This window comes from Panicum virgatum, chromosome 3N (assembly GCF_016808335.1).
Source record: "Panicum virgatum strain AP13 chromosome 3N, P.virgatum_v5, whole genome shotgun sequence".
In the NCBI taxonomy this organism is placed as follows: Eukaryota; Viridiplantae; Streptophyta; class Magnoliopsida; order Poales; family Poaceae; genus Panicum; species Panicum virgatum.
This window is the reverse complement of record NC_053147.1, coordinates 20,154,651-20,215,613: the sequence shown is the minus strand read 5'-3', so window position 1 is coordinate 20,215,613 and position 60,963 is coordinate 20,154,651. Positions and strand designations below refer to the sequence as shown.

General features: G+C 47.6%; 5 protein-coding genes, 1 long non-coding RNA gene, 2 other non-coding genes and 1 pseudogene across 10 annotated transcripts in view; 5 read left to right on the top strand and 4 right to left on the bottom strand.

Annotated features, from left to right (window-relative positions):
* The first annotated feature begins 1,683 nt into the window (after positions 1 to 1,683).
* Positions 1,684 to 2,466, top strand: LOC120667643 (annotated as a pseudogene).
* Positions 2,467 to 4,829: 2,363 nt separating this feature from the next.
* LOC120664962 lies at positions 4,830 to 6,370 on the top strand. The gene is made up of 2 exons (XM_039944362.1): positions 4,830 to 5,536; positions 5,610 to 6,370. Exons 1-2 carry the CDS (start codon positions 5,027 to 5,029, stop codon positions 6,324 to 6,326), a joined length of 1,227 nt encoding a protein of 408 aa, XP_039800296.1. The 5' UTR covers positions 4,830 to 5,026; the 3' UTR covers positions 6,327 to 6,370.
* A 314-nt stretch (positions 6,371 to 6,684) lies between these two features.
* On the top strand, positions 6,685 to 14,656 carry LOC120664961 (carnosine N-methyltransferase-like). Its single transcript, XM_039944361.1, has 18 exons — positions 6,685 to 6,876; positions 7,777 to 7,849; positions 7,933 to 7,976; positions 8,250 to 8,292; positions 8,395 to 8,622; positions 10,271 to 10,426; positions 10,846 to 10,911; positions 11,224 to 11,268; positions 11,370 to 11,449; positions 11,932 to 11,996; positions 12,095 to 12,161; positions 12,247 to 12,360; positions 12,721 to 12,794; positions 13,205 to 13,302; positions 13,455 to 13,514; positions 13,595 to 13,663; positions 13,750 to 13,803; positions 14,173 to 14,656. Exons 1-18 carry the CDS (start codon positions 6,797 to 6,799, stop codon positions 14,242 to 14,244), a joined length of 1,488 nt encoding a protein of 495 aa, XP_039800295.1. The 5' UTR covers positions 6,685 to 6,796; the 3' UTR covers positions 14,245 to 14,656.
* A 231-nt stretch (positions 14,657 to 14,887) lies between these two features.
* On the bottom strand, positions 14,888 to 14,959 carry TRNAD-GUC. The gene has a single exon. It is a non-coding gene; the product is annotated as a tRNA-Asp (tRNA).
* Positions 14,960 to 16,926: 1,967 nt separating this feature from the next.
* On the bottom strand, positions 16,927 to 16,998 carry TRNAD-GUC. Its single transcript has one exon. It is a non-coding gene; the product is annotated as a tRNA-Asp (tRNA).
* A 176-nt stretch (positions 16,999 to 17,174) lies between these two features.
* LOC120664959 (probable aspartyl protease At4g16563) lies at positions 17,175 to 19,896 on the bottom strand. The gene has a single exon (XM_039944357.1). It carries the CDS (start codon positions 18,890 to 18,892, stop codon positions 17,447 to 17,449), a length of 1,446 nt encoding a protein of 481 aa, XP_039800291.1. The 5' UTR covers positions 18,893 to 19,896; the 3' UTR covers positions 17,175 to 17,446.
* LOC120664960 (TLC domain-containing protein 4-B-like) lies at positions 19,896 to 23,515 on the bottom strand. Of its 3 annotated transcripts, none has more exons than XM_039944359.1 (9): positions 23,178 to 23,515; positions 22,357 to 22,498; positions 21,408 to 21,496; positions 21,180 to 21,315; positions 21,002 to 21,076; positions 20,759 to 20,880; positions 20,600 to 20,675; positions 20,349 to 20,408; positions 19,896 to 20,264 (listed from the first exon to the last, which is right to left on the bottom strand). In XM_039944359.1, the coding sequence occupies exons 2-9, from the start codon at positions 22,459 to 22,461 to the stop codon at positions 20,130 to 20,132; spliced, it is 798 nt and encodes a 265-aa protein (XP_039800293.1). In that variant the 5' UTR covers positions 22,462 to 22,498; positions 23,178 to 23,515; the 3' UTR covers positions 19,896 to 20,129. The 3 variants fall into 3 exon arrangements, with proteins under 3 accessions (XP_039800293.1, XP_039800292.1, XP_039800294.1); XM_039944358.1 differs by having other exon boundaries at positions 23,298 to 23,514; XM_039944360.1 differs by lacking the exon at positions 23,178 to 23,515 and having other exon boundaries at positions 22,352 to 22,489.
* A 210-nt stretch (positions 23,516 to 23,725) lies between these two features.
* On the top strand, positions 23,726 to 25,108 carry LOC120664958. Its single transcript, XR_005671063.1, has 3 exons — positions 23,726 to 24,014; positions 24,097 to 24,168; positions 24,983 to 25,108. It is a non-coding gene; the product is annotated as an uncharacterized LOC120664958 (long non-coding RNA).
* A 35,326-nt stretch (positions 25,109 to 60,434) lies between these two features.
* Positions 60,435 to 60,963, top strand: part of LOC120664957 (probable xyloglucan glycosyltransferase 7) — a 3,837-nt gene continuing 3,308 nt past the window's right edge. The window contains exon 1 of the mRNA XM_039944355.1: positions 60,435 to 60,963. This exon is cut by the window's right edge and continues 415 nt beyond it. Within this exon, the coding sequence (XP_039800289.1) occupies positions 60,656 to 60,963 (308 nt within the window). The 5' untranslated portion in view covers positions 60,435 to 60,655.

Here is a 60,963-nt window from a genome sequence, read left to right as displayed (position 1 = left end):
TCCTGCACAACTGGATCCTAGGCTATGGGGTAGATGAAGTTGTCCAATCCACTGAACAATGGGTGCCACCTTTGGAGCATGACACTCAACCTGTTGATGACATTTTGACCCAAGACTCCCAAGCCATGGCAGCTAGGAGAGATGCAATCTGCAGTGCAATATGGGATGGGAGGGGTACTCATAGGACTTGATTAATGTTACTTAATTCTTTGTAATATCTAATTTCTTGGCCGTGGCTAGAACACTTGGATTTGTGATGCTGATGTAATAATATTTGGACATAATTGAGACCCATATTTGATGTTATGTGTGCTATTTCGCTTTTATGCTATTGTCTTGTCTCTTCATATGACCTCATGTTGTTGTGACTATTAGGATGGCTCCTGCTAGTATTGAGGATGCTAGTGGTCAGGATGGGTATGTCCAGGTGCACTTTGATGAGTCTCCTCCTGTTGCTCCCCCACCAGCAGCACCTGCAGTTGCTGCACCTCCTGTTGCTCCCTCACCAGCAGCAGCTGCAACTGCTGGACTCATGAGGTGAAACAATGCCTCATCTGGATTTGTCCTAAGGAGGATGGCACAACTTTTGAGTGATGGTAGTAGGCCAGACAAGGTTTTCAAGGATAAGGATGTGAACCTAGTGTCGCTGCCAAGAATGGGCGACTAATACACTACTCGATTGCTCGTTTGTTGTGCGTTTGATCGGATATGGTCTAGCACGCAAAGACTCGAGGTTTTAGACTGGTTCGGGCCAGAAATGCTCTACGTCCAGTATGGGGGGTGGTGTTCTTGCTCTATTGCTCTCGAGCCCGGGTGCTCAAAGTTCAGAGGGGAGCTTACAAGCTTTTCGGGCAGTGTCGAACCTCTAGGAGTCCAACCCTTTCCTAGGCTTTCCCTTTTATAGTTCAAGGTGGGCCCCCTATTTACATATATCTATCATTGTGTCTTGGTTACGCCAGGGAGTCCTTTATTTATCTTTGTTAGTCGTCGGGGCCCACCCGATCAGTTGGGAGTGGGGAGGCTTGAGTCCGGTTGGTTTTCTTGGGCACTGGGTTGTCTAAGTGCTGTCCCATCTTTGGCCAGTCGGAGTGGCCTTGTCACTCGGACGGTCGCTCAGGGGGTCATCTCCCGTCTTGTCCGTCTGTACCTATGCCTCTTATCCGCAGAGCTACTGCACGTCCTCCTTGCGTAGCTTCTGTCTGAAGGACAGCACGCCAGGTGAGGGGTGCCTTGCCGCGGCCAGGTGGGGCCATCCGGTCACACCTGCTGGCGTAATGGAGTAGTCTGCAGGGGAGGCCATCATTACGGCGTGGGAGGCGATGTTCGTTGACACCCTCTCCCGTTGTGTCACGGGCCCGCACGGCTGGCACTGTGCCCTTGTCAGAAGTCCCTGTAGACCACGTTCGTGCAGTGGGAGGAGAGGAGCGGGCGTCGTGGAGCCTGTACGGGGCCTGGCTTGACTGGCACGCCCATTACATGGGGTGACATTCTTGGAGCACACGGCTCGGGTCGCCTGGTACGGCGCTGACCCGGGGCGCTAGTTCGGAAGGCCTCCACGTGTCCTCTGAGGGCTGGCCCTTGACCGTGATGGCTTCTGAAGAAAGGCAGTCGCCTGCGCCGGTTGGCGGGCTACACCGCAGTGAGCCCAACAGGCTTGTTGGGCTGTCACTGTAGGAATCGGGCATGTCAGGGATCCCGGGTTTACACCCCCGTCACCTAGTGGCCAAACAGTTGAGTGAGTTCACTGGTGATATTGTTAGCCCTACTCAAGTGGACAACCACCTCAGGAAGTGGAGGCAAAAGTGGGCAAAGGTCCCTAAACTCAAAGATTTGAGTGGGACTCTTTGGGACAGTGACAACAGTGCAATCATGCTAGATTCTGAGCACTACAGCAACCCTTAGCTTGTAACCCTTGTGCAAGACCACCCTAAGGATGCTGAGTTCCTTGACTGTCCCATTAGGTTTTACACTGAGATGGAGGCAATCTTTGGCCATGGAATGGCCACTGGGAAGTATGCTGTAGGTTCTGGTGAGGCACTAGGGTAGAACCAAGATGACAGTATGGCAGCAAAGATTGAGGGCACTTCATTCAAGACTGCTAGTGACTACCCATCTAGCCATGACATACCCAGTAGCATCAAGGCCACCGAGGTCTTGACCCAATCAACAGTTGGTGGTAAGAAGAAGAGGGGAGCATTCACTGAGGATGAGAAGCTCCTGCTCACTAACATGTCTGATGCAGTGAACAATGTGGCCAATGCCCTTAGGGAGACTGGACCAGCCCATGTTGATGCTAACCTGTACCTAGCTGTGATGGAGAGTCCTGGGTTTAGTGAGGAGGCACTAATAGTAGCCTGCACCTACCTGCTGGACAACAGGGCCCAAGGCAGGGGCTTTGTTGGCATGACTGACAGCCATGGGGCTCTTTGGCTTAGGACCTTCCTAGCCAAGAACTACTACATGTAGTTCTGCTCCAGTGCTGGCATGCATGGAATTTGAGGGGGTTGACGGTAGAGATGTATAGTTCTTCCACCTCCCTCCTCCACTCTCCTCTTTTGACTACAATTGATACACTAGACTGTAGGATCTTGTGAAGGTAGTTTGGCTAACTTGCTGCTGTCCTTTTGGGGTTTTATTTTGTTGAGAGAGTGGCTAACTATTTGATCTAGTTAGTTGGATGCAAACATTTCAGGACAACTTGGTATTGTAAGACTATTTGTAGCCTCTGTTGGCTACATTCAGACTTTATTGCAATCATTCTTCATTTTCTGTGATTTTGATTATGTTCCATTGCTGTCATTGTCTTGGTGGACCAAGAGAGATTTTAAATGGACTATGATGCAAATATGTACACGAGGTGGCTGCTTTTTCTTGGTGATTTGTTAATGTTTGCTTTTTCTGTTGGGATTTGCCTCTTCTCGGTTGTTTGTTCATGTTTTGTCTTTCTGTTGATAGCAGTCACCAATAAATGTAATCTAAACTGTGCACCACCATATCACAAAGCTGAGGCCACCTTTAATTACCAAATCATGATGCAAATCTCTTACATGCTTAGGCCACATTTTTTCCTTGTTCTCTCTTACAAGCTGAATATGTCACTTGGGAAAGCTGAGATCATTGTAAAACATGTTAATTATTGGAGGATTATTATTGAGTTGTGATAATTCATTTGTGATCAAGTATGAGAAATATTCAGTTGTCATACTTCATTTTTTCATTTGTGATTATTATTCAGTTGTGATCATATTTGTCTTGTTCATCTATGTGTGATATGTGTGTCATGCTGCTGGTTGCCCAGCCTGGTCGGCCACCAAACAACACTCTTTTTAGGCAGTTGCTGGCGATTGGGCTGCTGGCCGGGCTCCCAGGTGCGCTCCAAACACGACCACAAGCAGCCCAGGTCGCGTCGGGCCAGTGGACCAAACAAGGAGAGGTGGCCCGTCTCCTCCAGGCTTTGGCTGGCCACGACCTGGATGCTGGGCCAGGCTGGCCACGGCTACATTTCCAAACACGCCCATCTTGCACCGCAGGAGTCTGGCTCGACCACTAGTGTAGCCAACCAAACACTCATAATTTGCATGCGGAGTGCCTGGCCGGACTGGAATAAGGCAACCAAACAACCCCTTAGCTTTCGGTTCCAAGCAATCACCTCATGCAAATTTCTTCTTAGCACCCATAAAAACTCTACACTGGGCCTACCCTAATAGGGGCGGGTCTAAAGCGGGCTAGAGGGCTCCAACCCCCCCCCCCCCCCCCCCCCGCGCCCCCGGCCTAATGGCCCCCCTAAGTTCCTATCAAAATTTTGACATGAATCAAGAAGAGGAAGAAAGAAAAATAGAGAAGGAAGAAGAAAAGAGGAAGGAGAAGAAAAAGAGGGAGGATGAGGAGGATAAGGTCCTCCTAATTGTGTAGGTTGGGTTCGTGACACTATACGTTTCTTTGGCGCAGTTTCACTGAGAGAGTTTTTAGCGAAGTTGTGCCAAACAAGTTTGTTTGGTAGCAGCTTCATCTACGAAGCATTTGGCGATGCTGTTTCCATTTTGCACTGAGGAGGAACCTGAAATTGAAGATTCGTCCAGCTTCTTTCGTAGGCCCACGTTTCGCCAAAAGATTTTGACTGTGTTTAGATGCCGTAAAGGCAAAACGTAAATTTTTTTGTAAATCGCTTGCATGGTGTACTAAATGTAGTCGAAAAATAAATCGCATTATACAAATGGACTGTAAATCGCGAGACGAATCTAATGAGCCTAATTAGAACGTGATTAGACACTAAATTGATACATTAATGCTACAGTAAACATGCTCTAATGATAGATTGATTAGGCTCATTAGATTCGTCTCGTGACGAGATTTGTAATTAGTTTTGTGATTAGTCTACATTTAATACTTTAAATATTGAAAATTTCCTGACAAAAACACAAAAACGCAAAATGTAAAGTGATCTAAACACACTCTTTGTAAAGCAGCTCCAGATTCATCAGATAATAAGCTGCTTCAGCAATCACCCCAAGAGCGGCTTCAGGAGCCGTTTTTGGAGCGGGATCTACAGCAGTGCCGAGCCGGAGTGCCGGAACATAAAGCTGGTTCCAACGGGGGTCGGTACCGACCCCCGCCGGTCGGTACCGACCCGGCTACCGACCCGCGCCGGTCGGTAAGCGCGGAAACCGAGAGCGCGGGGCGGTAGCGCTACCGACCGGCCGGGCGGTCGGTACCGACCGGCGTTGGAGCCGCGCGCGGTCGGTACCGACTGGTCGGTACCGACCCGGCCGGTCGGTACCGACCCCGCGTCCGGTCGGCTGCCACGCGGCACTCTGTGATTGGACAACGGCTGCCACGTCAGCGCCACGTCAGCTAGCCGTTGCAATTAGCCGTTTTTGACCGTTTGGACTCCAAAAAATTCGAAAAAAATTCCAAAAAATCACAAATTTCGTCCCCAACTCATCTATAAATAGAGAGGGCTGGTTGGAGCTCATTCCACACCTCTCACTCCCCATTTCACCCACTTCCTCTCTCAAATTCTTCCACCATGGCAAACTGGAGTCCAAATATGCAGTCATACTTCGACCTGCTCAACGCCGACCCCGAGCGTTCGACTAACAATACGCCGGGTACCAATGCTTCCGAGGAGGAGTTCGACTACTCGCCGCTCCATCGCCGCTCGGAGACTGCTCCACCCTCGCAACCCCGAGCGCTGTTTCCTCCAGCTCCCGGCGCTTTCATAGGTGCTCCTCCACCGTATCCGTACCCATCGTATCCCTACCCACCGTACCCGTATCCTCCAGCTCCCGCCACTTCCAGAGTCGCTCCCCCACCGTATCCATATCCTGCTCCCATGACCGATGCTCCTCCGCCATATCCCTACCCTCCATACCCCTACCCTCCGCCTCCCACATTCACGACATCTGCTCCTCACGGTCATGCTGGAGGTGCTGCCTCCGCTGGCTCGGAGAATGAAGGCGGGGGTACGACCGCACCATGTCGTCCAGCCATTCCCAAAAAGAGGAATGAGTGGACGCCCGCAGACGAGGAGAAACTGGTACGTCCTCATTCGTTTCTCGTGTTCGCTAATGTCAGTTGAAGTATAGTTTTACTAAGTTAGTTTTGTATAGGTTAATGCTTGGTTGATGCACTCGGTCGATTGCGTGGACGGAAACAGCAAGAGCGGCCCAACCTTTTGGGGCCAAATAAGCGACACCTACAACGCCACCACCGACCCACTCCGACACCGCACCGCCAAGCAACTGAAGGATCATTGGTCCATGTACAATGCACGGGTCTCCTTGTTCAATGCAATATACAACCAAGAAGTGTCGAAGCGGCAAAGTGGAGCCGACGACGACATGGTGATGGACGAAGCCAAAGCAAGGTATGCACGAAGGGCTGGCCATGAGTTTAAGCTTTTTCATTGGTGGGAAGCTGTCCGTCACCAGCCGAAATGGTCAGTGAAGCATGGTGGTGGGCCGAATATAGACGTGTCGAAGAGATCACGTCTCGGAGCTTCCGGTGAGTATAGCTCCGGCTCTCGGGAGACCGACGAGGAGGTGAACCGTCCCCCGGGTCGTGATAGATCGAAGGCGGCTGCGCGGAAGGGTAAGGGGAAGGTAGGCTCAAGCAGCCATACTTCTACTGATTCCGCAGAGATGGGCGAAAAGTTGGAAGATCTTTGCAAGATCACCCACGAGTACGCTCAAGCAAAACTGTGGAAGCAGTGGAACATACTCAGTTCACGCTCGACGGACGGTATGACGGATGCTCAGAAGAAGGTTCATGACCGAGCGTTAAAACGTCTGCAACAACAGCTTCACCTCAACGACGACGACGAGTAGATTTATGTAATTTTTATATTTTTATGTAATTTTCTTTATTTTAAATTGTTGTGTAATTTTTATTTCGAATTTTTATGTAATTTCTAAATTTTTAAATTTAATAAAGTAGTTTTGTTGTGTCAATTTAAATCATAGAGCAACGCGTTCTGAAATGGTTAAGTCTGGAATGGAGAAACTGACGTGGCGCTGATGTGGCTGTGGGCTGAGGCTGCAGGCTGACTGATGGAGCGCTGGGATCGAGTGGGCTGGCGAGAGCTGACGTGGCGCTGACGTGGCTGTGGCTGTGGGCTGAGGCTGCAGACCCGCTGTTGGAACCAGCCTAAGTCGACACGGTCCGTCAGCCATCGGATGGAAAAAAGAACAGGTAACTGATGAGGCTGTCACCAGTCAGTCAGTCAGCTTGAGAGGCACCACACCAGTTAATCCATCCGGGAGAAAAAAAACAGTCCGCCTCGCCGCCGCCGGAGAAGATGAGCGAGCGGCGGTACACCGAGCAGGAGGAGGCCCTCGAGATCAAGTCCCTCCGCCGCATCATCGCCGCCTACGCTAAGTATGCGCACCCCCCGGACCCCATCCCCGCCCCGCTCCCCCTCTTCGACTGGCCCGTACGAATCGCCCCCGTTCATTCCCCACGGTGTCACCATCGCCGCGGTTGATTGGAAGTGCATAAGCAGCGGTGCTCGGTGCTAGAAGCGGTCCCGCGTGCCGGTCCGAGTCGTGGGCCGATGGGATGACCTGGAGTTTGGACTTCGGAGTGGAGCGTAGTGTGTTTTGATTGTTTCGAGTTGTAGGGTTCGTGCGAGCTCGCCGGTTCTAGAGAGTGAGATGCTAGCCGAAGTTGATTGAATGGTGGTCGGGAACCAACAGGAGGGGGAGCGCACCCACACACACACACACTGGAGAATAAGGGACTACCGACTACGCTGTTTGGGAGTTCTCGAGTGCAACCAAGTCTCACGGCTCATGGATAGAGAGATATGCTTCCCTGCGCATGGCGGTACTTGCGTGAATAGTGAATCAGTGCTCGTGAATAGAGAGATATGCTTCCCTGCGTATTGTGTTAGACCAAGTGACGTTTCTGTTGGTTTTCATTGACTTGTTATCCTCATCTTATTAGGGAGAAAAGATTCAGATACACCTAAGTGATGTTGGTGTTTCCTAGCACTATGCTGTTTTTTTTGGTTGTTGATTGAGGCCATTAGAGGGTGCATTTGATGGCAGTCTGATATTTTTAATACTCAATGATGTAAACATTTTGGATGTAATTGATCAATCTACCATCCTTAAAATGTTGAATGCAGGATTGTAAGACATGTTTAGTTTTTGTCAGCTGTTGGCCCGGTTAGAATTTTTACCTATGCAACATCAGTTTCTGCTCGATAAGAGAATTGTAGCCCTACCCTTTTACCATGATCAAAGTTTAAAACATTTGTTTTTATGGTTGTAATAGCTATCAAGATGCAGCAGAAAGGGATGTCAAGAGATACGAGAGATCATTCAAAATGCTTCCTCCTGCGCACAAGGTTTATTTTGTATAATCATCACATGTTTTCCTTCTTTTAACCTTTTCTCTTTGCTCTCTCTCACTTATGCCATTTCTGTGTAGGAACTTCTTTTCCACCTTGGTCTGAAGTACCAAAGACTCAGATGGTAACATTTTGTGCTTCATGCTTGTACTTATATAGTACTGATAAATAGTTCCCCTGCTTTGCATATGAGATTTTTCAACATGCTCTATCTTCACGGGGCTCTTCATTGAAACATTTGAGCCAATGCTGCTTCAGAATAGTTCTCCAGTTTTTGTTGATTAACTTGTCTTTGGTTTGATACTGCTGTACAACTTGTAATCATGTATGTAAAAAGGCCTTTATGCTTACTGCTGATAGATTTGCTGCATTTATTTGACACTTCATTGCTTGACAGGTGTATATCCATGAATGCAGCTTTTATCATGAACATGCTTGAGGTATGATCTTTTGAGACTGTTTATCTGGTGATATCTGCAATTCACATGTTTGTTGAAAATTGCAATGCACATGATGGCATTATTAAAAATGAAAAATTGCAGGCATTTGAACCTCCTTTTGACATGAGTCAGTATGTAAATGCCGATGGTCATGACCATCCATCAAACATGCATGACCACAGTCATGTGGATTGCATTCATTCCAGTGGGAGGGGTGATTACTCGACAATGTCTATCTCCAGAAGCAATTCGCAATTGGATGGGCAGCATGATAACCCCAAAGAAGATGCCAAGACTCATGAATCTTCAAGAGAAATTGAAAATAAAAAGGCACGACCAATCTGAATTCTTCTTTTATATGTAGATGGGTGCTTTCGGGCACAATTCACTTTAAGATAATTTCACTGGTGATCGCTGTTGCTTGTGTTGCATGTAGAATTTGATTGATTAAATATATAAATATGATTAAAGTACACCAGCAATCCCTAACCTTGTTTTGGTTTGTCATCTAGGTCCCCAAACTCTTAAAATGCATTTTCAGATCTCTGAACTTGTTTCAAGGTGTCACACATAGGTCCCTAATCTCTCAAAATTCATTTTTAGGTCCATAAACTTGTCCCGCGGTGTCATGCAGGTCCTTAAACTCTCAAGATGCTATTTTTTAATTTAATATAAATGTTGTTGTGCTATTTAAGTTAATGAAAAACTCTTTTGCTACTTTAAATTTAATAAAATTGCTATTTTGATTTTTATTAAGAATGGGAATAAATTATCTTACTAAATTTATACAAAGCGCACACAAAATATATATAGTTAGTAGGAAATATTCAAGATTAGCATTGATGTCTACCGTTGATATCAAATGATCTAGATTAACCCATGATGTATGATTAATAAGCAGCTAATTCAAAATTAAAATGGTCTTAGGGTAAGATTTCTAAATGAACCGGCTGAAAAAATAGTTTAAAGACGTACATCGTTGGAAACCCGAGGCCTCAGGTTCTTTCTCTACGCAATCAGCTTATAGAAGTTATTTTGTGGGTTCTATCACTTTTGAACCATGGAAGAGGCTTTGGAAGTCATGGGCACCAGGGAAGTGTAAGACATTTGTTTGGCTAGCTATTCGGAATCGCTGCTGGACAGTAGATCGTTTACTAAAAAGAGGATTGCAACATCCTGAGTGGTGCGTGCTCTGTGACCAGGAGGAGGAAACAATCCAACACATCCTCATGTCCTGTGTTTTTGCAAGGCAATTTTGGTGCGCCATCCTGCAGCAGCTTGATTTGGCTAGACTAACACCCACCAGGAGATCCTCTTTTGCTGTTTGGTGGAAGAAGGCCGAGAGGAAACTGCAGAAACATCTTAGGAGAGGCTTCAATTCCTTCTGTATCCTTGGGGCTTGGATCATTTGGAAGCATATTGCTTGTGTGTTTGATGGGTTGACACCCAACTTACAGCAGGCTGTGCAGGCTTTTAAGTATGAAGCGCACGCTTGGCAGTTCGCCGGGGCCAAAGGGTTGTCTATCCTCTACCTCGAGTTAGGGGTGGTCCATGGCTAAGGAGTTGGGTGGTTCTGTCGGTCTGGTCCTGCCCTTAGGTTTTTCTGTAAATTAAGTTATTTTTAGGTTGTGCGCTCCTTGCTCTTGTCCAAGGTATGGAGCGTCTCTTTGTAATTAGACTACTCTTTCTCTCTTAATACAAAGATACACAGCTCTCCTGCATGTTCGAGAAAAAAAAAGTTTAATAAAAGTTCATTTTGAGGGATATGAAAATTCACCTTGAGAGTTTAGGGACCGAAATGACACATTGAGACAAGTTGGGGATCTGAAGATGCATCTTGAGAGTTTAGGGATCCGAATGACATCTCCGGACAAGTTTAGGGAACTAAAAATGCATTTTGAGAGTTTAGGGACCTAGATGACATCTCGAGACAAGTTTGAGGAGCTCTCATGTTTTTTACTCTATAAATATCTAACAGGACGGGGAAGAGCACATGGCAGGCTGTTCCCAGCCTGTTGGCAGCAACTTGGGAACATCCCAAGGTGTAAATGTATCATGTAACGGTGATGCAGATGCAAGCACAGCTGCTTATTGTCAAGATAAAGATGTCTCTTCATCTTCTGCTGTTGATAATGTAAGCTCTGCTTGCATGATGTAAGCTGTTGATAGTTCTCAATTGCATAATGCGGGATATTATTATGCTATCATATTTGTATTTCATTATCATGAATCTCAAGGTTATAGCGTGCTTTCTAAATGGGAAATATTCCATGTACAACTGAAATTGTGTACACGCGTGTAGATTTCAAATTGCCATAATTAATCAATTGTGCCAAGATACCTGCACAGAATCAAATTTCCAAACATTTTAAGACAGGATACTGCACATCATTTTGCAAACTATTTTTGACCCTATCGAGCAGATGAGCACTGACCTTTTTCTGTGCATCATGCATTGATTCAGTGACTCTTCTAAATCCTTGTGGTATCTTCTGCCCACAGATAATTTGTTCTAATATCTATGGGATATGAATTCCTGTTTCATTTTTTTAGGTAACACCACAACATTGCACAGATTCATTGTTCAAGTTGAATGTTCCTCCAATCGATGTTGACAAGGTAAGTGTTCTGATTCAATCCATTTTTCAGATAGAGTGATGATACAATTGTATAAGTGGAAGTTAGCCAAGGGTATATTAGTTGACAACCAAAGAAGTATGCAACATTGCTGCTTTTCATTTGAAATGATTTCCAGTTTATGCCCATGAAATTTAACTGCTGAAACTTCTGTATTTTTCTGATTTCTGTGTGCATTTGTGTGCGAACTTGATGGTTTCCCCATATATGCAATTACTCACCAGTTTGCTTGTTGTCTTGGACATTCTCTATTGTTTGCTGCTTCTATTAGTCATCTTGTTATGTTTCATGCAGGTAAGATGCATTGTAAGAAATATCGTGAGAGATTGGGCTGAGGAGGTAATTTTCTGTTCTACTGTAAATAGGTTGAAGCAGAGTTCTTTTCCAGTACACTGATACACTATTGAAAATACTGCTGTTTTTTTATTTATATTTTCCAGGGTCAGAAGGAACGTGATGAGTGCTACAAGCCCATTCTCGAGGAGCTTAATCATCTTTTTCCGAACCGTAGCAATCAGAGGTAAACCTTCCCCTTGTCGCTTCAATAATGAGGTTCCCTGATCTTTCAGCAGTGAAAACTAACAATGACATATTTTTGTGACATTAATTTCTTTTTAATCTTTGCTCACAACTGTGCTTGCATGGATTGTGCATCCATGTCTGTAAATGTTGCTGTTCTAGGTGTGCTAGTTTGTTATCAGTAATGACAAAAAAGCTGTTTTTACCTTCAATCATGGCCCACAACTCTGTGAGGTTGTAACTTTGTTTTTTTCAAATTGTCCACTTAATCTAAGCATTATATGAACAAAAATTTAGCAAAATTCTCCTCACAGATTGCCTTCGTATGTTTTTAATTATGTAGCATATCATTATCACCTATACTTATACCTTTTGCTAGCTAGGGATGATCATTGCAAGCATCTCAACCTAGGAAATAAACAGAAGATACTTTGGTATTCACTGTTACTCTTTGTTGATATTTATATTTGTCGAACTTCATAGGCCTCCTTCATGTCTAGTCCCTGGTGCTGGGCTTGGGAGATTGGCTCTGGAGATATCTTCTCTGGGTACTGCAATAAAACTCTAGATAATAAAATTAGCTGAAGTTCTTGGGGGACTGTTGAGATATTTCTTGATGTTGTACTTTTTTTTAAACCTTGAACAGGTTTTGTAAGCCAGGGGAATGAGTTCTCATATTACATGCTGATTTGTTCAAGTTTCATCCTGAACCAGTATGACAATCTATTAAATATAAGCTACAACCAGCTATTTACTATTCATACTTTATAATGCTAATGCTATTTCTATTCTTACCAGCACCCAAGAGGCTAATGAATGGACTATATATCCTTGGATACACAGTAACTGCAATTCTCTTTCAGACAATGATCAACTTCGGCCTGTTTCATTTCCAGATATTCATCCCTCAAGGTACCTATTATCCCATGTGTATCATATCAGCGTAGCTACTGTACCTTTGCAGTATGACGTACTTCCTACTTTCCCTACAAAAATATGACCTTTGGATGTTGAAATATTTGTATTTAGTAGTCAAATGTGCTTTCACATTTTGGATGTCTAATCTGAACTTCATTTTATATAGAGTTCGGGTTTAACGCTTGGGCATGTTTCAGTCATTTGGCATTATAAATAATGTAGGTAAAAACTGAGTATTTGCTTGCATTGTTGCCCATATGTCTTGCAGAAAAGAGATATATTGATTTTCTTTTTTTCTTTTATTTGCGTTGATACTCAGCTTATGTATGTCTGAGTCCTCTTTTCTATCAACAGTGCAGGTATCACGGAGGGATTTTCAATGTGTGCTGGGGATTTTGTAGAGGTCTACAGTGAGGAAAGCCAAGAATGTGAGATGACTCAATGATACTTACATTCTTTATGAATATAGATAGTAGACAGCATGAGTTCAAAATGTTTTTTTTAATTTTAACATACTTTTAAGTAATCTAACATTCTTTTAAATATAGGGGTGTGTTTCACAATCAGCATAGCTCTGTGTTTCCTTTGATCTTTATGTAGTACCATTTGCTACAGCCTTACAACCCTGATTCCAGGCTGAAGTTCAATGTTTTTGCCTTTATTTCTCAGTTTTATGTTTCCTTTGATCTTAATGTAGTACCATTTGCTACAGCCTTACAACCCTGATTCCAGGCTGAAGTTCAATGTTTTTTCCTTTATTTCTCAATTTTATGTTTTGAATCTGTATGATGGAGCAATGCAATTTGAACATTCTTTGCAATACTATCTGTTGTTCCAGCTGCATGGGATGCTGTTGTAACTTGTTTCTTCCTGGATACGGCACACAATATTGTTGAATATATTGAGATCATATCAAAAGTTCTGAAGGATGGTGGGGTGAGTTCTTCCGCTCTATGAATCATCACGAACTATTTACCTTTTGTAAACCAATATTGCAGAGTTCACAGTTCAGCGATTTTTGTAAACTTATCATTGTTAAAGCTGTTCTTCCACTCATATTTATTCTTTGTGTTAATTTCAACCAACAGGTCTGGATAAACGTGGGTCCTCTTCTATACCACTTTGCTGATTCATATGGGCCAGATGATGTAATTAATTAATTTCCATTATGCACAATGTAAGCTGTATCTTTTCTTTGAAGTTGCCTGATTTATCTCCTTGAACTCAGGATATGTCTATCGAACTAAGTTTGGAAGATGTGAAAAAGGTTGCCTATCATTATGGATTCGTGATGGAGGTGAGGGTTTATGCATTAAATTTATATTTGATTGATTATGAAAAACTGTTAGTGTTCTCGGGGGTTACTTTGATATTGATTTGCAGGTGGAAAAAATGATAGAAACTACTTACACTGCAAATATGAGAGCAATGATGCAGGTAACCTTCGAATCTTTAAGTTGATATTTTTTCCAATTCAGTATCTCCAAATAGCTAGTGTTTTTTAATTTGTGAGGCGCATTCTATGATTTCATACTTTCGTGCATTGATTTTAACCTCATTTCACATAATAGCTGCTGGGCTGGGTAAGTTTTAATGACTGAAGTATTGTTATATTTACATGATTAGGTGTATGTAGGTTAATCTAACTTTTGAAGGCTCTAGTTCTGAAAAGTTGGGGTTATAGCTATGCTGAATTCTGTTGATTGCCGTCTGACATTCCAGTCCCTGCCGATTTATTGTGAATGTCTGTGCACCTCTTATTTGTACGATAACCAAAATCTTATTTGTACGTCAATTGAGTTGCAGAATCGATACCGTGCAGCATTCTGGACAATGAGGAAGAATGGATCGCGGGCAAAGGCTCAGAAGTGTTGTTGAAGCGAAGATCAACATCCATGGAGTGTGATCTGTGGTACACAAGCTTTGGCTGAACTTGGATCTGTCCCGTGCTTGTTTATCCAGGCTGGGGCAACTGGGATGATCAGTTCGGGCGATCATTTTTTTCACCATTGTATTCGAACTTTACACAAACGACAAATCTAGATAGCCATACCAGATTAGCTGCCTGATTCACATAGAATATAATTGGCGTCACATAGGAAAGTGAGATAAGTCTCTGCTTGCACTTGTCTAAGTGGCATAGGAGAAAAGTATGAGCTAGCCAGCCTACAAGGTGTCTGCTAATTGCTTTGGACGGAGATGCATTAATGGCAGAACTGTGACGCTTGACTCGTGATCTACAAGTAATGTCTCCAAAGGTGTATAATTTGTGAATTGGACTCTACCGTGATTTCTTGAACTTTGTCCACTATACGTTTCCCAACGCCGAAGCTGAAACTTTTGCCGTACATGACACCTGAGTAGAACCTGCGTTCAATATTTTGGATTTGGAAGAGTACAGTGGCTTTTAGGTGGCATTGTAGCGTGTGTGACCGTTCAAAAGTGTAACAAAGTCACCAAATAGACACTCAGATTTAAAAAAAGGCATTGGTAATTTAGTAAATGTAAAAAAGAAAAAGACCGCCGCTGCCGGGGATCGAACCCGGGTCACCCGCGTGACAGGCGGGAATACTCACCACTATACTACAACGACTTGCTTGTTGATTGTGCAGTACACTGACTACTATAGTATACCAACTTTCTTGTTAATTGTGCAGTAAACGGTGTTAGGGCAGGAAACACTTGCTAATTCTGTAGCGGAGCTGTTTTTTTATATATATTAGTGTATTTGTGTATGGGTAGAATAATTTCGCACAGTTCAACCTACGTATGTCTTATCAAATGGATGTGCTGCTCATGCATAGGGGTGGTAAAGGGCTTTATTTTTTTGTCTAGATAATCAAAGAGCCGGATTCTAAAAAAATCGGGCTCTAATTTTATTCAATTTTGAGCTAAAAAATTAAAAGCCAAATAGGATTGTGAAGAGAGCATTAGGGTCATGGTCCGTTACCACCTCGTGCGAGCTTGAATTATCTAATCACCACAAAAATCCCACACAAACTATTCACGTATTTTCTGAGCAGTCTCGACGTTCGATCAGAACCTGTAGACATGGTTGTACGTACACGGCATGTAAGTGTAAAAAGTAAAAACCAATAACGTCCTCACCTCCTTTTCAACCAAACATGAAAAGGACCGTGTCGATGATAGGGAGCGCAAAATTCGTGTGGAGTAGCACGAACAGGGGAACGGAGCCAGCCAAAGCCTGGTGAGGACAGTGTCGCCTTGGGTAAAGGTGCGGCCACGGCGTGGAAGCTGCAGAACAAACCAGCAGGACCGGTTGCTCCAGTCAGAATGATGGGTGCTTGACCTAGCTAGGGTAAGTCATCGATGAACACCCATAAGCATAACGCATTTTGCCATTTTGACAAGTGGCAGCATCTCATATCACTGAACCCAACGACGACAGATAGCTCGTACACGTACAGCTAGCCATAACAATCGGACGACGACGAATATACAGTCTAGAAAGAACATCATCAAGGCTTGGTGGAAGGACGCGGATATATAGGAAGCATCGACCACCACCCCCGTTCAGGTGGTGTTGGATCGAACCCGGGTCGCCCGCCTGACAGGCGGGAATACTCACCGCTATACTACAAGTCTACAACGACCTTGACGTCTGTTTTCGTATTGTTAGATTTGAAAACGATACGACGAATTCTCGCTATCAGCAAGTAGCTTTTGCAGGTCGGGGCATGAAACGATGAATACGGCAAACTCGGCAAACTCGAGAGTCCACTGTGTAGATGATGCATCCTTTCCTGCTACCGCATTCCCAGTGCCATCCTTGGGACACAACCAGCGGTGGAGAGCGAAGCAATTGAAGCGGGGACAGTCTCATCAAGAATTTCCCCTTCCAAGAAAACATTTCCTTTACAAAAACAATCATCAAGATTCAAGAACACATGTACAGATGGCTGTACCAAGTTAGCTCGCTCAGCTTGTCCAGACTAACGAGCGAGTTCAAGTGAGCTTGGCCTGGTCCACATAAAAAAGCAGGAGTAATTGGCTTAATTGGTTTGTAAGTCGAGCACAATGCGACATTAATATCGAATGATGTTAAGCAATAACGAATGGATCTTCCACAACAAGTAATCCACATCTCGTTTCATTTATTCTGGAAATGACCGGATGGTTTTCTCAGGAACTATTGGTACCCTCCACTATGAAACTAGCAATACTGCATTACTGCAAATAGCATTCCACAGGAAAATTGAAGGCTCAAACTCAGGAAATGATCTACGAGCCCTCGAAAGAAGCGGTTCTCATTTGGGTGTATATAATCATACAAAACTATCGTAATTCAGTTCCAGTTTGTAATGAATAGCATGGGCGGTTCTTAGATAAAATGTTGAACCAGCAAAAAAATTAGGGATGGAAGAAATAGGTAATAAGAAAGCTTGTCTTCCCGTTAAATTGCACGCCTGCGGAGGGCCTGCGGAGTTGCTGTGAAGCCGTTCCATTGCATCCGCCTGGCCAGACGCCCGTGTATGCCGCCGTAGTGTAGACTACACAAAAAAGTTTCGCCGCCGTAGTGTAGACTACACGAAAAAGTTTCGCCGTTGCCGGGGATCGAACCCGGGTCACCCGCGTGACAGGCGGGAATACTCACCACTATACTACAACGACTTGGTTGGGATACCTCAAATTTTAATGGTTATTGTCTGTCTAAACTAGGCTATGTCGTTGGCATTTCCTTACACTTTGTAAAGTAGGAATACATTATACACTATCAGTAGTACCTTAACATGATGATCAGACACTTGATCAGAAAAGCGCGGACGAGCTTTACCACCATAGCTCAATTGCACAAAGTGCCTTTAATTTGCATCTGAATAGAAAGGCACCCAATATTTCCATTCCACGCCAGCTCCCAAATCCCAACTTGACGCACTTTTCTGCTAGCGACTCAGTACGGCCCCCTTCAGCCTTTGCACGCGTATCGTACGGCTCTATTTTTTTTTCAGAACAAAACACGTACCACACCTGCAACACACACCTTTCTATCGTGCACTCAAAAGATGTCAAAAAATTGACGAGCACCAGCACGAACCATGCAGACTGGTGGGCAACACCACTAGGCGCGGAGGGCGCAGTCCCTCGGCAGGAACCCGACCCGCCCGGTCACCAGATCGTACACGACCTCCACGTTCTGCATCTGGAAGCTCCCGAGCACCGCTCCCGGCCCGCCGCCGCCGCCGCCGTCCATCCTCTGGAACAGCAGGCACTTGACCACCACGGAGTCCCTCACCGCGGTCACCGGGTAGTAGCTGCTCAGCTTGGGCAGCGTGAGCCTGGCGCCGCCGCCGAGGTGGAGGGTGATCGCCGGCAGCCGGTCCTCCGCCGTGCACGGCGCCCGCGCGCAGGGGACCCTGAAGCAGAGGTCGAACCCCGTGCGCGCCTCCAGGTCGCGCGACCGCTCGTACGGCGCGGCCGTGCCGAGGGACGACAGGAGCGACGCGTAGAACGGGTCCGGGAGGTGCGTGTACGTCGTCCCGGTGTCGACGAGCACCCCGCCGTTGCCTTCGGGGTCGACGCCGCTCAAGCTCGGGGGAGCGGCGGCCATGGCGGCCGCGGCAGAGCCGCCATCTCCTAGCAGGCTGACACCCTCCAGGCCGATGTAGTAGAAGTTTGGGTAGGTGACGCTCCTCAGCATCGGGGTGAAGAGGAAGCCGTCCGTCGCCGCCGGCAGCGCGAGGTCGCCCATCACCAGGGGGCTGGTGACGTTGGGGTTCCTCGCGAACCGGAAGCCGAGGAAGCAATGGGAGAAGCCCTTGCCCAGGAAGCCTAGCTGGGAGGGCAGGGACAGCGTGCCCTTGCCGAACCCGGCGATGCCGATCGGCTCCCTGATGGAGCTGCCCACACAGCCGAAGCTGAAGCCCGGGAACTCCACGGGAGACAGAGGATCAATGCCGTGTATGCTTCCATGGAGTGTGATAGAGTCCCTTGCAAGGTAGCCCAGAACCAGTGCTCCGCCACCGTAGGTGTAGGAGAAGGGAGGGCAAGGTCTTGGGCACAGACCACCGGTGAAGGCAGCGATGTCGCACCCAGCTGCTGCGCACGGATCAAACCTGTTGTCGGAGCTGTGGACGTCGACGCAGAAGTGGCTCCCGCAGAGGTCCATCGTGTTCGAAGAGGATTGAGACGGCAAGAACATCGGAGATGGCTTGGAGGAGCTGTGGTCATTGCCACACTCCATACACTGGTAGCTGGTTGTGCCACAGGGGACCCAGGTGAGGTCACTCCCTGTGTCCAGGTACACTTGGAAGACCTGTAGGGGTGTGCCAAGGTTCAGGGACAGCAAGTAGCCATCTGTGTATGCAGTTACTGGTTCTATGATGTCCAAGAAGTCATAGTTTGTGGAGTTCAGTAGTGTCATGGATGGAGTATACAGAGACCTGACATGGCTAAGGCCAAGGACAAGGCTGTTCGGGGTCTGGGGTCTGGTATCTGTTGCCTGGGAATTGAAGAAGCTAGATATGATGCAAAGAAGAACGATACATATGTTAATGAAAGGATGCATATTGTGTGATGAGCAGAAGAAGAGAATTAGCCGTATTTATAAGCCTTAGAAAGTTGTGTACATCAATAAAAATATTTAAATTTGCAATTAATAATACAAATAATTATTCAATGCCATTCTTAGCTGGAAACTAACTTCAGCGTCATATGTGCTGATGATCAAAGGCACTCAATGATGCTGCTCCTCTGATGATAATTTAAATTTGTGAATGTATAGGGCTGTGTGATGCCAAAGAAGATAATCAGGTAGTGAGCAGGAGCCAAATGTATTCATGTCATATTATTATTAAAAGTCATGCTATGCGCTTGAATATCTATTTCAGTGTTTGTAGCAGGTTTGGTTTTGCATTGTATGGCCAACATAACAAACATAAAGGGACTGCTTTTGATGTCAAGAGGGTCACTTTCCAAGCATCTCATTAGCTGGTATCTAGGAGGGATTATAGTATTTTGAATCACTTCTGACACCTTTATCCTCGTCCATTTGTCCTTACTAATAGAGAGCATTGCTAATCCAACAGAAACATGCATTTGTTGATTGGTCATTTGTACTAGAAATTGAGTTCTATTCTGGGATCCAGGAATTCTTTCTTGTTGTATTTCCTTTCTATGCTGGATCCCACAAATGGTCTCTCTATAATTACAAGAGTATAGTACATAAAAATATGCACAGATTAGAGAACTTTTGCAAAAGCTTTCTTGGTTTCAGTTTGTTTACACCTCCAGCTTAGACATGTTCAGGAACTTCAGCCTTAATTCATGTTGAATCTCATATCAGTTTGCTGGATATTTAACCAATTCCGACTAACAAGGAGACTAAAGGAATGGTCTCAAGAATAATGGGGTAAAGTTCAATGGATACAAAAGGTACTTGGTTCATTCCCCTTTCTTGGTCCATGATGATCAAAATGAATGGGAAAAAAAAAGAGGGGCGGGGGAGCGTGGCTACAACAGGGGGCTAAATGATGGTCCTCAACAATCAAATGTGGAATTGAAGCGATAGCAAAAACTTAATTTTTCAAATATAAAAGCATTGGACTTACAAATGGAGTAAAGTATATGAGGCACATGCACTTATAGCCAAAAATAGCAACAGAGCATCCAGCTCAACGGAGAAACTGAATTACCAGCGTAGCTGCATTAGTGACTACTGAATAGTGAAAATCTGTACATAGCTGTAAATGGATGTACAGATGATTGGACGTCGCGCCTGTAGCCTGTACATAATGCACATTCCCCTAGTCAACATGCCGCTTGGCTAGTGTCTTCTTGAGACCTCTTAAGATCTTGGAAAACCACATTACATTCATTATGAATAGTATAGTGGGGGCAACAGATATCAGAAGACAAGCAAAAGTGTCCATCTGCTTAACCTGTCAATAAGAAGGCATCGACTCATAAATTTATGTACGCGTGCTAGTATTTTGTATACTGAATTCATCAGAACCACCAAGTACCTGATCATAGTTCATAAAGATGTGATAAAACAAGTAGATGAACAGAATTATCCTAGCGACCTGCATAAAGGCATTTATTTCATTATTAGCACACCAAGATACAATGACATTCAATAAATAGCCATGACAAAAGGACAAAGGACATCAAGTTGATTATGCCAAAAACAGTGGCACCCCCTTGAAGTTAATGTCCCTGTATACTAGTGATGGGATATGCTCTGACATTGTAAAAGTGACTAGTGAGTACTTACCAGCCAAGTAACAAACATTGCAATTCCGTTGATAAGGTATGCTTTGGAATCTTTCCTTCCAGCGACATCAAGGAACCTTGATGAAATAGAGGTAGAACAACAGGTTAGATGGATTGAAAGATGATAGCATCCAACAACTTTTTGCGTAAATTCACTGACCAACGTAGGTTGATTCCTGGTGTTGTAGTTTCAGAGATGAGAACCATGTACGTGTATAGCTGTCCTTCCCCAGATAGCATAGCATATACAGCACAAACAAGTGATAGCATGTGGTGGAAAACCTGACAAAGGATGCGAAGAGTAAATGTTACAGGCAGATCATACAGGGGCAGAATTAGAGCAATAGGCCTAGGTTAAAACAAGGGGAGCGGTGAGTGGGCTATGGTGTCGCAATTTACTTACATACTCCATACCACCAAGGGAAGGGTAAAACCAAAATATCATGGCAAGATCTGCAATGAAGTATCCAACAGAGACCTGGTAAAAATAAAATGCAACTCATGAGGCAAGGAAACAAACATACATATACATCAAACAAGAAAATTGCCTACTTTCACATGACAACAAAGTAATAGCATACCCCTAATGTAAAATTGGAGAGGTGTGAACTCCGAAATGTTACTGGTCCATCCAGCTGATCACAGAACAAACCTGACAAGAAGACTAGATATACTGACATTATTGTAATGAATATTGCATGGGCAGTGGACATTCCCCTGGAACAGAAAAAGATCAGAGCAAGCACCATCAGAAACTTATAGTTAAACAGAGGATACTGCAGAAAACAAAAGTGCAATATTAATGTTACCTGTTGTTCCATTCAATCTTCTGCATCTTTGTAAGAGAAGCATAACCTTTGAAGTAGATAGAACTGATCATGTGTGTGATGTCATAAGACTGAACTAGTGAAAACAAAAAATAGTCAAGAAATTATTACAATAACAGGATTCTGGTACGTTATTATAAGAATATGGATCATCAGAAAGTTCCAACGAAGAATTGAATATCGGCATATGCAAATTATGCTCGGTCTTAGCATAGTATCTTGGATCTAAGGAGTTATTCCAACTTCTCAGTGATTCTGTAAATACAGTATATTTGGGAATAACACTGCAGCAGGCATGGTGAAGTTGAACCGTCTCTAAGCTTATCTTGCTATGGGTTGTCTGTGTATCGTCGGTCTCTTGATCAGTTGGTTGAGCCTTACCAAAAGCTCTTATAATTTTACTTCCCTTTAGTTTTTGCAATTTGGTCAATGATAGCCTAACATCGTATTTCAGTAATATTCTACTTGATGATTTCCCTAATTAATGCAAAGATATTATAAAGTCATCACCATGCCGTAGTGTGTGCTCTTTTCAAAAAATCAATGCCGCATATCTAAGTTCAGATAAGAATTGATTCAGATTAATTTAAAGAAAATAGCTAAGATCAAACAGAAGTCCTAATATTGCAAAGAGCTTAGCTCAGCCATTTCCTGACAACACTAACTTTCACATAATAAATAAAAAATTAATAAGGCCTCATCAATGTTCCCCTTTGTAGTGAATCAGGATTAGACAGGAAAAAAAGATTTGCAGAAGTTCTCCAAGAAAAGAAAGGCTTAATAACCCTTGAAAAAAGGTTTCCAATGGAAGCAAACAGCATGAGCAGATATATATGAGGTTTTGCATATATTATGCTCTTATCAGCTATGTTAATGCACATGAGGACTGATTGTATAATTTAACAAATGAAGTCGAAGTAAATTACATTACCAATTTGCACATCAGGATCCCCCCGAGCACAGCAGCGTACAGAACATATGAATCTGCTAGCAAGTATTCCTTTAGAAGTACTTCTGCTTTGTACTTATACATCATGACTGGATCCACAGGAAAATCTCTATCAACTCAAGACCTGATGAAGAAGTGAAGCAGAGGCATGTTAGTTAAGTTGGTAATATAAAGAGGATAAAACAAATTTGAACATTAAGCATGCCACAGTATCAAGCGTCCCATAGCCAGCATGATCACTAAGTGTAACAACCAAATGACCAATGAGATTGGGGCATTCGTCAGAGTATAACAAGACAAAGGATGGAACATGTTTCAGGCACCCTTTCATTAATCATGGGTGAATATCCGATGAAAATGTTCTGTTCCGGGTACGCACCCTTTCACCTATTTTTACAAACTTGCAATAGTCAGCGGATTTTTCATCGGATATGCATCCCCCTATCATTCATCAATACAGGCTGCAGATATATATTGTCTGTATCTGGTACATGGATTTGTACAAAGGAACCATAGCAAATAACCCAAAATAATAAATAGCACACCTACTATTACATCCAACAAAGTTAGTAGCAATCAATATCAGACCCCCTGCGTATCCCACGTGGGCCGGAAGCGCTGAAGAACACGAACTTTATGAACGATAGCAAAGATCGAACAAAATTTGAGTCTAACGTCTGAAATGAGAGAAGAAGAAGAAACCAAACACCTCTCTCACGCATTCCACTACCGAGAGGATTAACAAAACCACCAATCAGTAATCGAAACCCATAATGGAACTCGCCGGGGGCGCAAAAACGCACCTCCTGATCCTCAGGAACGCTGAATCAGACAAACCCTAAAGGTTCCAAACAGTTGCGCCGGACAAGTGGAGAGGCGTGAAGATGGGAGGAAGGGACAAGAACGGCGCTTGGCACCTTTACCTGCGCAGAGGAGGGGAGGTTCTGGCGGTTGCCGCGCGCCCTGGGGTTGCGTCGGAGACGAAGCAACCGGATTGGATTGGAGCCTGGAGGGCGCTGATTGCTCCACTCGCGTTTGTCCCCCGTTCTTGCTTTCTTGGATGGTGGAAATCCGGGGAATGGAGGACGTGCTAGAAGAAGCGAAGCGAAGGGAAAAGTGCGAAAACCTACGGCAAGTGCGTGTTTAGAGCAACTACAGTGCCACTTTTAAATTTGGGTGACCAAATAAATACTTGAAGCCCACTTCTAAATTTTACTCACCCAACTAGCCTCCCCTCCAGCTGGCTGACTAATTTGGGCTTCTATTTTTTCAACTGACATCTCGGCCCCACCCGTCGTTCTCTTTTCTCTCCCCCACCCATCCGAGCCAAGCGCATGCTCTGTCCCGGTGCCACCGACGCACGCGCCACCGCCACCGTCCGGCGCCGCCGCCTTCTCGGCGTCCACTAGCCGCCTCGACCCCGCGCGGGAGCCTCCCCTGCCCGCGCCACCTCCCTACCTTCCCCGGCCGCACCGCCTACCTCCCTCCTCCGCCGTTTCCAGCCGCCGGCGCCGACCCGGCCCACGTACGCCTCCCCGCCGGCTATCCTCCGCAAGGGCCGCCTCCTGACCACCACCCGGCGCCGCCTCCCCGCCCTTGTCGCCGTGAGGTGGAGCCAGCACCGCCGGTGCCCAGGCAAGGTGGGTACTAGAGTTCATGCGGAACCTGAATTAATCTTTCAGATTTTGTTCTTTCATATTGCTATGTCTGGCTTCTTTGCAGTTTCTTCATTACAATACGACTGAACGTGTGACTCTTGAGATTTTGTGAATATTGAAGCACCATTCGAGGAAGGTAGTGACTGAATAGCTTGCGTATAGACAAAGTTTGCAGTTTCTTCATCTGTGGCGATGGCAATGACCCGTCCAGCATTTTCTTTTTGCCGGTATCCATTTCCTGTATAGGCTTTCTGTTTGTTTCGAATTTCTGATCCATGCCATATTCCTATCAAGTTGTAATGTTGACTGGGGATGAAGAGCAATTATCGGAACAATCATTGAATGAATCTATTTTACCCCTTTTGCAAAAGGTTGTTGGTTTTGCCACGTTGTCCAATGCTCCGAGAGAACATTGGCTTGTGACAATTTGATCGAACTGTTGAGGTCTGTTTCTTTGTCCTGCTTTTCTTTGGCTGAGGCTCAAAGTTAGCATCTTGAGCAATCATGGGAGCATTGTTTTACTCTCAACTGAATGTCTTTATTCATAGTGATTAGCATTCCTTTGGTGTATCGGTTATTCCACTAGTATGAAACATGTTCAGTCGTATTGTAATGATAGGTTCTGCGACATATAAAGAAACACGGTCTTTATTCATAGTGATTAGCCTGAATTCTGAGGTATAAAACAACAAATGTTTATCAGTTGTAGTATCCTATTTTCATGTTACTACTTTGCCTGTGGTATTCTCTTTTCTTTTCCTGCTTTGCTGGACAAACAAGCTTAAGCAGCAGATGATGTTCTTTTGTTCTCCCATTACTTTTGTTTTGTGAACAGAGGTTCCTTAGCTTTTTGCATGCATGATGTTATGATTTTCAAATAACTACTGAAGTGCTTTGCAGTACTCCATCTCCCTCTAGCTACTGATTATATTATTTTTATATACGTACAGGTCAGATATTGTAAATGGATAGCCTTCTTAAGCGGTGGTGGGACGAAGAGGAGGAATCTGACGATGATGACCTCTTCCTGGCTGGTGCCGTTCTTACTGGATTGAAAAGGAAGCAGAGCGAGAAGAAATTCCGTGGCTCGTTGCCGGGGAGGCACAATGTGCAAAGAGGCATCCAGGGAGGGCACCATAGACTTTACTTGGACTACTTCGCGCCCCAGCTTGTGTACAACAATAAGCACTTCAGGGGGAGGTTTAAGATGTCCAAGTCCCTCTTCTTGCGGATAGCAGCGACACTAGAGGCTCATGACGAGTATTTCAGGCAGAGACCCAATGCGGTTGGGGCTCTTGGCGGCTCTCCAATTCAGAAGACAGCTGCAGCTCTCAGAATGCTTGCCTACGGAGTTTCCGCAGATTTCTTGGATGAGTATGTAAGGTTGGGAGAGAGTACCATTATCGAGTGCTTGCAGTATTTTGTCAGAGGAGTTGTTGATGTCTTTGGTAAGGAGTACCTAAGAGCCCCCAATGTCCAGGACACACAGAGATTGATGGCCATGAACACCGCAAGAGGATTCCCTGGAATGCTTGGTTCCGTGGATTGCATGCATTGGAGATGGGATAAGTGCCCAACAGCGTGGAAAGGGATGTACACATGCCACAAGGAAGGCCATACTATGATCCTGGAGGCCGTTGCGTCTCATGACCTTTGGATCTGGCACAAAGAACCGTTGCGTCTCATGACCTTTGGATCTGGCACGCTTTCTTTGGTATGCCTGGTTCGCATAACGACATCAACGTCCTGCGTCGTTCTCCCCTTTTCGACAGACTCACTTCTGGGACGGCACCTCAGTTGGAATACACAGTCAATGGAAACAAGTACACGATGGGGTACTATCTCGCTGACGGGATATATCCTACTTGGGCGACATTTGTCAAAGCTTTCCGAAACCCGCAGGGGTACAAGAAAGTTCACTTCACGGCGGCACAAGAAGCTGCAAGAAAAGATGTAGAAAGGGCATTTGGGGTACTCCAACTACGGTTTGCTATGATACGAGGGCCTGCGAGAATGTGGAGCAAGGAGGACCTATGGTACATCATGCAGGCTTGTGTCGTCCTTCACAACATGATCATTGAAGATGAGAGAGAGGACGAGGATGACTTCAACTACAATCAGGAAGGTACCGTTACCAAGGTGTTGGACCCTAAGGACTACGAGCATCGTGATCCGCAGATGTTGGAGGAGTTCCTCAAGATGCATCAAGAGATCGAGGATAAATCGACACATGAGCAGCTCTGAAACGATCTCGTCGAGCATTTGTGGGTGATCCATAGTTCTAGGTAGTTGAGGTATTCAGGTATGCTTCTCCATCTTTGTTTTGGATTGTGCATGCCAAGCAGATGTTTAATACAAATTCTATTTGTTATGTAGAAAGGGCTTGGGCGTGAAGCTGTCTTATTTGCCGTGTTGAATTATGGAGATAATCCAGCAAAGGCATGTTATTTTTCTCCTGTTGTATTTTTCTTAATATTTATTTCAGCACCATTAATCATTGAAAAAGTGGCTCTCTGATAGCTCTAGTTTGTACCAAGACTATGATTGCCTTCCTGTCCTGCTAATCTCTATGAATTATGGAGATAAACCACTGAAATATTATTATGAGCAGATTTGCAATTAGCTTTGTCCTTTTAGTCTTTTGGGGGTTTGTGTTGCTCATTCATTGTCCATGATTATCAACTGTCATTCTGCTGTGAGATTGCTAAGCTGTCTCCTTGTTGTGTTCCAGTGATTGCTGATTCAGGTGGTGGTATGTTCATAACCGGTCCAAAGAAACCAGCAGGAAAGGCAAAGGCAAACAACGTGTCTGCAAGACCTATAGTTGATGCTCAGATGAATTCTGTTACTGAATTCTGAGCAGAAATAATAGTGATGGCAACTCATGTATGTCAAAGTTAATTATACTCAAAGTTGCTGGAGACATGTTCAGAAGAATTCTGACAGAGAAACACATCTTGCGTTCTGTTGATATTCTTGTTGTGTTTGCATCCCACTGAATGAGAAGCATGTACGGTTGACATATTAATCAAATGATACTTCAAGAAATTGTTCATTTTAGTATGCAGAGAATTGTTTCGCATTTCAAGTACCTTTCAGCAAGCTTGTGGGATGTTCTCGAATTCCTACAAATATTTTTAAATACCTACTTGTCAGTCTGAACAGCTGGTATCCAGCAGTATGCCATGGAAATAGCAAAACAAGGAGTCTGAACTCTACTGCTGAGATGTTCTGGATGCTGTCAGTGTAATCTTGTTAATGCCATTCTTGATATTCAGAGTGTTTCTACAGTATCATGTTATTTGGTCCTTGGTGTTTGCATCCCACTGAATGGTCCACTGATAGTTTTATTGCTGGGGTGCTACTGCTGAATCCAGCACGTGTGTTAAAAATAATCAAACATTCGTCAGGCAAAATCCTGAACTGAAGCCAAGCACTTTCAGTATTCAGGCAGAGAACCTGCATATGGGACAAGAGAACCTGCATCACGGATAGCATTCGTCTGCAGATGGAAGCAAACTATCAGTGAACATGGCAAAGCAAACTGTCACATGGGAGAGGTTCAGCTTTGTAATCCACCACACATCCTGATGAACATGGCATGCCCAGCAAACAAACTCAGAGTAACATAAACATTCAGTCATTATCTGAATAGAAACATTCAGATAAATAAACATCTCAGGTTTGACAATAAATAAACATCCAGGTTTGGCATCTAGCCATCTACCACCCATCTGAACAACCAAACAAGAAAGATATTTTTAGGAGTACATAAAAAATGCCACTGCTACATTTGACCAAATTGAACAATCACGAACGAATGATGAGCTTCAATCGACAACCGGCGCGGCGTCAAGCAAGCAGCGCTCGGCGCAAGAAGAGCAACACGCGCGCGGCGGGGAAGAGACCGACGAGTGGGGGCGCGCGGCGTGCGGCGGCGGCGTGCGGGGCAGCGTGCCGCGTGCGTCGCCCTGGCGCGGATCGGGCTCGCCCTGGCGTCGCCGGCCTCCAGCTCTTCGCCCAAGAAGAGGCTGTCGCCGCTGGTGAACGCGTCGTCCAGAGGTCTGGCAGCGAGGAGCAGAGGGAAGCCGGCAGGTGGCGGCGGGCGCGAGCGCAGCCGGCGACGGCGCGAAGGGTGGCGGAGGCGGGCAGGGCGGCGGGCGCGAAGGGGAAAAAAAAAGTGGGACCCACGGTTGTCAGCCCAAATAGAGGCCATCAAATTGGGGTGGGGAGAGAAATTTAGAAGGACTACCAAAATAACAACTCATTTGCTCCTCTTGCTGAAGTTTTATTTTTGGTGTTCACCGCCTAAATCTTAATTTGGTAGCTTATTTGCTCCCCTGCTGGAGATGCTCTCGGATCAGTTTGTATTTTGCATTTTTGTGTTTTCAGAAGGGAATTTTCAATATTTGAAGTATTAAATGTAGACTAATCACAAAACTAATTACAGAACTCGTCTGTAAACTACAAGACGAATCTAATGAGCCTAATTAATTCATCATTAAAGTATGTTTACTGTAGCAATTTAGTGTCTAATCATGTCAGAATTAGGCTCATTAGATTCGTCTCGCGATTTACAGTCTTTTTGTGTAATGTGATTTATTTTTTTGACTATATTTAATATACTATGCAAGTAATTTATAAAAATTTTACGTTTTGCATTTTGAAATCTATACAAGCCCTCAATAAACAAGGATGGGCCTTTGGCAACGTGTGCCGTACTTACTTGTGCAGCTGTGCCAAATTATATAAACAAATATCTTTACCAACTTATCTATATTCAACCAACCTTTTAAAATCTTGTTTGTCATATTATTATTACTTTCCCTCGTCATAAGTATAAATCCATCCAGATTTATGCCAAGTCAAATTTTTGTAGCGTTTTACTTCAAAAAAAATTGTAGCATTGACTAGTGAAATTCCTCCTAGAAAATATATTATCTTAATTAAAAGGTGTTACACGCTATGACAATATCTTCATAATGATCTATTAGTGTCAACCTTATGTGTTATTATATTTAAAATTTAGGTACTGATTGAAGTTAAAATGCGCAAGCCACCGTTACCATGGTCTGTAAGTCAACGAAAATGCCAATTTTTTACAACGAAAATGTGATTAAACAGAACGGGTTGTGTTTACTGATTCCTTGCCAACCACGGTCACTTCTTGAAAGAATGAAAGTGGAGAAGAAAGTGCATGTATCACTTTTGCTTTCACTTCCCAGCAATGTGCTGCTTTCACTTCTGTCGTATGGATCGTAGGTCAGTGACTTCGTACTGTGGAGGCTGACATGTCTTGGCGTCATCTTCATCCATACGACTGGCTTCCAGGAGTGGAGTCTGGTTGGACCTTGGAAACTACAGAGTTGATTTTTGCAACGGTAACTAAACACGGCCAACAAAATTTTTGAAGTACTAAATGAAATATTTACAAATTTTTTTCACAAATGGGTTGTAAATCGCGAGATAAATCTAATGATACTAATTAATCCATGATTAATTAATAATTAGCAGATGGCTACTGTAGCATTACTGTTGCAAATTATGGATTAAGTATGCTCATTAGATTCGTCTCGCGATTTACAGCCCATCCATGCAAAAAATTTTGTAAATAGACTTCATTTAGTACTCCATGCATATGTCGAAATATTTGATGTGACGCTTTTTTGCGTTTACAGGGTTTGTGGGGTTGAATCTAAACAGACAGGGCCAGAGTTGTTGGGAGCGAAACATGAAATGATTGCCATCGGACGAATAATTCTCTGAAGTCCTGATGTTGATCGTTCGTCTTGTGTTTGGCCGTCCACCTGTTCAGGGAGAGACATGAAAAAAACAAAAGACAAGAAGACATGAATGATATGCGCTTGCCTGATTATCCCCATGAGTCACCATGTAACATAGGTTTGTGGGCTCATTTTTTGGAAGGAAATTAACTTATAAGCTCAATGAGATCACTTACCACCATGGCCTCCAAGCCTATAGGCCTGCTATATCATTGTCAGAAGAACACATACACCCAATAATATTAACTTATACGCTCAGTGAGGTCACTGACCACCATGGCACCATGACCTCCAAGCCCGTCCGAGACCCAGCAGACGGCATCGTCAGGACACTTGCACCCAATCACCGTAACCGCGTGCGCTACGCTATTACATTTTCTAGGATAGAAATTAAGTGATGGTTATCCCCACGAGTCAACATGTAACATGAACGAGTCAACATGTAACATGGGTTTATGGGCTTATGGGCCTTATGTTGCTTCGTCGTCTGCTTGTCCCTTCATTCTTTGTTTGGCGTTTTTATATTTTTATATTTTTGAAAATCATTTTTTACAAAAATATATTTTCGGTTTCACAATTTACAGGTTTATACCCCTACCGCCCGGCAGGGGGGCCGCCCCGCAGATGGGCGGTAGGCCCCCTGTCGCCCCCCTGTCGGGCGGTACGGGCCTATATGTAAAGAAAATTTGTGTTTTATCGCATGGAGGCCCCTACCGCCCGGCAGGGGGCGGCAGGCTCCCCCCAATATAAAAGCCGAGGTCCCCCCCACCCCCTGCATTTGCAGCAAACAACATCCATAGAGGGAAAAATGAGAGACGTGGGGTGAGGGAGGGAGCTGCAACAACGAAACCCTGCCGGATTCCGCACTTATGATCTGCAGTTAAGTTACGTATGAATCCATTAATATTGTAAAGCAATTTAATTTAATTAATGCTATAGTATTAAAATTTCAGTTCAGAATTAAAATTTAAGTTTATTACAGACTTGTTTTTAAATGAATTATAAATTAAAATAGAATTAAGTTTTGGATAGTGAAATATAGTATTAAATTTGTTTTTAAATATTGCAGCATAAGACAATGGATGCCTCCAATTTTGGAGGATTTTCATGGACCGAAGAAAAATCTAGTATAATACATGAGATCATGACACATCTTGTAATCAGTAAGAAGTTGGATGTATTAGCGGATGGTACGATAGAGATGGTGTTGTCAAAATTAGTTCAGTTTAAATATTTCACATTGTTTCGAGATATTACAACGCAAGATATAAAGGAACACCTGCTAGAACGTCGGAAGATATACATGAGGGTATGTGAACTAGGAATCATCCTAATGTTATTGGATTCTTACAAAGTAATAGTAAGATATGGATGCGGTCAGAGGTGTATGAGATGCACATTAAGGTAACTCTTATTCAGTTCTAATCCCGTCTGTCATTTGTAATCCATATTTACGAAATAGTAAAATTATTGTGTAATTATATGCTAGGATTACCCCGAGGACACGGAGTTGATTAACAAATCGATACCAAATTTCCGTAAATTGGTATGTATCTTCGGTGGAGTTATTCCGCAAACTAGACGAATGAGGTGGAAAAGATCTTCGGGAGATAGTTCTTGGCCTCCGCAAGAATAGATGACCGGAGATTCGTCAAGTCATGCTGCACCACCTCAAGCACCAACTTGTGTTAACTGGGATGACGATATGGATGATTTCATGCCCCCAAATCATGGCCTCCAACACATGATGTTCCTCCCCCTGTACACGAACCTAGAACCAGAAAAGAGAGAAAGGGAAAGGCAAGAGGTTCGTCAAGTAATGCTGCACCACCTCAAGTACCAACTTGTGTTAACTGGGATGACGATATGGATGACTTCATGCCCCAAAAACCATGGCCTCCAACACATGATGTTTGTCCCCCTGTACATGAATCTAGAACCAGAAAAGAGAGAAAGGGAAAGTCGAGAGGTTCGTCAAGTCATGCTACACCACCTGCAGCACCACCATCTGTCAACTAGGATGACGACCTAGATGATTTTCATGACATGATCTATAACATATGATATTCATCGGTTTTAGATTGTGATGTAAATTGTGACGGGACGGCAGACCTCCTGTACCTTTAATTGCAATACTTATATGTTTGCTATGTTTGATTGCAATGATTATATTTATTTATGAATCTTGAACCTCGTGTGGCTCTATGATACAATACCACATAAGATAAAATGAACGAAATATAAATAGAACGTTAAACAAAATACCACATAACATATTACATTGAAGGTTTCATTCGTTACAACCAAATTCGAGAGAAATACACACTGCCAACTAATTAAACAAGACATCTAGACATAGTATATACATAATATACTTTGTTTCGTATACACAAATACATTGCAAGCTGTTACGTGCACAACTAGATGCGGCGAATTCTTGTAGGTGGAGCCGATCCATCCGTCGGATTCCCGGAAGGTCCAGCCTCGACAGCAGCAGTGGGTGCTGGAAGCTGTGGGCACTTCTTGTAAGTGTGACCGTCTGCTCCACACAAGTTGCAACGTTTTTTCTTCTTTCCAACCTCGGACTCGTCCATTCCGTTCTGGATACGACGCATCTGCCGTCGGCCTATACCCCTCTTCATAGCTGGATCTGGGATGAGCATTGGATGTGAATTTTTTTGAGTGAATGATCCTAGAATACCGATGCCGTATATCTCATGACACCAAGTCTGTGCAGCGGCTTCCTTTGTGAAATAGTGAGAAACATACGACGCAGCATCTAACCCAGATACAGAACAAGCCGCGATGACATGGGAATATGGTAAGTGATGCACCTTTGGCTTCTGGCATCTGTAGAACACCCTCCCATCAATGGTTATCAAAACTTCTTGAACTACCCTTTGTCTGCGGACACCCTGTCCGGTCCTGTCCCTGCATGATACCTCAAACCTGTGCTCTTTTGTGCCCATCGATATAACTGAGTGAAATCGAGCCTTTTCCATCTTTTTTTCCATGTACTCATTGACCCTTCCGCAAAAACGCACTCCTGGACCATGAAGTAAGGAAGCGGCTGATGCGTACCGCTCCCTAAAATACCTTACACATCCATACATGATGAACTCAACAATGCCAACAAGAGGAAATCCACGAACACGACACATTACCATATTGTAACACTCAGCATGGTTGGTCGTCTCGATCCCGTAACGTCTCCCATCAGTGTCATACAGAAGTGACCACTTCTCTTTAGGTGCACCATCAATCCACTGTGTAAATGTTTTGGCACCTCGAACTAATGAATCTGTAGAACGTCTCCTGTTGGATGATGAGGCCTGTCTCTTAAGCAATTCGGCGCTCATGTCATCAATTATACCCCACAAAGCATCGAACTTCCTCTGCTGATTCTGAGTGCACAATCGCTTGAACAAATTCATCAGATCCTTATTCTTGAACCGCTCATAAAAGTTAGCAGTCATATGCCTCACACACCACCTACTGACAATATCTGGCCATATAGGAGGTGAAAATGGACTACCTACTTGGAGCTGCCTTATAGCTGCAAGTAGACCTGCATGCCTATCACTGATAAGGCAAATATTAGGTCTTCCAGCAACAACGTGATTCTTCAGACGTTCAAGAAACCAGTACCAGCTTTCTGTGTTCTCATTCTCAAGCATACGAGGTAGGTTGTCATATGAAGCCTCATAAGTGCCAAACCGCATCTCAAACATTTTTTGTTTAGCCCGCCAAGCCTTTGCATAGTTGATCACATACTGGAAATTCTGTTCAATGTCCCTAATTATCAATGCAGGCTCGTAATCCATTTTGTCAAGAATTACCCCATACATCTTTTTGGCCACGAAAGTAGATGTGATATTACGGTGATGTCCCACAACACCTGTCAATCTACAAATACGTGGTGTAACAATTGAACATTCCTAGTGTGTTTTGAACTTCCCCTTGTAGGCATGCACTCGCCATGTATAGTCTCTATCTGCACACCTCACCTCGTATTCTTTGCTGCTAGACTTTAACACTCTGAATTCCTTCCTAAGAGATATAGCCCAGACCTTCACAACATCCTTCACATCTTCAATGGTACGATACTTTGTCCTTTGTATGACCTCATTCACTCTGTATTCAAACTCCGGACATCTAATATCTTGTACCACTGGATTTCCAAAACCCTCTTCACGCCATTCACCTAGCACTGGGAAGCGCTCATCGTTCTCATCGTCCGATGAGTCCCCACATTGCTCCATTATTTGTGCATCCTGATCTTCTTTCTCTATGTCCTCCACAATTACAGGTATCCGCTCGACTTCATCTGCTAAACCTTGTGGTTATGGTTCTGTAGCTTGTACGTTCTCTTCTTCTTTATCCTCTTCCAACTCTTCATTCCAGTCATATGTTGTGTGTGTTGATACTTCACCTAAATCACCGACCTTCTGGTGAATCTGAATTACCATTGCAAGAGGCCACCCTCTTTGAAGAGCTGCGTGCATGTAATGTTTCCATTCTTCCGTACTACTTATAAGCGTCAACTCCCAGAAATCCCCATTTGTTTCCCAGGAAGTCACAGTATGAACCGTAAGCAAATGATTCTTTGGATTCACATTGAACTTCCCGTGAAGCCATTTGCGTATGGAACCAAAACTCCTCTCTAGGGGTTTATCTAGACTGCACTGTCTTCGTTCCAATGCTGATAGATTTACTCCATAGGAATCACGAGTAATTCTATAGAAATCACCGTAATGAACTTGAAACGCCACCTTGCTCGACATATCTGGCCATCCAAAGACTTAATTTTAATTAAACCAGTTTCTAAAACCATGTTACGACTTCAATTATAACTACTAATCCGAACTCTAAGCGGTTACAATTATAAAAAAACACTAATTATAGAATTAAAAATACAAAAAATTTAGAATGACAAAGTTGAGAAATATTGGTTACCTGCGGTTCGGATCCAAAATCCGGCAGGGCTTCGCTGTTGCAACTCCCTCCCTCACCACACGTCTCTCTTTTTTCCCTCTATGGATGTTGTTTGCTGCAAATGCAGGGGGGACCTCGGCTTTTATATTAGGGGGAGCCTGCCGCCCCCCTGCCGGCGGCAGGGGCCTCCATGCGATAAAACATAATTTTAATTACATATAGACCCCTACCGCCCGGCAGGGGGCCGGCCGCCCCGCAGACGGGCGGTAGGCCCCCTGCCGGGCGGTAGGGGTATAAACCTGTAAATTGTGAAACCGAAAATATATTTCTGTAAAAAACGATTTTCAAAAATATAAAAATATAAAAAACGCCTTTGTTTGTGGTGTTTGTTTGTCCATGCTTCAGATCGGCCCAACTGCGCGCGTGGCAAACTGGCAGTTGATGAATGAAGTTATGAAGCACAGTTTCACATTTTTTTCTGAAAATATTAACGAAAAGCAGGTTTCAGAACAGATGGTTTGCACGCGCTAACAATGAACTGCGATGTTCAGACAAGGGCACTCTCGGGGCCTGACATGGCTTTACATCATCTCTACTTAACAAGAAATCGCTCATGTTCAGACTTCACCAGGACAGCACCAGTGAAGCGCTAGTCAGAAGGATTACGTAATTTTCCTCTTGTACAACTGCAGCCCTGATTTTTTGAAACGGAACTATAGCCCAATTTTATAAGCCATCATATAAAACTAGGATATTGTTCATGCAGTTTACAGAAAGATCATATGTTGGCAGTCCACCTGTTCAGAGAGAGACAAAAACACCCCAAAAGGATACCTAAAAAAAGCACCCAAAAAGGACAGGCAAGGAGGATGATATGCACCAGGCTCTTTGCTTGCCTTGTACTCTAGTAGCTGCAAGGATGCCAGATTTGAAAGCAGTACAGAACCAAACAATCATTAAATACCAATTTTTATGAAGTGATTTGATGACATTTGCTTAATGATCCTTTCTTTTTTTAGGAAGGGCGAACCTTACTGACTAAAGATGACGGACATGAGAATAGAGATGAATGCAAATGATGTCGCTGTACTGACTGATCTTTTCTTTCATTAGCACGAACTCAGTTTGTAAAATGAGCAGAAATGCAGTACTGGGACGCTGCATTCTCTGCATCGCTTGCTCCATCTTCAGAGACGACGTACAGCGTCGTTTCAGGATCCAACGTTGGATCTCCCAGTTTGGGATCACCTCCAGATCGATCTACGCAGCGGCGTAAAGTCGCGCAGGGTCTTTTGCTCGCGTGCATGCTTTGCAGCCACGGAAGGTTTCTGAAACCACCCTGATTTCCGACGAACGCGGCGACCTTCTCGTCGCTCTCTTTTGTCGGCGCCCCATCTCATCTGCACTGCACTGCGCCTGCACGTAGCCAGCACCTGGTGCAGCACGTGCAGATGAATCTTAGCTTTGTGCTCGATGGATGCTGAGTTTGCCGATACGATGGAGTGCGATCAGATCTCGTTTCGTCCCCGTGCAACCTTTTGGCCTTGGTATACCTCCCATTGCTTCAGTCACCCCCGAAAGATCAGGCAAGGCATTCTCCAGGGAAGATTTCATACATGAGAAATCAGAAGAACGACACTGCAGAGACCACAACAGGGCTGCTCGAAAAAGGAAGACATGGGAACGGGCCTGCAATGATACATATAATTCAGTCGTGTGCCATTCACAGTCCTAGCTGGAGATTGTCCCTGCAGCTTACTGGCAACTCCTCTGTTGGCTCTGTCCACCTGTTCAGGGATGGACAAAAAGCACACACACAAGAAGATAAGGAGGCATGATGTGCAGCGGCCTCTTTGCTTGCCTGCTACTCTGGCAGCCGCAAGGATGCCAGGTGTGGAAGCAGCACAGGACAAAACAATCCTCAGGCTCCAAAAAACCCGGACCTGGCTGGACGACATTTGCTGCAGAACTGTTTTCCCTTCCCTTTCCGCTCTGCAAGTGTGAACTCTGCTGAATAAAGATGGTGAACGAGAGAGCAGAGATGAATACAAATGATGGTAGCTCTGATGGAACCCTGCATCTGAATTCTGAACTAGTTAGCTGAAGAGGAGTGTAGGCGCTTACGTGCGAGTGAACAGGAGGCGAGAAGTTGCTCGGTTGCTCCATCTGTTGCTGCATGTGACGCTTCCATGATGCCGATCACGCCGGGGATGGGTGGGGCCTTCCACGCATGATGCATGTGACGCTTTGTTCTACTGTTTGATCTGAACCTTCCTTTTCCATTGCATGAGTGAATGCAGGCTCAATCAGCAGCGTCCACGGATTCAACGTGTAAAATGGTCTATGGCCTATTGGTGCATCCAGTAGTAGTGGGACTTTGTGATGAGTGTCTTGTAGTACAATCAATGTTAGCTTAAACGTTAAACGGTGAACGGTTGGTCACCCACCGTCTAGCAAATAGTCGGAGTACACAGCTGTTTAAACGGTTTTTTAAACGGTCGAAATGGTTTTACACGGCTACCGATCGAGTAGCATTTACACGCCGTGTAAACGGCCGTATAGACTATTAGTGAGTACAATTCGGCCAATGCTCGTGCAGCTCGTGTTAGTTCAGCTCCGAGTTGCTTGATTTGCCGCTATATAATAAGTAGGAGTATATAGTTGGGTGTTATCAGCAAGCTGTGGTCTCGTTCGTGGCCCCCATGCCATGCGCCTCTCGTCGTATGATTTGCTAAAGAGTCCATTGTTTTCTTCACTCTGGTCAGTCTGGGCTCTTGTAGCACATACGCATGGTCCCGGTTGGATCTAGCTGAAGTGGTCTCAACTCTCAAGTGATACCACCATGCCAAGTTGTTCGATCATGTACTGCCACAGGCTGCTCCAACCTGCAATTCCTCTTGAGGCTGTGTTTAGATGGAGGGAAAAGAAATGCGAAAAGGCACATCGGACACTGTAGCGCACTGTAGCATTTTTCGTTTGTTTGTGGTAAATATTGTCCTACCATGACCTAACTAGGCTTAAAAAATTCGTCTCGCAATGTACATCAAAACTATGTAATTAGTTTTTTTATTTACCTACATTTAGTACTCCATGTATGGTTCATTTCCTATATTTAAAGTTTCGATGTGATGGAAAGTTTGGAGGAGTTTGGGGGAAGTGAACACAGCCCTTCAGGCTTTATTAGCTTTGTAGTACACACATTACATATGCTACTGTAGGTCTTAGGCTCTTAGTCTGAATCTTCCGTAGCTTCAGGAGGAATTTGAAGAGATGATGCGCATTCCTTTCTTACAGCCATCGGCTTCTTGCATCGCAAGCTCTATAGCTAGCTATAGCAACTCATGATGATTGATGCAGATCAAGTTTGAGGATGGACCTCCAATGCATGTGTCACCAACTTGCCATTGTACTGCGGTTCACTCGCTCTGGACTCCTGTTGCTGCGTACTACGCGCGCGTGTGTGCATGGTCCCGTCCGTCAGCTCAGGCTGGAGTGGTGTCAGGTCTCGAGCGACGACGCTAGCTACACCTCTGGCCTCCAAGATTTTTTTTTCTGCAGGTTCCCTGTAGGCTGTAGCTTCCATTCCCTTCATTCAGGTGACACAGCAACCTCTGTGCATTTCTGGCCCGTTCGTGCTGTCTGCTGCGCTCATGAGCAGAGAAACGCAGGTCCAGCTCTCACCAGATACGACCGACCGACCCGCAAAGTGCAAACGGCTCTGCACTCTGTAAAGATCCCTCCGCGGTAAACTATCCTCCGATCCATCTCGCCGGCTTCGCCTCGAGATCGACCAGCGATCGCGGTGTAAAGTCGCCGTCTCGCCGGAGCACCTCGTGGGCGCGCCGCGCGCGCGGCGGCCTTCTGCCGTCGGCGGTTTTCCCTTTAATTTCGCGTTTCCCCAGGAGGAGGAGGACGGCTTCCTCGGACCCGATCCCGCGGTCGAGCGGTCAGCGCTCGCCGGTTGGGCTCCAAGTGTGCGCGCCACGACCGCCGATCCTGCCGGCGCAGGACGGCGAGCAGAGAGGGGATCCATCGAGCGAGCACCGACACGCCAGGTGTGGGGCTTCCGGGCCTTGTCCGGCTCTGACCTCCAACCACTCACGCTTAGTGCAGCGCATGAACGAAGCTGCAACGACCATTAGCTCAGTATAAAATTTGCTAACAATAGACATGTCAGCATTAGCAAGAATTCGTCTACGTTCAGGTATACGTGAGTTAAAACCGATCGCAGCAATCTGTTGTTAACACATTCTCCACACACACACACATACTCTATGTATATACATACCTGATCGCATTGACGATTTGGCGTGCAGCGCTAACCTAGCTTGCGAGCGAGCGAGCACGATCCGTGGAATCTGTCCAAGCCTCCAATGAGGTGCGATTCGCTGATTGGCGGAGTACAGTGTTAGATTAGTGAGGTTAGGTGGCTGAGGTTGATTAGCTTCAGACTCGTACGCAAGTCATTGCCACGTACGGCAGTCGGCAGCCTTCGACTGCAGCTTCAGTTTTTTTTCCAGGCAGGCCTGCTGTTCCTTGCTTATACAGTAGATCCCTTTTTTTCTATGTAGAAAAAAGTCCTTTTAAAATTTAAAGTCAACCGGAATTATGTAACACGGGGATTAATGCGAATAATGTGGTTCATTCACTCGCATGCTCGTCGTTCTAGAACTAGCAATTTAGAATGCACCAACAACGAAAGATTTACACGGACAGTGAAGAAGAGAAGATTCAGTGGCAAGGTAACTAGCACGAGATTGTCCTCGGGCTGAATAATTTACATGTGGTTAGAGGCGGAGGAAGTTTCTCACGCACGCCTGTGCAGGAATATCTCGTCTGAAAGCGCTGGCACGAGTAGTGCTTGCTTGCTTGATGCTTGGGTTCCTCGCCTCGAGGAAATCTCATGCCACTCGGCCATCGAGATCTGAACGATTCAGAGTTCAAGATGACAGTTTCGACTCCTTTTCCACAGTCTCGTACTGCCCTCACAGTTCGGTTGTACGTACTGAAATGGCATTTTGAAATATATTTTCATAATTTACTTATTTGATGTGTTAGATGCAGATATTCTTCTTTATAATTTTGATCAAATTTAAACCACTTTAGTTTAGATAAAATGTATGGAGCACCGGGAATCTTAATCTAAAAAAAAACTGCGACCCTTCCCCGCGTTGCCCCCGCGTGGGCCACACGGGCGGTCATGCCGCCGCCGCCGCAGCCCCCCTCCCCCCGCGTCCCTCCGCCGCGCCGTCGCCCGAGCGGGCCGCCGAAAGCCCGCGCGGCACGCCATGACAGCGGCGGCGGGGCCCCTTCTCTTCCTCGGGCGGATCCGTGGTGGACGCGGCCGCCACGTCCGGCTGAGCTGCCTCGCCGGCATAGGCCTCCCCGGCGGCGGAGGCGGCAGGAGGCGGCGGATCCGGGCCCCCCCTCGACCGGATCTGCGGCGTCCGACACGATTCGGCGGTGGGCAGGCGCGCGGTGGTGTGGCCGGCCGCGGGCGGCGGAGAAGCGGCAAGAGCGGCGGCGGCTGGGCCCATTGGACGGCGGCCGGCGCGTGGGGCCAGAGGGCGGCGTGGCTCCCTGCGGCCTGGGAGCGGGGACGACGGCGCGGCTGCTGGCCGGCTGCGGCGGCCTGCGTGGGGACGTGCAGGTCTGCGCGCGGCGGCGGCGGCAGTGCTGCGGCCTGTGCGCGGGGCCAACGCGGAGGGCGTGTCGCGGTGCGAGGCAGGCAGAGGCACGGCCTGGCCGCGCCTCTGCCTCGTGGAGGAGATGCGGCGCGGGGCGGCGTGGTGGAAGCGCCGGGCGGCCGCGCGGATGGCGCGAGGGAGGTGCGGCGTGGCGACGGGGACTGTGGCCGGCGTGCGGGGCCATGTGTGCGCGCGGCAGTGGAGCAGCGGCGCGAGGAGGAGATGCGGCGCGGGCCGAGGCCGCGTCGCGTGTGCTGGCGGTTTCTGCCCGGCCGGGAGGAGGTGCGGTGGTGCGGCGTGCCGGGAGGAGGTGCGGTGGTGCGGTGTGGCGCCAGCGCGTTGCCGGGTCGCGAGGACAGCGGAGAGAGATGGAGCTTCGGCAGCGGGCTTTGTGGAGCTGCGACAGTGGCGTCCCTCGGTTGAGGCGGCCGTAGTGGTGGTGCCGGCTTGAGGTGACGAACGCGTGCATTGGGGTGCCGGCACTCCGGGCGAAAGCCCTCGCCAGATTCATTCTGGTGAAATGATCGCGGCGCCTCCGGGCGTCGCTCTCCCTGTTGATGGCGTCATTTTGGAGTTGCAACCCTCCTGCACGAGGTTTCTGGGTGAAAACCCGGTCCAGCTCCTGGACGAGCGACGGCGGTGCCTGTGGGCGCTTGGAGGCGTCGTCTCTAGAGACACCGTTCGGCGACTTGGCCGGCCTGTTGCTCGCGATTTGCTTCGGCCGGTGGTGACAAATCTGTCGGAGGGCGTGCGGGGAATGGGGTTGCCTACCTCACGCCAAGACGCCTGCTCTTCTGTTGGTGGCCGGGGGTCATCACTCGGCTGTTGTTCGTCTGCTTGCAGCGTTCCGCGGCGTCTGGAGCTACGTGGCAGTCTCCAATGCGGTGCGGGACAGTGTTTGAAGGATGGTGCTAGTGGCAACGACAATCAGTGACGACTTGGCCTGCAGCGGATCGCGGCGGGGTGTTAAGCACGGCTGAACCCTTCCGGTGCGGTACAACGTCGGAAGACGGCGCGGGCGACATCTTCTGTCTTCTGGCTCGAGGGCGGCGTCTTCGTGCGAGGGAAAAACCAATTTGATGATTTCGAACCACGACGGTGGTTTGGTGGCTTGGTTCAGTTCCCGGAGGGGCGGGGCACCTCTTTTTGCTGCCTCGACGGCAATCCTTGAAACGAGTACAGAGCGTGGTGCCGTGTGGCGGGTTGGAGGTTCCCGTACACGAGAGAGGCGTGCTGAGTGGCGGGTTGGAGGTCCCCGCGCACGAGAGAGAGGCGTCCAATGGCGGAAGTGACGAGGCCTCCGCGCGTTGGGTTGCTCCGGACTTGGTATTTTTCATGCCGTCGGGCGGTCTGTTTGGGTGCAGCAGCACTACGGCGTTGGTTCCTGCACGGCAGTGACTTCCTGGTGTGGTGGTGTCTGCCCCTTTGCTCCTTTATCAACGCTGGAACACTTCAGATGTTTCGATATCCGCAAGAGTGCGATTGTGGGTGGAAGCTGCGGTTGTGCATTTTCTCCTTTGTCGTCGTTGTGAATAGAGTTTGGTCGTGTTGATTTCCCAATCCAACCGGCCAGTGAGAATAGTTGAGCGGTAACCCGTGTTGACATCTCAATCCAACCGAGCGAGTTTGTTGTTTTTTTTTCTTTTTATTTTTCTGCCTATGGCCTCTCAGGGATGTAGTCTTGTTTTTTTTGTTATATTAATAAAAACACACTCGTCGAGTGCCGTTTGTTAAAAAAAATTTAGATAAAATACAATACCTTATATTTCAGGATGAGTGGAGTATGACCAACTGATCAGAGCAGCAGATTGAATTTTACCACGGACTGACGCCCGTCAAATACAATTAACAACTTAGAATTCAGGGTTGCAGGCCTAGAAAAAAAAATCTGCCGATGGAACTGGAACCAGGACCGAGGGCCTGCAGATCAGCAGATGGGAACGGAACGGAACGGGACGATCCCTCCCTCCATTCCTGCCTTCCATGGAGAGCAACCAAGAGCAGAGCAGAGCGTCAGCACAAGCCCAAACGCCAAAGCCAAAGCCAAAGCCAAAGCCAACGTGCGTGCATCGTAGTAATCGTATTCAGGCAGGCGGGCGCAGGCAACCTAAAGCAAGCTAGCGCCGCCGCATTGAACGTGCGCACGTCCACCGCGTCGCTCGCTGGCGGACGCTGCTGCGTCTGCCTGGAACCTGGATGATCGAGATCGATGACGATGATGGATGGGCATGGGCTCAGCCTTGTTAGGGATTGGATCTTCGGATCAAGCTCTCACCCTCGGAAATGCTCCCTAAATCGTTTGCAGGGCCCCAACGAGAGGAAGACAAGCATACCCGAAAGTGTCGGATGATCACTCAGAAGCGCAAGCTCAAAGACCAATACCTTCGGAGACAAAGGATGTCTCCTTCGGGTGGCCGAAGGTGACGAATGGCCGCCCAGAAGCGCAAGGTTAAAGACCAAGACCTTTGGTGATGGAGGATACTGCCTTCGTTCGGCCGAAGGTGACGAACAATCACTCAGAAGCGCAAGCTCAAAGACCAAGACCTTCGATGACGGAGGATACCGCCTTCGTTCGGCCGAAGGTGACGAACAGTTGCTCAGAGGAGCAAGTTCGAAGACTGGGACCTTCGGGAAAAGGGATCGCCTTCGGGAACGAAGGTGACGGCTGATCGCTCGCTGACGGAACCTTCAGGGCCGAGACCCCCGGAGCTCCCCGAAGGAAACGAAGGCCTCCGCCTGGTGCAAGCGTGCGTGTAAAACGTGAATACATGGGAAGGTCGGGTTTGTACACCTGAATACGTGAGAAGGTCGGAGTTGTACACCTCTAACCTTGTAATTTTACTCTGAAACCGGTTGTAAGTGAGTTATAAATGAGTTGGAATGGGGCAGATTAGGAAAACCCGGCCGAAGGCTAGGGGTATAAATAACCCCCTCTCTCCACAGTGTAAAGGGTTGAATTTTCCTGGCTATTACTGGAGAATTTAGTTTCTACTTTCATTGCCATTTTCATACTGTTCATGCTCCCTGTCTGGGCATCTAAGAAGCTAAGATCCCAACAGCGGCGCCCACCGTTCCAGCTCGTGAAACAACCTTCGATGGCCCCAGCGAAGAAGAAAACCTCCGCCGGCACCACAAGCAACACCGCTAAGCAGCACGAGCAGCACGAAGCAGACAACACACGAATTCAAGACACCAACAACGAAGCTGTTCTTCATGGAGATCTGGTTGATGACACCGAAAACACCGAAGCTCACCAAAACCAATCCAAGGAGCTCACAGAGACAGCACTCAAGCTCAAGGCCCTGGAAATGAAGAAAAGAAACATCGAAGCTCAGTTCTCCACAAAAAAGAGGGCACTAGACCAAGCAAACAAGCTAGCTGAGGCTAGGCGCAAGCTAGCAGAAATGGAGGCGGAAGTTGAGAATTTGCAGAGGGCATACCAAGAAATGCCCGAAGGTTCCCTCCAACAAGAAAACCGCATCGTCCACCAGACAACCTTCGCTCACAATGAAGACCGAAGGCCACCACCGGTCAACCTCCCATATGACCCGACCTCGCCACTTTCAGTCGCTCTGCAGCGAACTTCATGGCCGCCCGGCTACAAGCCTACACAGCTCCCCAAGTACAATGCAACAACTAATCCAACCCAGTCCCTCATGGCCTACGAAGCAACCATCGCTTCGGCCGGAGGTGACGACTCAACCATGACCAAGTCCTTCGTCATGGCCTGCGAAGGTTCCGTGGCCAACTGGTACTCATACCTTCCCCCGCAATCAATCAACAACTGGTACCAGCTGAAAGGCAGGCTCCTCCAGGACTTTCAAGGATTCAGAAGGCTAAATACTAATACTGTGAAAGACTTCAAGTGCCCACAGCACGACCGTGAGCCTCTCTATGACTACTTCCGGAGGTTCGTGCAGAAGAAGGCTCAAATCCCAAACTTCCCAGAGAAGGATGCAATCGAGAAATGCATCGAAGGTCTCCTGCCTGGCCAGCTTGCTTCTCACCTCACAAGAGAGCCCCCGAGGACCCTCAAGGAGCTCTATACAGAAGCAGAGAAGTACGCGAAGTCAGACGCCGACCACCGCAGAAGGGTCGAGCAAAGAAGAATCATGCGTCAAACAGAAAAATACAATCAGCAAACACGGCAGCAAGAGCAGCCAGCTCAGCAGCTCATCCTACCTCTGTAACCTTCGTATGATGATGAGGATCAGATAACCTTCGATCCCTTCATGATACCGCCAAAGTCAGAACCTAAACACTCAAACGACAATCAACCTTCGTCCGGAGCACGGGGCAGAGGTCGCGGCAGAGGAAGGGGCCGAGGTCGCGGACCTTCGCGCGAACCCAAAAAATTGCTTCTGCCACTTCCACGGGTCTGACTCCGACCACAGAACAAACCAATGCCCGAAGAAGAAAAAGACCGTCAACAGAATGGAGTCCGAGAAAAAAGCCAAGTAAGTTGGGCACACTACATGGCCTCAGACTCCACAAGCTCCTCAACAAATACAGTATACACAACCTTCGTTCGCTCCACCCCCACATTTACCCAAGCATACCGCCCGCCCATGTTCAACTACAACTACAACCACAACCGGCAGCTGCAGCCAAACCCGCAAACACAACCCAGTCAACCCACCACCCAAGTTCAACCAACACAAGAGCAGCTACCACCACCCCCAGCCCACCCACCAAAACAAGAAAACCAAACCACAAATGGCCAACCCGCGGCACTGCCAACCTTCGGAATGATCATGTCCATCTCCGGAGGATCCACCCTGGACTTCGAGAACAAGAGACAGCGCAGAGACTACTTCAGGCAAGTCCATTGCATCATCTCCGAAGGTCCAACCAAGAGAACCCAGTGGTCACACTCTCCGATCACCTTCTCTGAAGAAGATGTCAACCTCATCAGCTACCCACACACAGATGCTCTTGTCATCGAGGCAAACATTCAGGGCTGGAGGATTGGCAAGATACTAGTTGACACTGGCAGCTCTGCAGACATTATTTTTTCCGACACCTTCGACAAGATGGGCATCGACCGAAATCTTCTTCAGCCTTCGGATATCCCTTTAATGGGTTTCGGAGGAAAGAGAGCGAATGCAATCGGCAAACTGTCGCTTGCTGTGTCCTTCGGAGACATGGCCAACGCAAGAATAGAGCACATCACCTTCGATGTGGTAGAGATGCCCTACCCATACCGCGCAATCCTAGGAAGGGAAACAATCAACATGTTCGAAGCTATCGTTCATCAATTGTACTTGTGCATGAAGATTCCAGCTCCCGCGGGGGTCATCACCGTCCGTGGGGACCAGCAGCTTGCGCGGGACATAGAGCGGGGATACACCCCAGGCCAGAAAAATGTCCACAACCTTCGGACTGAATCCAAGCCTACTACCTCAAAAGAGCAGCAGAGAGACAACGAGAAAGTCACCTTCGAGGAAGACTGCGAAGTCAAGAAGGTCCCCCTTGACGTACATCTACCAGACAAAATGGTAACCATCAACGCAACACTCGAGTCCGAGGAAGAAAAAGAACTTCTTGAATTTCTCCACAAGAATCAAGATGTTTTCGCATGGTCCGCCAATGACCTTCGGGGCGTCAGCAGAGATATCATTGAGCACCGCTTGGATATCAACCCAAACATCAAGCTAAAGAAGCAGAACTTCGCAAAATGACAGATGAAAAAATCACAGCAATCAAGGCCGAAGTCCAGAGACTGCTAGATGCAAAAGTTATCCGAGAAGTCAAATACCCAACATGGCTGGCAAACACCGTGCCGGTCAAAAAGAAGAATGGCAAGTGGCGCTTGTGCATCGATTTCACTGACCTCAATAAAGCCTGCCCGAAGGATGACTTCCCGCTGCCAAGAATCGACAGAGTCATCGATGATGCGGCAAACAGTCAACTGATGTCTCTGCTGGATTGCTTCTCCGGATACCATCAGATTTGGATGAGGAAAGAAGACGAAGAAAAAACAAGTTTCATAACCCCCTTTGGCACCTACTGCTTCGCGAGGATGCTCGAAGGATTGAAAAATGCAGGACAGTCTGAAGCGCCCCGACCCAAAGATCAAGGCTAAACCATGTATTAATTACCGAATAAAGTCTCCGGCATAATACATGTTACATCAAGTGGAGTCCAGAGTCATACAGAGCTTTATTCAACATGTACACGAGGGATAAAGCAACAACACAGAGCTACACAGAACAACCATAGAATAACGACTAGCATGACGGCATGGAGGACTAGCTCTTCATCCATCACGGCTCCACTCGATCAGCTTGGGTGCGGACACGATCTACTCGTAGTCTTCTGGCACAAAGTCAGGATCCTCTGGAGAAAATCAACAAGGGTGAGTACAAAAGTACTCAGTAAGCTCCACCTCACCATACGGGAGGGGAATGACATGCACGACACATAATAAGCACATTCTACTAATAATACAACTAATGGTATGCAACCCTTCCCGACACAACCCACAGTAGGTAGCTCACTAGTTGTCAGGACCACACCGTAGCCTGTCCATACCGTGGACACGGACCATTCGAATGGATTATACACTCTGCAGAGGTCCTACACTGTACGCACATGCTCGACTGCCCAAACGGACAACCGACATAGCCGACACCCAGCCGTGGTCATGCCCCAGCCCGGCCGCACAAACCCTCGGGCCCTGACCCCAATGGTCTATACCCGTAAACCATCCCTGCGACCGTCAAGCTAACCAGAGGGATTAGGCTAAGTCCGGCCCATACCGGAACCTGTGGTCGTACTAAAGTAAGCTAGGTGAGATGTCAAAACAACTCGGTCCTTATGGTTCACCAGGGCAGCAACCATCCCTTAACATGTCAACTCGAGCCTACCACCACGGTAGCACTCACCTGCCAGTCAACCACCACGGTAGCGCCGGCTCCAGCATACCCAGGTGTCCTAGCCTCAGCCAAAACCCTTCATATCCTAGTCTCAACTCTGGATATGCATAACTACTCATATGCATGTATGAGCACACTCAATCACTCAAGTACCGGTATATGTAATCGATCCTAAACCAGGGCTACAACTAGACGTCCTCACATGGATGCAACCGCTCACGTAGGGGTCGATGAAACTTGCCTTCGCTTACGTATGCGTCGGCGGTGGTGGCTTCCTGCTCGTGGTACGGGTCTTCTGGCTCCGGTTCGTGGTACTAGCCTTCGTACTCCTTGGCAGGCTCCTCCTCGGTCACTCCGTGATCTACGGGCGAAAACGGCACAACCGGCAAACAAACACAAGCAAGCTATAAAATAAGCTCAAATGGAGATGAAAATAGGAGGAATAGATAGTATATGATCTGAGGAGAGTTTAGGAAAAGAGTTATGTGAAAATAAGTTGATATGAAGGAGATATTGAGTTTACAGTATTGGTTGGTATTTAATTTCGAAAATAGAATGATTTGGATTAAGTGCTCACGGCCTGATGGGTGTTTTGGGCCTTTATTAGTATTGCGGAGTTAATGGTCGGGGAGTTGCCTGTCATCTCACCTTGGCGCGGAACAGCTCGAGGAAGAGGGTCAGCTGTTGGAGCTTCGTCTCATGAGTGAGATGGGCTCGTGAGGAGTGGTTCAGCTAGCGGAGCGAAGCGGCTCGGTGTGCTTGGGCTGGTGACGGGGCTCGTCACGGCCTCGCTCCTTTTATAGGCGAGGAGAGCAGCGGCGGTGTCGCGCAGGGACAGGCGACGGCGTGGGCTGCGGCAGCTCGTCGTCAACGCGAATAGTGGCAGCGCTGAAAGCGCGAGCGTCGAGGCAGCAAAGCCAGCGAGGACGCTGCAGCGGCATGGGCGAGGTGGGGGCGCGGAGGTGGGCGGCATGGCGTGGTGCCGGCGGCAATGCGCGGTCCCGTCGTGGGGCCGGCGTGTCGCGCGTGCGCGAGCGAGAGCGAGCGGGTGAGGACGGCAGAGGGGGGGTCGGCTTCCAGGAAATGGAGTGAGTGCTGCCAGAACGGGTAATTTCAAGGTCAATGGTGTGGGTACTTTGTGGCTTCCAGGGGATGATGAAGTTATGGCGAAGGAGGTAGGCGCTGCCATGATTGTTTGGGAATTATGGTGTGGTACGTTGCCGTCGAGGCGAGAGTAATAGCGAGTAGGTGCTGCCATCGGTTGACTGTGAGTTATGGCGTGGTACGGTGACTCAAGAGGCTTCTATGGAAAGAGACGAGATGATATTTGTCATGGGTGCAAGCATGCGTATGCTGGTTACTGGAGGGATCGAATGTACTAACGTAAGGCAAGAGTATGAAATAGTTTGCCTAGTAATTATGTAATACCTCATATAACGTTAGTATTATTTTACGTTACTAGTTTAATTGTAACATAAGTTTTATTTTAGTGATTGTTGGAAATTGAGGTGGCCCTATTAAGTTGAGGATCTACAGCAACTCACTTCAGAGTCGGTCAGCTTCTAGTTACTTAGTGTACCGGGTCCTTTTGACGGCAGAGCCGCCTTTTGCTTCCGGATGGCAGAGCCTACTAACAGATGAAGCTGGCTTCCGGGTGGCAGAGCCAACCTTCGATGAAGCCCGGACCGTGATCCCGAGTGACAGAGCCAACCTTCGATGAATCATAACTTATACACTAAGTACTAAGCTTAACCGGAAGACTAACACTTATAAAGACACTTACCTTATTGGAGCAACAAAGTTACGAAGAAACAGACCTTGTGGTGGCTAACCTAGCACACTCTACCTATGCTCACTTCTACCATGCCCTTGGATGTGTGTGGGATGGAGTGGAGTAGTATGGCATGGCAAGGGGTGGCACCCTCCTTATATAGGCACCCATACCCTCTTGGATGAGTGACACATGTCACACTCTAGGAAGTTCCCTAAAAATATCTATTTCTAGAAAATTCTAAATTTTACCATGACAAGAAAATATCCAAGCTTCATGTCTTCTTATGATTCTTGTGGAGCATTCTAGAACCTTGTCATGGTGAACAAAATTATTCCATGGTTTATCCTTATTTTTAGAGAACCTTCTAGAAGTTTGCATTGTATAATTCAACACTCCCCCTCAATGGTGATGAAAACTGGGATGTTACATAGTCTTTTTCAAGAATGTCTTCGGTGGTCCTGGAGCACCAACTCAGAAGAAATGTTCTGGCTTACGTTGATGATATTGTAGTAACCAGTTCAATAAGAGGCAATTATGTGGCAGACCTGGCTGAAACCTTCGCAAGCCTAAGAAAAATAGGCCTGTCTTTTAACCCCAGCAAGTGCATCTTTGGAGTTCACAAAGGAAAGGTGCTAGGATGCCTCGTATCCACCAAAGGCATCGAAGCAAATCCTGACAAAGTAAAAGCTCTCTGGAACATGGAGGAGCCCAAAAATCCATCAGGGATGTACAGAAGCTCACAGGGCGGATAGCAGCCCTAAACAGATTTATTCCTCGCTCTGCTGACCGAAGCCTACCATTCTTCAAGGTCCTTCGCAATGCAAACAAATTCGAGTGGGGCCCCGAGCAAAGCGAAACCCTCCAGGCACTCAAAAACCATCTCCAGAACATGGTCAAAATGACCTCACCTGACCCGAAGGATGTGTTGCTCCTGTACATCGTGGCATCCTACTCTGCCGTCAGAGCAGCGCTCGTGCTCGAGAGAGAAACCGAGGGGAAGAAGAAGCAGCTGCCAGTTTACTTCGTATCCGAAGCTCTAGCTGGCTCGAAGCTCCTGTACTCAGAGCTAGAGAAAATTGCATATGCAGTAGTCATGTCTGCCCGAAAGCTTCGACACTACTTCGAAGCCCACAAGATAATCGTAGTTATAGATCAACCTCTGCATGACCTGTTCAACAACAGGGAGGCCTCAGTCAGGATTGCCAAATGGGCTTCAGAACTCTCTGAGTTCTACATAGACTTTGAGAGAAGAACAGCCATCAAGTCACAAGTATTGGCAGACTTCATTGCCGACTGGACATCCCCAATCTTCAAGGAGGAACCTTCGGCCGAAACCTGGACCGTGCACTGCGACGGAGCCTGGTGCAATGAAGGAGCAAGAATTGCTGCAATCATAGAATCTCCTTCTGGAGAAAAAACATGATACGCAGCACGACTAAGCTTCGGAAAACTCGAATCATCAACCAACAACACCACTGAGTATGAAGCCTTGCTCCTGGGCCTTCGCAAAATGAAAGCCCTCGGCCATCAAAATTTCATAGTCAGAACAGATTCTAAGGTCGTCAGAGACCACGTCGAAAAAGACGCAGAGGCAAGAAAACCAGAACTAATCGAGTACCTCGATGCCATCAGAGCCATGGAGAAGCATTTCAAAGGCTTTGACATCGTCCATATCCTGAGGCATATGAACGACTAAGCTGACAAACTGGCAAAAGCAACATCTAGAAAGGAACAATTACCCTCGGATGTATTTTTTGAAGAAATCACAGAACCTTTGGTCAAGCCTAAAAAAGAAAAACAAGTTTCAGTCATCTCAGCCGAAGATTGGAGAACACCTATAATGGAGTACCTTCGAGGAAACATCGAGCTGCCAAATGAGAAAGAGGAGAAAAAAATATTCCAGAGGGCGAGGGGCTATATCATCTCCGAGGGAGAGTTGTTCAAGTCAGGTGTCACCAGCCCATGGTTAAAGTGCATCTCGACAACCGAAGGAATAGAACTCCTTAAGGAAATTCACTCCGGGTTTTGTGGATCACACATTGGCTTCAGACAACTTGTCTCCAAAGCCTTTAGGCAAGGATTCTTCTGGCCAACGGCGCTGAAGGACGCTCAGCACATAGTGAAAACATGCCAAGCATGCCAAATGATGGGCCCGAAGTCTTCTAAACCTTCGGAGTCTACTCAGCTGATACCTCCGATCTGGCCTCTTCAAAGATGGGGAATTGACCTAGTTGGACCTCTACCCACAGTTCAGGGCAATTACAAGTACGCAGCAGTTGTTGTTGAGTACTTCACAAAGTGGATCGAGGCCAAGCCACTCATCAACATCACATCAGAAACAATCAGAAAATTCTTCTGGCAGAACATCATCTGCAGGTTCGGGGTCCCAAGGGAGATCACTGTCGACAACGGCAAACAATTCGATTCACAGCTCTTCAGAGAATTCTGCTACAGTGTGGGCATGAAGGTAATCTTTGCCTCGATGTACCACCCGCAATCCAACGGGGCCGTTGAAAGAGCCAATGGCATCATCTTCGGCAGCATCAAAAAGTTCCTGTTTGATCAGAAAAAGGGCAAATGGGCCGATGAACTCCCGAAGGTCATCTGGTCCCACAACACCTCAGAATCAAGAACCACCAAGTTCACCCAATTCAGGCTACTCTACGGTGCCGAAGCAATGACACCAGAGGAGCTCAAAAACCGAAGCCTTAGGGTAACCCACCAAGTTGAGGCCATCCCCTCGGATGACAAAGACCTCATGGAGCTAGACATCCTAAAAGCCTCGGAAAACGTAGAAAAGTATCAGCAAGAAACCATGAAGTGGAGGGACAAGAAGGTCGTAAAAAAGAGCATCACAGTCGGAGACTGGGTCCTAAAAAGAAAGCCAAACGCCGAAACCTCCGGCAAACTTCAATCCAAGTGGGAAGGGCCATTCCTTGTAATCAAGATCAACAGGCCAGGGTCATATCACCTGTCTGACGCCGAAGGCAATGAGCTGCAGCATCCTTGGAATGCCAACAGCCTCAAAAAGTACTACATTTAAGATTGTAAAAAGGCCGCATCACGAAACTATAAGCGATTGCGGACCTTCGCAGACCTTTTCAGATCTTTTTACTTTGTAAAAGGGCCGTACTCTTTTCCTCACAGGGGGAAACTCCACACCGGAGGTGAGGTTTTTGACGAGGCGGACCCATTGTAAACCATTTCAATGAAATAAACTTCCTCCAAACAAAATGTCACCTTCGCCTAAGCAGCCCAAATGGCAAGCTTCGGCAAGCATCTATATGCTACATAAAACAATAAGTTAGCAAAGTATACAGAATCTGTAAACTTTGCATACTTATCCAAACAAAGGCCAAGGGGCTTCGACCTTCCAAAAGGTCCGAACCAAAAAACCTTCGGCACAAAAGGCACAATAAGTGCAAAAAGAACGCCAAGGAGCTTCGAACTTTTAAAGGTCCGAACCAAAAAACCTTCGGCACAAAAGGCACAATAAGTGCAAAAAGAACGCCAAGGGGCTTCGACCTTTTAAAGGTCCGAACCAAAAAAACATTCGGCACAAAAGGCACAATAAGTGCAAAAAGAACGCCAAGGGGCTTCGACCTTTTAAAGGTCCGAACCAAAAAACCTTCGGCACAAAAGGCACAATAAGTGCAAAAAGAACGCCAAGGGGCTTCGACCTTTTAAAGGTCCGAACCAAAAAACCTTCGGCACAAAAGTCACAATAAGTGCAAAAAGAATGCCAAGGGGCTTCGACCTTTTAAAGGTCGGAACCAAAAAACCTTCGCCACAAAAAGCACAATAAGTGCAAAACAAAGGTAAAGGGGCTTCGACCTTCCAAAAGCTCCGAGCCAAAAAACCTTCGGCACAAAAGGCACAATAAGTGCAAAACAAATGCCAAGGGGCTTCGACCTTCAAAAAGGCCCGAATCAAAAAACCATCGGCACAAAAGGCACAATAAGTGCAAAACAAACGCCAAGGGGCTTCGACCTTCAAAAAGTTTCGAACCAAAAAACCTTCAGCACCAAAGGCACAATAAGTGCAAAACAAATGACAAGGGGCTTCGACCTCCAAAAAGGTCCGAACCAAAAAACCTTCGGCACAAAAGGCACAATAAGTGCAAAGCAAACACCAAGGTGCTTCAACCTTCAAAAAGATCCGAACCAAAAAACCTTCGGCACCAAAGGCACAATAAGTGGAGTTTCTACTTTTAAGATGAACCAAACCAAAAGACCTTCGGCAAAAAAATAAAAAGAAAGATACCCTCGGAACGATCGAAAAATCAATGCCAGAAAGGGGGGAGACGTTTTTCAATCAAACCCCTCGGCATCAATCACTCGATACATAACATAAAGAACAAAAACACCCGAAGGCAACAGCGCGCAAGAAAGGGGAGAGACGTTTTCTCAAAAACTCGAAATTTCCTCGCGTTGCCTCGGTGGTAAACAAATAGTCTATCAAAGTTCAACAAAAGAGAACTCACCTTTCTACATAAACTGCCTCTAGGCAACAACTCGTTAGGAAGGGGGAGACGTTTTTCCAAAAAAACAAAACCCTAACGAGCGTTGCCTTGAAGGATGCACATCACAAAGCACCTCGAAGGATGCACAAACACAGCACCTCGAAGGATGCACATCACAAGCCACCTCGAAGGATGCACAAAACACAGCACCTTGAAGGATGCACATCACAAGGCATCTCGAAGGATGCACATAGAGGAGGAGCCCGAAGGATACGCAAAAAGAAGCCCCGGGAAAGGCAATCCCGAGAGTACATACACATCGAGAAGCAATGCGAAGTTAACATTCGAACGAAAGGAAAACAAGATTACAACGAATCACGCACGGACCAGCACAAGTATTCTGCAACGCTGCATCTGGGACGAGCAAGGCTGAAAGCCTCCCAGCTCACCGATACCCTAGCATTGTTTGCGTCCTGCAGCATGGGAATATTTACAAACAAATTCTAAAGCCCCCAAAACAAAGCCCTACAAGCTAATCTTTACACCTGAGCTCTCGGCGATCCGTCCGCTTCGCGTCCCGAAGGAGACCTGCCGGCCTCGGGCATGCTGTCGACCTCAGAAGGATGGTCAACATTTAATTCCTGCACAAACAACAAAGTTTTACCATGGGAAAGCAAAAAAACAAAAACAAAGGGCAAGCCGAAAGAAAAGATTACCCCTGTCGCAGCAGCCGCGAGGGTCCGTACAACGACCTTGCCCGAAGGTTCCCAGAAACGTTCGAAGTATGCCATCTTGACATCTTGTATCTGGCTAACCTCTTCGGACAAACCCTCGTAGGGGACGTACTGAAAGCCCCCTTCGAGCTTAGAGAGGTCGACGGCGCCGGCACGGAGAAGGTTCCCTACAAGCCCCTCGAAGGAGACGGACGCTGCGTTATCGTTCGCAACGCTCATCACCTCCCCGAGCCCCGCAAACTCCGACAGCAACCAATCCAGAAGCTGAAGGATAACCTGAGAACCCTCGGCCGGCTCAGACAAGGGCAGAGGCTCTGCCCCGAGAGCAGCAAGGCCCTTCTTGTACTCTCGGTACACTACCTCGGCTCGGGAAGCGACCTCAGCGAAGACTTGCTCGAGTTCACCCACCTTGGCGTGAACCCTCTCCAATTCAGTAATCCTTCCCTTAAAGGCAGCCTTCTCGTTCGCATCCCTCTCCACAGTCTTCCGAAGGCTCTCTAGAACCTTCTCATTATCCGAAGCAGTTGCCTCCAGCTTCGAACATTTGGTATTTAATTGCTTGTTCTCGTCCTTCAGCGCGCGAACCTCCGCCTCAGAACGCCGCAATTTGTCCGCCAGATTCAATCTCTCAGTGGCGCTTTTGACCCGAAGGTCTGCATCAGCCTTCGCCTTCTGCATTAAAATACGGCTGGCCTGGGCAAGCTTCTTGCTCAGATCAGCAACGATGAAGGCAGCATCGGAGGTGGATGTTTCTGCCATGGCTGCAGTAAACTCTGAATCAAACACAAAATCACCTTCGGGGACACCAAAAATTGAACGAAGGATAAACGCAGTCAGGCCCTGACTTACCCTTTTCAGGAGGGAGAATACCAGTCGTGCCAGGCCCGTGCATCACAGCCAAAAGCTGTTGCATCGACGCGGAAACAACTGCAAAGACAACAAGAAGGGAGGCCATCATATCACAAACAAACCAAGCACTCACGCAAAACAAAGTAAAGAAGCTTACCGGGTTCGTTGAAGTTCAACCCCTCCAACATCTCCAGCTCATTGTCCGCAGGAGGAGCCGAGGACCCACCTGGAATTTCCCCCGCCCCTAAGAGAGAGCAGTGTCTCTCCAACCAAAACCTCCCCCTCCTCGACACCAGCCGAAGGGGTAGGAATGGCGGCCACCGTCACCGGCGCAGGAACCTCCGGAGCACCGGCCGCAGGCCCCGTGGGCCTAGGCTCCAGCGGCTTCGGAATGTCCAAAGGCTTGGGGCCAGTCTTGACGAGACTCTGAATCCTCCGGTGTTTGGTTATACCTTCGAAGGGACAATAAAGGTTAATCAGAGCCCTCGCCACCTAAACCCGACGGCCGGAACCAAAAATCATTGTACCGTACTCATTGCTAAGATCATAATGGGATCTAAAAAGCCTCCCTTTGGGAACAACAATCTCCCCACCCACCGCCCCCATGAGCTCTTCCATAAATGAGGGCGTACCGTTGTCGCCTGAAGAAACCTCCTCATCTTGTGCCTTCCTCTTGGCGCTCTCAGCCCTCACAACAGAAACCTTCGTGCTCGAAGGTCTCCGGCCACGCCTGCGCCCACGCGTGCCAACAGCCCCGGAACTCCCCACCTCCTCCACCTTAGCCTTACCTTTAGACTTCGACCCGGGAACCTCCGAACCAACGTTCCCGGGTGGCGTCATTCTCGGAATGGCGTTCGCCGGCAATGGCCGAGGCTCATAGGCCACGCCCATCTCAGCCAAACACCGGTTCAACCGAAGGTTCTCACCACACACCTCCACCAAAGAGCAATACTCCTTCCTGTTCTAGGGACCCAATATCTCCACAGCCTGCCGCTCCAGCTCAGCCACAATAACTTCGTCGCTGCAACCTTCGGGTCTCCGAAGCCCAAAAACCGGAGACGTCACATCATACTTCAAGCCAGTAAAGTGCTTACGCTCGAACCTCTACGGTGACCAGCCAGCAGACAAAGGCCAAACCTTCGCAGCCAAAAACTCCTCCACCACATCCCTACCGCCAAAAACTTGGCAAGCCGTCATGAAGGCCTCCAGGCATGATTTGAAACCCGGCCCATGCTTGCTGAAGGTAGGCTGATAGACATGTTCGAACATCTCGATGTCCAAAGCCAACAGATACTTCTCCTCGTCAGAACCTTCGGGATCAGGAAAACCAATCTTGGCGTAAAACCAGTATCCCAACCAGTTCCCCTCCCGCTTATTCTTATAAGCCATCGAAAGCATAGCCTTCTCTAGGCCTATCCTCTTGTTCAGCTTGCGAGGAACGAAGGTGCAACAGCCGTTCTAAACCTCGCTAAGCTCAACCTCATCATCTACATACACCTTGCGAGGCTGGCAATGCAGCTGAAAAAGCCTACAAAAGGCATCCACGGAAACTTCTCCTCCGAAGGTCCGCACCACCCACAAAAACTTGGCCAAAGCAACAATCCCGTTCGGGGTGAAGTGGTGCAGCTTCACGTTGAATGGCTCCAAAAGCTTCGGCACAAGTGGATCCATCGGAAGTCTAAGCCCTGCAGTAAAAAATCCTTAAAAACCACAACTTTGCCGGTCTCCAGCACAGGAATCACTTCCGCCCCTGGAGGACGACAAACACCTTCGGCGAAATAGCCTTCCGAAAGGTAGAAGTCTATCGTGCTCTGAGAAACAACAGATGGCTCGAAAAGCAAAGTCTTACATTTCTCCGGAGCCATTAGTTCCGAAACGTCCGCAGACACCGCCGAAAGGCTCTCGCTGGACTGCTACTGCTGAGGCGGCTGTGAAGCACCCGTCTCTCCTTCGGGAGCTGGACCAGAGTCTGCACGAAGAACCGCCCTCTTAATGAATGCCTTATCTACACAAAAACGAAGGCAAATTAGGAAAAATGGTTCAAACGAACCTTCGATCAACCTCGCAGTTTGCTTAGTGCGAGCCATGAACCACTAATCCACTTACACTGAGAAAAATGAGCAGCTTGATCACGCACTAAAGCGGAACCTTCGAAAGAAGCGCTTTATAGTGGAAAGCGCCGAAGGTAAGCAAAGCTCGAGAGGGCACAGGATTTACTCCCCCTCCACTTATATAGGCGAGGGAAAGCAACAGTACCAACGGTAAAATCGAGGAGTCGGCCGCCCAAGCGGCGTAATCGGAGCCCGACACGTACACCACCAAAACCAACCGTTGCAGCTGACGGTTCGGGAGACGTTTTTCCTCAGGAGCTTCCCGAAGGTTACATGCAATCTTCTTCTTCAACGCGGGTTCGGACCGTCGGCTTCGGACCTCGCCCTCGAGGGGCTACTGTTGGGGATTGGACCTTCGGGTCAAGCCCTCACCCTCGGAAATGCTCCCTAACTCGTTTGCAGGGCCCCAACGAGAGGAAGGCAAGCATACCCGAAGGTGTCAGATGGTCACTTAGAAGCGCAAGCTCAAAGACCAAGACCTTCGGAGACGAAGGATGTCTCCTTCGGGTGGCCGAAGGTGACGAATGGCCGCCCAGAAGTGCAAGCTTAAAGACCAAGACCTTCGGTGACGGAGGATACCGCCTTCGTTCGGCCGAAGGTGACGAACAGTCACTCAAAAGCGCAAGCTCAAAGACCAAGACCTTCGGTGACGGAGGATACCGCCTTCGTTCGGCCGAAAGTGACGAACAGTTGCTTAGAGGCGCAAATTCGAAGACTGGGACCTTCGGGAAAAGTGATCGCCTTCGGGAACGAAGGTGACGGCTGATCGCTCGCTGACGGAACCTTCAGGGCCGAGACCCCTGGAGCTCCCCGAAGGAAACGAAGGCCTCCTCCTGGTGCAAGCGTGCGTGTAAAACGTGAATACGTGAGAAGGTCGGGTTTGTACACCTGAATACGTGAGAATGTCGGAGTTGTACACATCTAACCTTATAATTTTACCCTGAAACCGGTTGTGAGCTGTAAATGAGTTGGAAGGGGGCAGGTTAGGAAAACTCGGCCGAAGGCTAGGGGTATAAATAGCCCCGTCTCTCCACAGTGTAAAGGGTTGAATTTTCCTGGCTATTACTGGAGAATTTAGTTTCTACTTTCATTGTCATTTTCATACTGTTCATGCTCCCAGTCTGGGCATCTAAGAAGCTAAGATCCCAACAAGCGTGGCTGCACGCGCCGCACGGTTGGGATCTTCAGGGGTGACCCCGGTGGCCCGGTGGGATGCTGCTGTGGATCTCCTGTCCCCAGTAATCACTTCGGCACCCCGCATAACCAAGAGTGTTAGTGGCGGATGTCATGCTGTCTCTTTTTTTTTCTTTTTGAAACTAATGTCATGCTGTCTCTGGCAAACCCTAATCTGAGAGATCTCCCGAGCTGCCATCTTTTTTTCGCGGATGCTAGTTTTGTCCGGGCGCCCGGATTCGATCGATCACCGGAGGTACGTACTCCCGCTGTTGTCCCGTGCCGTAAGCCCGTAATCATGGGGGCGTTGTTAATGCAACCAAGCAGGTAGCTTGTCTCCACTCCGGCCGCGCCGTAGATCCAATCTCGCCCCCCTTGTCCTTTCCGATGACGAGCCCTCTCATCTCATCGCTCCTGCTCTAGCCTTCCATGCCTGATGCCCTACATACACACAATAGTGCCGCACTGCATCCGTGCCTGATGTCTCTGTACCAGTAGTGATCCAGTATCACCTCGTCGATACGAGAGATTAACGCCGGTTCTGTTGCTTCATTTTGGTCAGATTTGTTTATTTACAGAGCCTTGGCTAGTGAATGGGATGGACGCGTCTTTGACCCGCCTTTTCTATTTATCACGTGCGCGGTTTTTGGTCTTGCTATGGCAGAAACGCGCCGCGACATTTGTTCATCTTCCCCGCCGAGCTTTAGCCGGGTTAGGGCTCTTCGGGGTTCGGGTTGCTGGTCCCGTGGCCTCCGGCGGCCTTAGAAGAGGAACGGAGGGGGGGCAGGGAAGCCCAGCGGCGGAGGCGGATTATGGGCAGCGGCGGGGAGACGTGCAATGGGCCAGGCATTGGGCGGGGGAGCGTGGATCCGAGCTAATTAGCGTTGGTGGCGGTGGAGGGTGGCGGCGGAGGCCGGAGGCGGAGGGCCCTTTTGATAATTAGCGTCATGGCTAATAAGAGCAGGTATTCTAATCGGCGGAGAGCCGGCTGAATGCCTATGTGTCCCATGAGAGAGAAGGAGGCCGGCGGTCTGCCAGGCGCCCGCTTGAGCCGGCTGGGAGGACATGCACGTGCTGTCATTGGTCAAGACCGTAGGACCCACCACTATCCAGGTCTCCCTTGCAGCCGGCGGCCGGCTGGCTTATAAGTCTTGGGCCCTGTTTAGTTCCCTTCAAAATTCCAAAACTTTACAAGATTCCCCATCACATCGAATGTTTTAACACATGCATGAAGTATTAAATGTAGCTAAATAAAATAACTAATTACACAGTTAGATTGTAATTTGCGAGACGAATCTTTTGAGCCTAGTTAACCCATGGCGGGACAATAATTATCAAATACAAACGAAAGTGCTACAGTATTTTACACCCAAATCTTTACGCAACTAAACAAGGCCTCGCTCTAATGCGATGAATAGAAACCCCTTTTGATCTGACTGGTGACTGGTTGAGTGCTAGTAGTAGGCTACAGCCTGCAGCAGGCAAGCAAGTACTAGAGCAGTGAAGCTGCTGACGGCGCGCCGGATATTCCTTCCTGCGAGCTGTGCCGGCGTGGGAGCCGATCCGAACCAGAGCGCGCGCCTCCGGCGGCCACCGACAGGCGCCAGGCTACTGCAACCGCACGCAACGAATAGACCGTCGTGCGAGCCCACTCGGCGGCACGCCCACGCGCCGCGGTCAGAGGCCCGGAGCCCGGCAGGAACCAGGCAAACCGACCGACCCAACCGCGGCCGCGCTGCGCGGTTGAAAACAAGGAGGAAGGAAACTGGAAAAGAGCAGCCGCTTCCGGTTTCCACCGGCAGCGCAGCAGCCAGAAGCCGCTGCCCGCTGCTTTTAACCACTCCACTCGGTTTACGCGGCGGTGGTGGTCTGGTGGGGTGTGTCTCGGACGGGGCGGAGGGGGAGAGCGAAAAGGGCGGCTTTTTTTAGTCGACGGCGACGGTGGCGAGAGACGGGGACAGGGAGGGGCGGCCTGCGAATAAATACTAGACCGACGTGGTGAGCTGTTCTTCCGCTCTCTCTCTCTCTCTCCCTTCTCTCTCTTGTGTCTGGGCGCGCGACATATGTTGGCTGGCCTGCCGCGGTGGTGGTCGTCTTCCGGCTATTAAGGCCGTTCTTGATGAGTAGGTGAGGGAGGAGGAGGAGAGCTCGGGTCGTCGCTGCGTGCCTGGGTTCGTGTGCGGCTGTGACAGCTGTGTGAAGGAGAGGGGGGTCGTGGTGGTGCTGTGGCCGGGCCAATGGCGCCGTCGTGGTGGGGGAAGGACGCGAGGGCCAATGGCGGCGGCGGGACGCCGGTGGTGGTGAAGATGGACAACCCCAACTGGTCCATCTCCGAGGTCTCCGCGTCGGAGGTGGCGCCGGGCTCGCCGGCGGGCGGCGGCGGGGGCAAGGCCGGGCGGGGCAAGAACGCGCGCCAGATCACGTGGGTGCTGCTCCTCAAGGCGCACCGCGCCGCGGGCCGGCTCACGGGGGCGGCCTCCGCCGCGCTCGCCGTCGCGGTCGCCGCGCGCCGGAGGGTGGCGGCGGGGCGGACGGACTCCGACGC

What these genes read in the sequence shown, in the direction of transcription:
- LOC120664960 (XM_039944359.1), bottom strand. Translation starts at nt 22,461, where the DNA reads ATGATGTATAAGTACAAAGCAGAAGTACTTCTAAAGGAATACTTGCTA. An exon ending in GGATCCTGATGTGCAAATTG is followed by an intron (nt 21,497 to 22,356) that starts GTAATGTAATTT and finishes TCACTAGTTCAG; the next exon opens with TCTTATGACATCACACACAT. An exon ending in CAATGTTTGTTACTTGGCTG is followed by an intron (nt 20,409 to 20,599) that starts GTAAGTACTCAC and finishes GCCTTTATGCAG; the next exon opens with GTCGCTAGGATAATTCTGTT.
- LOC120664961 (XM_039944361.1), top strand. Translation starts at nt 6,797, where the DNA reads ATGAGCGAGCGGCGGTACACCGAGCAGGAGGAGGCCCTCGAGATCAAG. An exon ending in GAGAAATTGAAAATAAAAAG is followed by an intron (nt 8,623 to 10,270) that starts GCACGACCAATC and finishes AATATCTAACAG; the next exon opens with GACGGGGAAGAGCACATGGC. An exon ending in CTCCAATCGATGTTGACAAG is followed by an intron (nt 10,912 to 11,223) that starts GTAAGTGTTCTG and finishes TGTTTCATGCAG; the next exon opens with GTAAGATGCATTGTAAGAAA.
- LOC120664962 (XM_039944362.1), top strand. Translation starts at nt 5,027, where the DNA reads ATGGCAAACTGGAGTCCAAATATGCAGTCATACTTCGACCTGCTCAAC. An exon ending in CCGCAGACGAGGAGAAACTG is followed by an intron (nt 5,537 to 5,609) that starts GTACGTCCTCAT and finishes AGTTTTGTATAG; the next exon opens with GTTAATGCTTGGTTGATGCA.
- LOC120664959 (XM_039944357.1), bottom strand. Translation starts at nt 18,892, where the DNA reads ATGCATCCTTTCATTAACATATGTATCGTTCTTCTTTGCATCATATCT.